The following is a 70,418-nucleotide window of genomic DNA, read 5'->3' as shown; positions in this document are numbered from 1 at the left end:
TCTTGGAGCTAGCTTTTTATGGGAACCATGAAATACACTGAACAAATGTGTCTTGCCACAATTTACTCCTTAGCCATGAAGGAACTCTGCTGTTTGATATGCAGATCCAAAGCACACTCTCTGCCCGCCCACCCCACAACCTATGTGTGTGTGTGGTGTGTGTGTGTGGGTGTGAAAATGCCTGCATTAGTGCGTGCCTGTGTCTGTGCATTTGACCAAACTCACCCCTGACAGCGTACAACAATCCACCTCAGTGGCACCATAACAACCGAGAAAGCAGTTTACACCGGAGTCCAGTAGACGCCAAATTAAAACAGTTCTGTGAAAAGAGTTAGTTAGACCCACATGCATTGCTGCTCACCGAGGCGTGAGTCTGTTATTTGGTGCTTCGCTTCAGAGCAGCAGTCCTCAGCAGTCCTCACTCCTCATGGTGTAGTCACGATCGTGGCCAGAGCCTCGGGGTGAAGCTCCATTTAGGTTTAGGATGAATCTCAATGGTCTGAAGTGGCAGCCTTTCTTCATCTCTTCCCTTTTATTCACACTGAATCTATGGACAGGATTGGTGAAAGCTATATAATGGAAGTCCACCAGGTATTTGCTCGCACCTATCATGCACTTTCACCATAGTGCTGAGAAATAAGACGAGGAGAGGAAGCCACTTTAGACAATTGAGATGCACCCTTGACTCTAGAGTGGGAGAGGGACTTTGTTGTGGGACTGGAGAGTTGCCTCAGTGATGATGGAACACAACAAGTCAATACCAGTAAGGCCGACTGATTTCCTGCCATCAACACTAGGCTGCTATTCATCACAGTTATCACACTGCTAAAGTAATGCAGTTGGTGAGGTTTCATTTAATCTAATCAAATCCTGTAGCCTACCGACTTACTTGCATATTAGCTAGATCATATCTAGTGGCCCCCTCTGAAATTCTGAGATCTGATAGGTCACCTCTGAATATATTGATAATTTTGAACAAGACGCATACCGACAGCAAAACTAATCTATCTCACCAGAGAAAGCATCTGAGTGAGTGAAACAGCGCCCCTCTGTCTTAATATGTGTACCCCATGTATCTTATGCTGTCTGGCCAAAAAGAGTATGACTCGCTCGGATGCTTTCTCTGGTGAAACAGATTCAGTTTCTTGTGAATTGGTGGAAAATTATGAAACCGGATAGACAAGAATGATAAATAATATGTTTATTTTAATTTGTATTGTTAACATTGTTGGGGAAGCCTGGCTTCCCTTGGCATCCATGAATACATTTACATTTTAGTCATTTAGCAGACGCTCTTATCCAGTGCATACATTTTTCATACTGGCCCCCCGTGGGAATCAAACCCACAACCCTGGCGTTGCAAGCACCATGCTCTACCAACTGAGCTACAGGAGGCCTAATAGATGTCCCTTTCCATTCAAATGGTGTGTGCACAGCGCACTGGTTGGATGCTGGACTTATCTTGGAGTAGATGAACGTGCGCAGGTAACCTACTTAACCTACTTTTTAAGTGATTTGTTTGACAACCAGATGAAAACATCATGACTGGTTGTGTTCCTGACACTTTAAAAGGTCAAACATTTTTACAGTTAAAATTAAATGTCTTTACTATAAAGCCCATAAAAAAGTGGATAAAAGGATAAAAATGTTATGGCCCCACTAAACTGGGTCTGTTCCCCACCTTGGCCACCCCATTCAAAATATTCTGGACCTGCCACTGGTGGAGAGAGGGAGAGAGAGAGACTCGTATAGTCCACTTTGGTTTTATTGAGCTACTTTCCTACGAACAGGACCCAGCCCATTTGCTGAAGAGGATGCCTCTTACAGCAAAACACTATCAGTGAGAGATTATGTCTCTGCATAATCTCTCATATCCCATGCATGCTGACCGGGCGGTTTCCGTCACAGTGCGCCAGATGCGCGTCACGATGTGCAAACCCCACTATGTTTCTATTAATACCCAATAAGAGGCTATCAATGGGTTCAATGGGGGTGGGGCAGCCAACAACACCATTGACTTTCACTGTGAAAATGGATATCACATTAATGTTCCTGCATTATAAATTCAGAATTCAGTTGAATGAAATGTCAGTCAGGTGTTTAGGATACTGTGGTAGCCTGTTGTGTGGTAGAGGCTAGATTAGAATTACAGTTTGAGGGATTTGATGCCGGTGTGTGTGTGTGTGTGTGTGTGTGTGTGTCATGGGAGCAGCTGCAATAATGATAGTAGCTATGTACCCGACAGAAGGAAGCATTAGAATGGTATGAGTGGGAGGAGAGGATGGACCTGCAGAGGTGAAAGTAGAGGATTTTTATTCAACTTCTACTACTACAGCTACACCCCACTAACATTCTAAAGTAAAAGGGATCTATCACGAACACGCACACACACCGCATTGACTGCATAAAATTCCACCCGGTATCCTACATGCGTGCACAAAGCTGTAGCTGTGGTAAAATATCACGAACGCCAGGAGCTCGGTTCGCTTCGTTGCGTTGCATGGGGACTCACATGCTCATCCAAAAGGCAGAGCCAGTCCCCTGACCAACAGACTAATTCATTTGAATTAGTTAATGGATTTAATCATCGCCGATGTCACGAGATACGTAACGGATACGGGGATTAATATTACAGGCACAGAGAGTTTACACCGCGCCGGGTGTACTGACATTGGAGGACTCGATGTATTAAACCGGTGCCTCGGTAACGAGACCGAGGGAGAACAGCAGTTATTTCAGTGCGGCTATTGTTGTATGGTTCCAGGATTTTAATAGGTAGGCTATCATAAGGATACCCACTGGGAGTCATTCGAACATAAAGCGCTCCTTCAATTTTCTACGCCTGCTTCGCGGCAGCAGGTTGGGATAATATCCACCACCACCAGGATTGCACAAGTCTCCCATTCACATGGGCGAAGGCAGGGCTCGGTTCTGCTTTGGTTGGACCCGGGCTCGCTGTCAAGAACAAGACAAAGGTGTGTCGGACCCTGGGAGGGAGCCGGAAACGCGAGAGAGATGGGCCGAACTGTTCGATCAACTGGACCTCAATAAAGACGGTAAAGTCGACATCAACGAGCTGAGGATAGGACTCGCTGCCCGCGGTTTACTTCGCAGTGACGCGGAGGAGGTGAGAGGAACAGTGATGATGGCGGTATTCCCAATAGACATGGGTATCCCTTTGATTATAGCCTGCGTGGCACTAGCTATTATTATACGTATTGGCACATTAATTGTGTCTGTGTGTGTGTGTGTTTGGACGTCTTTAACTATTCTTGTGGGGACCAGAAGTCACCACAAGAATAGTAAATGAACAAAAATCTGACCAACTGGGGACATTTAGTTGGTCCCCACAAGGTCAAATGCTATTTCTAGGGGGTTTAGGGTTAAGGTTAGAATTAGTGTTAGGGTTAGAATTAGGTTTAGGGTTAGGAGCTAGGGTTAGTTTTAGGGTTAGGGTTAGGAGCTAGGGTTAGGGTTAGGGTTAAAGTTAGGTTTTTGGGATAAGGGTAAGGGTTAGGTTTAGAGTTAGGGGTTAAGGAAAATAGGATTTTGAATGGGACTTAATTGTGTGTGCCCACAAGGTTAGCTGTACAAGACTGTGTGTGTGTTCTTGGCTGAGTAAGGAGTAAGAAAATAATGTCCTGTAGAACAACACAAACTGATTAGGGCTGGGTACCCCTTTTCTGATAGCAAATTCATCAGGGACCCCCTCAAAATCAGAACACAACTCAGACTTTAGAGTGAGTTAAAAATAGCATACAAAGAGTTTTATGACTGCTGCAGTGCATGGCCAGACTAACCAAGACTTCGGCCCTGGAAAGTAACATTTAAGCCTCCCCTAATTTCCTGCAATCTATTTTCCCATTGGGCAGAGAGACAATTTTGCAGTTTTAAAGCTTAAATTACAGTAAATTTACGCTCAAAACAACATTTTAATGGAATACAATAACTATTTAGTTGAAAACGGGATGATTGATGGAGTACTGTGGATCCCTTGTGAGCCTCCCAGGCCCTATTGTGCATCTAAGGGTATATTGTAGATGAATAATATCACATTGTATTGTTTTGCACCCAACTTCTTCCACAGACCCCTTGGCCAAATTTGTTTAATCTGATGTTGCTATCAATTACAAATGTTTTAATTTTCTTAACGTTTAAACAACACATTTTTTAAAATAGTTTTTTCATTAAAGGTCCCGAACAGTGAAAATCATGTTTTTCATAAAATGTGATGATATTTGGATGAAATCAGTTTGTAGTAGGTTGATCCAAGTATGAAATATTACTGTAGCTGGTACATTAACAAAGTTGATCATAAAGTGACTGGTCCCCTACCCCATGTCAAACGTTTGAATTCAGGAGGCAGGCATTACTTCTGGCTTTATGCAACGTCACGTAAAGCCGGACATTGTATACACCAATGGTAGCATCTTATAATCTTAACTAATTTAAATATGTAACGCCTTAAAACCGTCATCACATGTGCGCATCATATGGCTTTGTTTACAAACCCTACGATAGCTCAAGTAGAACGTGGCAGAACGATACTGGTAACTAACCCGTTTTCATCTGTGTGGTAACTTTTAGCTAGCAAGCTACTTACCATCATGCCGGAAAAAAACACACTGTGTCGTGACTGGATGCCATAGTGTTAATTTAACATTACACTATTTTCCGAAGAATGAAGACATCCGACAGCGGTGGTTGCTTTCATTTCGGGCAGACAGGCTCAACCGAAAATTACGATCATAACAACCGTGTGCAGTGCACATTTCGAGCAAAGTTGCTTTATCAATTGGGGAGAACATTTGATGGGTCTTGCCAGGAAGCTAATCCTGAAGATGGATGCTGAACCATTATTGACAGTGGATCTTGCAAGCACTGACCACAATGTAAGTATCAGAGTTTGATGAGTCTGACACGGTGGCTGTGGCTGTAAATGTGGCTGCTTTGATGGTATATTTTCAGCAACACACCTGATAGTCACTGTATGGTTTTTGTTCTTCCATCCCTAAGCCCCCTACATTGAGTCTGAAAACTGACAGCACACAGCTGATACGAAGGAATGTTGTCCACAAAAGTAGTTCCGGTGAGTATAGTATTTGTAATTTATGTGGGGAAGCTGTGCGAGCTGTCCATCCCAGAACCCCTGTCTGCCCAGTGTGAGAGGCCTGAAAAGGAGGAAGCCATACCTGGATTTGTCTCCAGCTTCAATCTTCGGGCTGACTGAAGCCAAGTGGGTGACTGAAGCCCGCTTGATTGAAGCGCGGTACATGGGTCCCCCTCCTCTCCCGCTCCCCTCCCCGTCCCATCAATCTCTGAAGTTGGTTGCATTTCCCAAAGCCTAAGTAATTAACTTTTACGTGATATATCACATTTTGTTTCTTTGTATATATTTTTTTCTAACATTCGGATTGGAGATGAGAGTTACAAATTGTATGAATCAATGGGGTCCTGTACACTGTAGGGCAGCCAGTTGCCTATATTAGGGCTTATGGTTCAAACATTTTTTTTATGTCAAATGATGTCTCACCATTATTTCTCACCTTTATTTCTCATGAGTGTCCATGTTGATCAATATTTCAGCTATGCTTGCCTAATGTAAATTATCAAATAAATGTCTGATCAATACATACAGTACAATTCTGAACATATTGTCATTTATAATGCTAATGCAGAGGCACCAATAAATTGTCCAGTACACTTATTGTATGCTGTTTCCATGTACATTCCCTTATGTCTAAGCTTCGACAGTGACTCAGGCTTTACTAATTCTGATGAAGAAGTGTATCAGTGAACTGTATTCTGTAATTAGAACATTTTGCAGAGAAAATGGGTTGAGGCATACTATTTAGGCTCGGAATGAAGTGGCCCATTGTTTACCTGGTCATCATTGACATGTGGCCCATTGTTTCCCTTGTTACCTGGCAACGACCACAAGGTTGTTTCAAAGAGCTGTCAGTCAAGGCGAGCTCATGAATATAAGCCTGTTCTGTCAGGCTTCCTGTTAGTTAGAGATGAAAGAAAATGTACAATTTCTTCAATTCTGATCATTTTAATAGCGTAAAAATATTACGGGTGATGATTTGGTCATTCAAAGGCAATTTTTACTTGGGAAATAGGATGACTGTGCGGGACCTTTAAAAAGAAAAAATAATACAATTCCACATGCACAATGCAGAAAATGGTCCTTTGCGGTCTAAGGCACTGCATCGCAGTGCTTGAGGCGTCACTACAGACCCGGGTTCGATCCCAGGCTGTGTCACAGCCGTCCGTGACCGGGAGACCCATGAGGCGGCGCACAATTGGCCCAGCGTTGTCCGGTTTAGGGGAGGGTTTGGCCGGCCGGGATTTCCTTGTCCCATTGTGCTCTAGCGACTCCTTGTGGCGGGCCGGGCGCCTGCAAGCGGACTTCGGTCGCCAGCTGGACGGTGTTTCCTCCAACACATTGGTGCGGCTGGCTTCCAGGTTAAGCGAGCAGTATGTCAAGAAGCAGTGCGTCTTGGCAGGGTCATGTTACGGAGGACGCATGGCTCTCAACCTTCGCCTCTCCCGAGTCCGTAGGGGAGTTGCAGCAATGGGACAAGACTGTAACTACCAATTGGATATCACGAAATTGGGGAGGAAAAGGGGTAAAAGTAAAAATTATATAAATAAAAAAATAAGAATATGGTCCTATTGCGTATGGTGGTCCTATAGATGCGGTAAAAGGGTCAATCGAACTTGACCAAAATTGCCATTGAAACGCGTGGGGGAAAGGGCTCCTCATTGCCCCCCAGCAAAATGGGCCTACATGTAGGCTATTGTTTACATGTGTATTTCACACTATGTTGAGGTAAAAATCTGAGTATAATACTTGTATAGATGTCAACCCCAACACATGTTCATGTCATCATTACCAATCAACTGCATTACAGTTAAAAACTACTTGGACTACAAACGGGAGTTAGCATTTAGCAGTCACTTCTTCTAAACCTGAAAAGTGACAACTTCTACATGTAATGCAGCGAAAACAGCCAAATATATTAAAATCGGACTTAAGTAACCACATTGTGGGCCTGTTACAATACATAAATCTTGACGGATTTGATGAATATCCACTTTGTTAGATCAGAATTGTTGAATGTGCGCCAATCTGGTCAATGGAACGTTCCATTGACTCCTTTACCGCATACTATTGCGTATGACCCCTAGGGGGCAATACAGTTATATCTACCGCAGTCATAGGCTGAATCTCAAACAGAGCCCTTTATCGAGTGGCCACTTGCTGTTGTGTTCGATAGAGATCACTCGAGTCTTCTTTTTTTTTTGCCAAAATGAGCATTGAGATGATGCACACTCGACGTCTCTACTTACACTTATCAATATTCAAACATTCTAAATCCATTCACAAGCATTGTCTCCCGCGACCTGTCTTGTGCATGACTCACTTGTTATGAAACATGGGCACTGGGACAGAAGCATGCTCTGATAGACAGTGAAAAAGTTGTACAAACAAAACAACATCTCTCTACTCCTGCACAAAATATGTGCAAGTATATCATTGCCAGTGATTTTCATCAGCCGATTTAGCTTCTTGTAGCCTGCCTGCTGCTAGCTAGTTTCATTGACAAACACAGGGATTGAATGTTAGCTAGCTCGCTAAGGATGTTGGGAACTGCACTGATAAACAGCGTGTAGCTTGTCACTTATTTACGATAGTTTCACAGATTGCTGATGAAGTTGTAGACATGTTCCCAGCAATCAGTTCATATTTCAGCATGTTTCCAAAGCACCAATCGTTACGTTGTGACATTGGGTCAGAAACCCAGCCTAAAACCCCAAAGAGCAAGCAATGCAGATGTAGAAGCACGGTGGCTAGGAAAAACTCCCTAGAAAGGCAGGAACCTAGGAGAGGAACCAGGCTCTGAGGGGTGGCCAATCCTCTTCTGGCTGTGCCGGGTGGAGATTATAAGAGTAGATGGCCAGATTGTTCTTCAAGATGTTCAAACGTTCATAGATGACCAGCAAGGTCAAATAATAATCACAGTGGTTATAGAGGGTGCAACAGGTCAGCACCTCAGGCGTAAATGTCAGTTGGCTTTTCATAGCCGAGCATTTAGAGGTTGAGAGAGAGAGGTTGAGGGGGAGGGAGATGAAACAGCAGGTCCGGGACAAGGTAGTGTCCCGAGTGGCGCAGTGGTCTAAGGCACTGCATCGCAGTGCTAGCTGTGCCACTAGAGATCCTGGTTATAATCCAGGCTCTGTTGTAGCCGGCCGCGACCGGGAGACCCATGCGACGGCGCACAATTGGCCCAGCGTCGTCTAGGGTAGGGGCGGGAATGGCCGGCAGGGATGTAGCTCAGTTGGTAGAGCATGGCGTTTGCAACGGCAGGGTTGTGGGTTTGATTCCCACGGGGGGCCAGTATGAAAAAAATATATATAAAAAAAATAATGTATGCACTCACTAACTGTAAGTCGCTCTGGATAAAAGCATCTGCTAAATGACTAAAATGTAAAAATGTAGTGAACAGGTCAGGGTTCCACAGGCAGAACAGTGGAAATTGGATCAGCAGCACTGGACCAGTGCTCCATTACCCAGACATCTATGGCCTATTTCAAAACTCTAACTTAAAAAAACATTAACTACTGCTATTTTCACACATCCCTCCAACTCAAGTTGCCTCTCACCAGTGCTATCTGAAAACTCTGTTGCTTCAACACAATACTGATCTTTGCTTTTCTGACCTGCTTGTCCCAGTACATGACAGGAAAGCAACACTTTCCTGGATGAATATTTTAAAGGTATGACTGTAACACAAACCTGGTGCAGCCCTGACCCCGCCTGACCTTAATATCAGTGTCTGACGCACACATACACCAACACACACACACACCTTAACCTCAGTCTTCAAATCAAATTGTATTTGTCACATGCTTTGTAAACAACAGGTGTAGACTAACAGTGAAATGCTTACTTATGGGCCCTTCCCAACAATGCAGAGAGAAAGAAATAGAGAAATAATAGAAAAGTAAAACATGTAATAATAGATACACAATGAGTAACGATAACTTGGCAATATACACGGGGTACCAGTACCGAGTCGATGTGCAGGGGTACGAGGTAATTGAGGTAGATATGTACATATAACTAGGAATAAAGTGACAGATAATAAACAATAGCAGCAGATTATGTGATGAGTCAAAAAAGTTAGTGCAAAAAGGGTCAATGCAGATAGTTAAATAGTTAACCAAATAGCTACCCGGACTAACTATTTAGCAGTCTTATGGCTTGGGGATAGAAGCTGTTCAGGATCCTGTTGGTTCCAGACTTCAGTGCATCAGTACCACTTTCCGTGCGGTAGCAAAGAGAACAGTCTATGACTTGGGTGGCTGGAGTCATTTTTTTACGGCCTTCAACTGACACTGCAGTGTATAGAGGTCCTGGATGGCAGGGAGCTCGGCACCAGTGATGTACTGGGCCATACGCACTACCTTCTGTAGCGCCTTGCGGTCGGATGCCAAGCAGTTGCCATACCAAGTGGAACTTGAAGCTCTCGGCCCGCTCCACTACAGCCTTGTGTCTTGCTGACATTGAGGGAGAGGTTATTGTCCTGGTCAGAGACCTCCTCCTTATAGGCTGTCTCATCGTCGTCTGTGATCAGGCCTACCACCGTCGTGTCGTTGGCAAACTTAATGATGGTGTTGGAGTCGTGCGTGGCCACGCAGTCATGGGTAAACAGGGAGTGGCGGATGTGTTGTTGCCTACCCTCACCACATGAGGGCGGTCCCTTCGGAAGTCCAGGATCCAGTTGCAGTGGGAGGTGTTCAGTCCCAGGGTCCATAGCTTAGTGATGAGCTTGGAGGGCACTATGGTGTTGAACGCAGAGCTGTAGTCAATGAACAGTATTCTCACATAGGTGTTCTTCTTGTCCAGGTAGGAAAGGGCAGTGTGCAGTGTAATAGAGATTCTGTGGATATGTTGGGGTGGTATGCGGATTGGAGTGGGTCCAGGGTGTCTGGGATGATGGTGTTGATGTGAGACATGACCAGCCTTTCAAAGCATTTTATGGCTACAGATGTGAGTGCTACGGAGCGACAGTCATTTAGACAGGTTACCTTGGCGTTCTTGGGCACAGGGACTATGGTGGTCCACCTGAAACATGTAGGTATTACAGACTGGGTCAGGGACAGGTTGAAAAATGTCAGTGAAGACACTTGCCAGCTGGTCAGCCCATGCTCTTAGTACGTGTCCTGGTAATCCGTCTGGCCTAGCGGCCTTGTGAATGTTAACATGTTTAAAGGTCTTACTCACTTCGGCTACAGAGAGCGTGATCACACAGTTGTCCAGAACAGCTGGTGCGCTCATGCATTGTTCAGTGTTGCTTGCCTCAAATCGAGCATTGAATGCATACTACCGTGCTTCGAGCACGCAAATTGGAGCACGGGAGGGTCGGAGTATGAGTCCAAATCAAAGTATGCGAAACAGAGCACTTCTCGAATACGTACTCTGTTTGTACATCTTTGGAAGCATGCATCGATGCAATCTTCAATGGAAAGTATGCACAGAAATATGACGCAACCACGTAATGTTTTTTTAACATTTCTTTAAATCAATGACGGACATTATTTGAGCTAAAGCGAGAGAAAATAAACGTTCATATTTTGTAATTGTCATGGTGTAATTATGGCCCAAAGATATTTTGGCTGGTAAGAAATCTGAGTGGCTGGTAGATTTTTCCATCTACCTGCCATAGTGACTGGTGGACCAAAAAGTTACTTACAGGCCCTGGTGCTGATATTCGGATGTCTGACCCTTTCCGACCACACCGACTGGACTTTCATGGCCGGCAGTGGCACATACAGTGCATTCAATAAGTATTCACACCCCTTGACTTTTTCCGCATTTTGTTGTTACAGCCTGAATTTAAAATGGATTAAATTGAGATTTTGTGTCACTGGCCTACACACAATACCCCATAACGTCAAAGTGGAATTATGTTTTTTGACATTTTTACCAATTAATTTAAAATGAAAAGCTGAAATATCTTCATCAATAAGTATTCAACCCCTCGTTATGGCAAGCCTAAATAAGTTCAGGAGTAAAAATGTGCCTAACAAGTCACATAATAAGTTGTATTGGCTCACTCTGTGTACATTAATACTATTTAACATGATTTTTGAATGATTACCTAATCTCTGTACCCCACACACACAATTCTCTGTAAGGTCCCTCAGTTGAGCAGTCAAACACCGATTCAACCACAAAGACCAGGGAGGTTTTCCAATGCCTCGCAAAGAAGGGCACCTATTGGTAGATGGGAAAAAAAAAGCAGACATTGAATAACCCTTTGGGCATGGTGAAGTTATTAATTACACTTTGTATGGTGTATCAATACACCTTCCTAACTTAGTTGCCGAGAGGAAGGAAACCGCTCAGGGATTTCACCATGAGGCAAATGGTGACTTTAAAAACAGTTACAGAGTTTAATGGCTGTGATAGGAGTAAACTGAGGTTGGATCAACAACATTGTAGTTACTCCACAATACTAACCTAAATGACAGAGTGAAAAGAATTAAAACATACATCCTTTTTGCAATAAATCTATGGCAAATATTGTACAATCCAGGTGTGCAAAGCTCTTAGAGACTTACCCAGAAAGACTCACAGCTGTAACTCACAGATGTAATCGCTGCCAAAGGTGATTCTAACATGTATTGACTCAGGGGTGTGAATACTAATGTAAATTAGATTTCTGTATTTCATTTTCAATAAATGTGCAAACATTTCTACAAACATGTTTTCACTTTGTCATTATGGCGTATTGTATGTAGATGGGTGAGAGAAAACAATCCATTTAATCCATTTTGAATTCAGGCTGTAACAACAAAATGTGGAATAAGTCAATGAGTATGAATACTTTCTGAAGGCACTGTAGGTGATACAGAAGCACACAGATAGCACTCCTCAGGTTACATTTAATCAGTAATTTACGTTAGCATAAAGGAAATTAGCTTAGGAGATCACTCCACCACACTCAGTAGTTTAGTTTAGCATCACTCCTTTCACATAGCATCATCCCTCCACAGCCATGCAGAACATTAGTTTAGCATCATCTCACCACACTCAAATAGTAGGCTAGTTTAGCTAAGCATCATCACCCACTGTCACGTTCGTTGTATAAAGGATTGGACCAAGGTGCAGCGTGGTATGCGTACATGTTTAATGTTAATAATAAACACTCTACAAAATAACAAAGCAGCTGAACGTGACGTTCTAAAGGCTATACATCTAACAAGCCAAACACACAGAAACAAGATCCCACAACTAAAGGTAGGCAAAATGGCTACCTAAGTATGATCGACAGCTGCCTCTGATTGGGAACCACACCCGGCCAACATAGAAATACATAACATAGAGTTCACACCCTGACCAAACCAACTAGAGAAAACCGGGCTCTCAAGGTCAGGGCGTGACACCCACAGCTGTGCTTGTCCTTCAAATCTCCTCTGGGAGTTTTCAGACACCACAGGCAATATCACTCTAGACCAGAATGTATTTGTCTGGGAATGCTTAAATAGACTTTGATGATTGTATTTGTGTCATGGAGGAGGGGGCCAATTCAAAGGCATACTTAAAGTTATACTTGTCATATATTATACAGACAGCTTCCATCAGCTACACTTAGAGTTAAAATTCAAGCATTTATACCAAACAGAAAGTTGAAATGGTGAGGATAAGTGGCAGGATAAGTAGGAGTCTCATTTGAATTTCATGAGAATATACAAATCCTCCCCATTGCTATCTCAGTAACAATGTCAAGGATTTTGTGGATTCTTTAACCACTAACCAACTCATCGTGGATATATTCATAAAAATATATAAGATGGACAGACTCAGAAAGACCCCCTTGATAGGCTTAGACAAGATTCTGAAAACGTTGCTGCCAAGACTGAGCAAATCTCTCCTTTCCCGTGTGATGTGTGTGTGTGTGTGCGCCTGTGTCTGCGTGTGTACTGTGTGCTTGTGTGTGTGTGTGTGTGTGTGTGTGTGTGTGTGTGTGTGTATTGGTCATGTGCATTGGTTCAGGTCAGATTCCAGTAGCACTTGATTGTTACTGGAGATTAACTGGACACTGGGCACAGGAGTGAAGCGGATTATGACGAGGTCAGAGTCTGGGTTGTCTCTCGCTCGCTCTCTCTCTCTCTCTCTCTCTCGCTCTCTCTCTCTCTCTCTCTCTCGCTCTCTCGCTCTCTCTCTATACTATTCTCTCGCTCTTTTTTTCTCACTCTTGTTCTCACTCTTCTCTCTTTCTCTCTCTTTCCTTCTTCCTCTCCTTGTTTGAGGAAGCACTAGAGAGGATGAAGAGAGAACAGTACTGCTGATTGTTTTATGTTTGCAGGTTAAGACCTTGTAAAACTGACCTTGTAAAGGTAACAATGACAGTCTTTGTTGTCATTTCTCACGCACTCCTTCCTGCTTCTTCCCTTCACTCCCTCCATTCACCTCTCACACCCTCAAACTATCACCTTACCCTAAATCTCACCCCCGGCCCCAACCCACCCCCCACTTTTTCACCTTGTCACATCCCCCCTCTCTCTCTCTCTCTCTCTCTCTCTCTCTCTCTCTCTCTCTCTCTCTCTCTCTCTCTCTCACCCACCCCCTGTCCCCTACACTGTTTGACCCTTCACCCCTCCCTGTCTGCTATTTTTACCCCTCCTTCTCTCGCCCCACCCCTACCCCTGCAGATAGTGCGTGAGAGTGACACCAACCATGATGGCTTGCTGGACTTTGAGGAGTTCTCTCAGTACCTGTGGGCCCACGAGAAGGAACTGCGGCTCATGTTCCACACACTGGACCGCAACCACGACGGTCGGCATGGCCACCTCACTCACACACGCGCCTTACGCACATACACACGCACACATTTACATTTTATATTTTTGTCATTTAGCAGATGCTCTTATCCACACCCACAGAATATAAGTATTTAAATAACAATTATAAACTGGGTGGTTCGAGGCCTGAATGCTGATTGGCTGACAGCCGTGGTATATCAGACCGTATACCACGGATATGACAAAACATATATCTTTACTGCTCTAATTAAGTTGGTAACCAGTTTATAATAGCAATAAGGCACCTCTGGGGTTTGTGGTATATGGCCAATATACCACGGCTAAGGGCTATATCCAGGCACTCCGTGTTGTGTCGTGCTTAAGAACAGCCCTTAGCCGTGGTATATTGGCCATATACCACAGCCCCCCCCCCGGGCCTTATTGCTTAAACAATCATGTATTTGAACCCAAGTCTGATCTAAACACACATAAGTAGACACATGTAGCAGGGCCATTTGGATACTTTGTCCTTTCACTCGCAAAACACTGTTTAAATTGTTCATACATGCACAGAGCATTCTATGTCACATTGCACTGTTATGGTAATTTATCAGAATGTGTGGTATCACTGCATGAATGGTCTTTAGTATCATACCACATTATTGCATGTGGTTCACATAGTAGTCACACACACACACACACATCACTGTGCTCCAACTGTACTGTATGCCTGTATGTACATATTACATATTGTAGGCACTGATGGGATTTACTGTTTATGCAGGGCGCATTGATGTCGGGGAGATTCAACAATCGCTGCACAACCTGGGACTGGAGGTGTCCACAGAACACGCCATCAAAATACTACAGAGGTGTGTGTTTGTAAGCATGTGTGTGTGTCTGTTTATAAGCTTGTGGGTGTGTCTGGGTGTGTGTGTGTGTTCACACTGCTCTGTGTGTGTGTTCTATCAGTATGGACAGGGACGGCACCATGACTATCAACTGGAATGAGTGGCGAGATCACTTCCTGTTTAACCCTCTTCACAACATGGAGGGCATCGCCCACTACTGGAAACACTCTCTGGTCAGTCAGTACTGCCTATCTATGCCTTCTATCTCTACACTCTCTGGTTTAGATATTTGCTTGACATGAAGTAGCACAGATAGCATTACATGAAATGTTCAGTTGATGTAATAAAATGTAATTACAGAGTAACTATAGAAACTAATAATTTAGCCAGTATCCTTTCATTACAACTGTGGCCATTTTCTCGAGCTCTGTTATATAGTTTACATTGGTTCTGATGCTTTATCCAGGAGTTTTAATTTGGAAACCTTAGAGAAGGGATCATGTAATATAAATTTGGGGAATACAGATAGTTCTGGATGCCATCATCTGTCAATAAAGTTTATTTCACTGACCAGTGTTTCTCTGTGATTTCTCAGATGTTTGACATCGGAGAGCACATGACAGTGCCGCCAGAGTTTTCCCAGCAAGAGCGCCAGTCGGGGGTAGTGTGGAGGCAGCTGGTTGCCGGGGCGATGGCGGGGGCGGTGTCACGGACAGGAACTGCCCCCCTCGACCGTCTCAAGGTCTTCCTACAGGTGAAGGGTTACTGTTGTGTTTACTACAGAGGTTAGAGGTCAGTGCAGTGCTGATTAGTATAATCAGGTGTGTTAGAGCAGGGCTGGAACAAAAGCCTGCACATCCAGTAGCTCTCCAGGAGGAGGGTTGGCCACCCCTGATGTACAGTATGTTATTAGAGTTACTAACCCTGCTGTCTCTCTAGGTGCATGGCTCCAGCTCTAAGGGGATCAACCTGTGGACGGGGCTGAGGGGGATGGTCCAGGAGGGGGGTGTACGAGCTCTCTGGAGGGGCAACGGCATCAACGTCCTCAAAATAGCCCCAGAGTCTGCCATCAAGTTCATGGCCTACGAACAGGTGAGGGAAGAGGACTGTACACACCTGTATACAAATGTGGGTGTAAGAGGCCCCAGAGGTTGATTTGGATTTATTACGGACCAATGTAAGGAGAACACTGATACACACGTCTGTAAACAAGTTCTGGTGTATGGGGTAGTCATTAGTGAACCATAGGAATGAAGGAGTCACACACACAATGAGGTGTGAAATGTTGCTCACACACACACTCTGTTTCTCACCCTGTCAGACACACCCTCACACACTCTGTGTCTCTACGTGTTATGTCTCTGACTCGCCTCCTCCACCCCAGTGTGACTCACGTATTTCCCCCTCACCCCCGTCTCCCCCACCTCCCCCTCACTTTGTATCCCTGCCTCCCCCACCTCCCACAATCTATCCCCCTCACCCCTTAATCCCTGTATATCCCTGCCTCTCTTCCACCTGCCTGTCTCTCCTCTCCCCCTGTCTCCCCTCACTCCTTCATCCTAGATCAAGTGGTTGATCAGGGGCAGAAATGAAGCGGGTACTCTGCGGGTGCAGGAGAGGTTCATCGCTGGCTCTCTGGCTGGAGCCACCGCGCAGACCATCATCTACCCTATGGAGGTGAGCGAGGGGAGACAGACAGACTGAAAGATAGACAGATGTTTTATTGCATAAAGAAACATCAGTCTTTTCTCTCATGTTCCTCCTCTTCCTTGCACACCCCCTCTCTTTCCCCTCTCTCCTCCCTCTCTCCCTCCCCAGGTGCTGAAGACTCGTCTGACCCTGAGGAAGACTGGCCAGTACTCTGGCATGGCAGACTGTGCCCGTCAGATCCTGAGGAAGGAGGGGGTCCGAGCCTTCTACAGGGGCTACGTGCCCAACACACTCGGCATCATACCGTATGCTGGCATAGACCTGGCCGTCTACGAGGTGTGTGTGAGAAAGTGTGTGTGTGTGTGTGTGAGAGAGAGAGTAGGGCTGTCCCTGACCCCAAAAAGTATTTGTTGTCTGTCGTCTATCAACCGTCGTCTATCGATTGGTCAAAATTTGTACACTTTTATTTTTATTTTTCCATATATAGACACACCTTATATGTTTTAATAAAATCAACTATATGCACTGAGCTTGTCTGATCCATCTATCCCTTCGCTTATTCCTCTCTCGTTTCTACTCTCACACCCCTCTACACCTCCTCTCTCTTTTCTTTTCTTTTTTCCTTGTCTCTTTCCTTTCCCCCCCTCCTCTTCTCTCTCTTCCCCTCCCCCTTTAAGACATGGATGTCGATTAAGGCAGCCCCCCGCACCTCTCTGATTCAGAGAGGTTGGGTTAAATGCGGAAGACACATTTCAGTTGAATGCATTCAGTTGTACAACTGACTAGGTATCCCCCTTTCCCTTTCCATCTCAGACTCTGAAGAATGCCTGGCTCCAGCGGTACTGTAAGGGCTCTGCTGACCCGGGGGTGTTGGTGCTGCTGGGCTGTGGTACTGTGTCTAGTACCTGTGGACAACTGGCCTCCTACCCCCTGGCCCTCATTAGAACACGTATGCAGGCCCAGGGTGAGACTGGTGTACAACTGAACTACAATTCTACCTTCTACCTTACTACATAACATAGATGATATTACATAGATAATATAGATTCTGTTACATTCTATAACATTCTATAACAAATGAATTACTACCTACCATATCAACCTATTACCCTATATCTATTACTGTATGGGCTATCCAAACAGAAAATGTAATTAAAAACTTGGTCACAAAAATGTGCAGAATAAACTATATACAGTAGCATTTTGATAACTGAATCAATATTGTTATCAGTTGATCATAGTCATTAGTTATCTATTAATAGCTAACTAACGGATATAACTGAACTGAACAACAGACGTTTTCTCCCTCTTTCCCTCTTCCCACCAGCCTCCACTGAGGGCGGGCCCAAGCTGTCCATGGTCGGTCAGTTCAAGCACATCATATCACATGACGGGGTACCTGGGCTCTACCGCGGCATCGCCCCTAACTTCCTGAAGGTCATTCCTGCTGTCAGCATCTCGTACGTGGTTTACGAACACATGAAGAAGTCCCTGGGGGTGAGCTCGTAGAGAGAGGAAGGGAGAGAGAGAAGAGAGGGATATAGAGTGCAGCTCTTAGATTTCAAGATGGAGGAGAGGTAGACAGAAGAGGATTGAGGGATAAAAGACAGATAGTCCACCCTTGTCATTCACATACAGTAAGCTTCCCCGTTTACACCTAGCTAGACAGCCACTCATAACGCTGTACTGTCAATAAGAAAGAGGGAAGGATCTGCTATCAGGCTGAGCTGAAGTCTGTAAGAAACTGCTGTAACAGAGACAGATTAGGAGGTGGTGTGAGGGGAGAGAGAGAGAGAGAGAGAGAGAGAGAGAGAGAGAGAGAGAGAGAGAGAGAGAGAGAGAGAGAGAGAGAGAGAGAGAGAGAGAGAGAGAGAGAGAGAGAGAGAGAGAGAGAGAGAGAGAGAGAGAGAGAGAGAGAGAGAGAGAGAGAGAGAGAGAGAGAGAGAGAGAGAGAGAGAGAGAGAGAGAGAGAGAGAGAGAGAGTGGGTCACAGCAGTATCTGGGCCATTCTTCTTCTTTGCTTATGAGCAGCAACCCCCATTATAGTCAAGTCTGTGTGTTGCCCTCCAACCAAACACAGGGAAGCATACAGTACAGTCTGTAGACCTATATGTAATCACTTATCTAAGATCAGTGATCTTCCTCCAAATGACCTTGACATGTACTGTATATTCGCTCTTTACGACACATCAGAATACGTGAGGTTGTTCCACAGTGTGCTGTTGCTAGATCACTACCAAGCCAAAGTACCCCACTCTTTATTTCAATATACAGTGGGGAAAAAAAGTATTTAGTCAGCCACCAATTGTGCAAGTTCTCCCACTTAAAAAGATGAGAGAGGCCTGTAGTTTTCATCATAGGTACACGTCAACTATGACAGACAAAATGAGAATTTTTTTTCCAGAAAATCACATTGTAGGATTTTTTATGAATTTATTGGCATATGATGGTGGAAAATAAGTATTTGGTCAATAACAAAAGTTTCTCAATACTTTGTTATATACCCTTTGTTGGCAATGACACAGGTCAAACGTTTTCTGTAAGTCTTCACAAGGTTTTCACACACTGTTGCTGGTATTTTGGCCCATTCCTCCATGCAGATCTCCTCTAGAGCAGTGATGTTTTGGGGCTGTCGCTGGGCAACACAGACTTTCAACTCCCTCCAAAGATTTTCTATGGGGTTGAGATCTGGAGACTGGCTAGGCCACTCCAGGACCTTGAAATGCTTCTTACGAAGCCACTCCTTCGTTGCCCGGGCGGTGTGTTTGGGATCATTGTCATGCTGAAAGACCCGGCCACGTTTCATCTTCAATGCCCTTGCTGATGGAAGGAGGGTTTCACTCAAAATCTCACGATACATGGCCCCATTCATTCTTTCCTTTACACGGATCAGTCGTCCTGGTCCCTTTGCAGAAAAACAGCCCCAAAGCATGATGTTTCCAACCCCATGCTTCACAGTAGGTATGGTGTTCTTTGGATGCAACTCAGCATTCTTTGTCCTCCAAACATGACGAGTTGAGTTTTTACCAAAAAGTTATATTTTGGTTTCATCTGACCATATGACATTCTCCCAATCCTCTTCTGGATCATCCAAATGCACTTCAGACGGGCCTGGACATGTACTGGCTTAAGCAGGGGGACACGTCTCGCACTGCAGGATTTGAGTCCCTGGCGGCGTAGTGTGTTACTGATGGTAGGCTTTGTTACTTTGGTCCCAGCTCTCTGCAGGTCATTCACTAGGTCCCCCCGTGTGGTTCTGGGATTTTTGCTCACCGTTCTTGTGATCATTTTGACCCCACGGGGGTGAGATCTTGCGTGGAGCCCCAGATCGAGGGAGATTATCAGTGGTCTTGTATGTCTTCCATTTCCTAATAATTGCTCCCACAGTTGATTTCTTCAAACCAAGCTGCTTACCTATTGCAGATTCAGTCTTCCCAGCCTGGTGCAGGTCTACAATTTTGTTTTTGGTGTCCTTTGACAGCTCTTTGGTCTTGGCCATTGTGGAGTTTGGAGTGTGACTGTTTGAGGTTGTGGACAGGTGTCTTTTATACTGATAACAAGTTCAAACAGGTGCCATTAATACAGGTAACGAGTGGAGGACAGAGGAGCCTCTTAAAGAAGAAGTTACAGGTCTGTGAGAGCCAGAAATCTTGCTTGTTTGTAGGTGACCAAATACTTATTTTCCACCATAATTTGCAAATAAATTCATTAAAAATCCTACAATGTGATTTTCTGGAATTTTTTTTCTCAATTTGTCTGTCATAGTTGACGTGTACCTATGATGAAAATTACAGGCCTCTCTCATCTTTTTAAGTGGGAGAACTTGCACAATTGGTGGCTGACTAAATACTTTTTTTCCCCACTGTAGATGTCAAAAGAGATTAGAAATGGATTACATGCATTATATTTGTCTTCAGTTGCTATTCTCAAAAACGTACATTCTAATGGGGAGTTTATAAAGTTCTTAAACGAGGAAACATTTTTCACGTTTACATGATGTATTGATATGTATTTTTGTAAGGGAAAGATTCTGAATACATTTGGAAGAGATACTTATACAGGGTCTTATATAGGGTCTTATACAGATCTGTTCCTCATGAATGGCTTTGCAGTTTTTTGAAAGGGAATGTTTCTCCAAAGATGGCACTTATATATACATACAGTCAGGTCCAAAATGATTGGCACCCTTGATAAAGATGAGCAAAAAAATACTAAATAATACAAATACTGAGCTATATTGTATGCTCCAAAAAGTTTGAACATTATATTATTTTATACTAATACAATTGCTCAGAGAAATATATTTTGTTTAAAGATAGAATCCTTAAATAACAAAGCGGTCAACCAGACACTTTTTTGGTAAAAATCTGGAGTGATGGTCCTGGAGAAATGTAACCACTCTGAAATTCATAGACAGAGCTATGGATGCAAGGACTGACCATCCATGAGATTAAAATGATAGTTTTAACCATGTTTTGAGGTTATATATTGTTTGTTTACATTTACATTGTTTACAAACATTTGAGTAAAACAAGCTTATATTTTGGGTTTTGATAGGCTACGACAGTTGAACTAAGCTCATGAGGCATTTATAAGTTATATTCTTCAAAAGTCTATAGGTATATATAATTAATTTATAAGTCCAAAAATTGATGTAGCAACTAAGGTTTCTTGCTTTAACAAGTAAAAAAAATTTATTGCCACCTGTTTTCATTACCTTTCAATACCAAACCTTGCTAGGATAACGGCACTGAGCCTTTTTATAAAATGATTTATGAGATTGGAGAACACATTGGGAGGGATCTTAGACCATTCCTCCATACCACAGGTTTTCAATGGGGTTCAAGTCCAGAGACTGAGATGGCCATTGCAATATGTTGATCTTGAACCATTTCTTTGTGGCTTTTGATGTGTGCTTGGGGTTATCGTCTTGCTGGAAGATCCACTTGCGGCTAAGTTTCAGCCTCCTGGCAGAGGCAACCACGTTTTTGTCCTGTTACTGGGTAAAATTCATGATGCCATTGACCTTAACAAGGGCCCCAGGACCAGTGGTAGCAACATAGCCCCATAACATGAAATATCCACCCCCATATTTTACAGTAGGTATGGGGTTCTTTTTTGCATATACATCTTTCTTTCCATGCAAAATCCAGCACTGGTGTGTGTGGCTAAAGAGTTATATTTTCATGAAAGCCATCTATTTGCCTAACTAACTGGTGATTCATTTTCATGTCTTTCCTAAGCCTTTATATCTTTGCTGGCTCTTTGGCCAGACTTTTATCACTTTTTAACAGAATGGGAAATACGTGAAAGGGAGGAGTTTTAGGAAGTAGTTCCTTGAAATTAAATAGAAAAATAATATTTTCTTTCAAAATACTTTGAATGCTTGCTTGAATGCTTCTTAGTTTTGGGATGCCTTGAATTTGCAGAATATGTCATGAGCATGATTAGTGCATGCTAGTATATTTACAAAAACATTAGACTTAAACTGGCTTTTATGTCATTAGACTGCTCTGTCTTTCATAATATTTATACTTACAGTGAGGGAAAAAAGTATTTGATCCCCTGCTGATTTTGTATGTTTGCCCACTGACAAAGAAATGATCAGTCTATAATTGTCTGCTAAATGGCATATTATTTATTTATTATTTATTAATGGTAGGTTTATTTGAACAGTGAGAGACAGAATAACAACAAAAAATCCAGAAAAACGCATGTAAATTTTTTTATAATTTGATTTTCTTTTTAATGAGGGAAATAAGTATTTGACCGCTCTGCAAAACATGACTTAGTACTTGGTGGCAAAACCCTTGTTGGCAATCACAGAGGTCAGACGTTTCTTGTAGATGGCCACCAGGTTTGCACACATCTCAGGAGGGATTTTGTTCCACTCCTCTTTGCATATCTTTTCCAAGTCATTAAGGTTTTGAGGCTGACGTTTGGCAACTCGAACCTTCAGCTCCCTCCACAGATTTTCTATGGGATTAAGGTCTGGAGACTGGCTAGGCCACTCCAGGACTTTAATGTGCTTCTTCTTGAGCCACTCCTTTGTTGCCTTGGCCGTGTGTTTTGGGTCATTGTCATGCTGGAATACCCATCCACGACCCATTTTCAATGCCCTGGCTGAGGGAAGGAGGTTCTCACCCAAGATTTGACGGTACATGGCCCCATCCATCGTCCCTTTGATGCGGTGAAGTTGTCCTGTCCCCTTAGCAGAACCCCCCCCCCAAAGCATAATGTTTCCACCTCCATGTTTGACGGTGGGGATGGTGTTCTTGGGGTCATAGGCAGCATTCCTCCTCCTCCAAACACGGCGAGTTGAGTTGATGCCAAAGAGCTCGATTTTGGTCTCATCTGACCACAACACTTTCACCCAGTTCTCCTCTGAATCATTCAGATGTTCATTGGCAAACTTCAGACGGCCCTGTATATGTGCTTCCTTGAGCTGGGGGACCTTGCGGGCGCTGCAGGATTTCAGTCCTTCACGGTGTAGTGTGTTACCAATTGTTTTGTTGGTGACTATGGTCCCAGCTGCCTTGAGATCATTGACAAGATCCTCCCGTGTAGTTCTGGGCTGATTCCTCACCGTTCTCATGATCATTGCAACTCCACGAGGTGAGATCTTGCTTGGAGCCCCAGGCCGAAGGAGATTGACAGTTATTTTGTGTTTCTTTGCGAATAATCGCACCAACTGTTGTCACCTTCTCACCAAGCTGCTTGGCGATGGTCTTGTAGCCCATTCCAGCCTTGTTTAGGTCTACAATCTTGTCCCTGACATCCTTGGAGAGCTCTTCTGTCGTGGCCATGGTGGAGAGTTTGGAATCTGATTGATTGCTTCTGTGGACAGGTGTCTTTTATACAGGTAACAAGCTGAGATTAGGAGCACTCCCTTTAAGAGTGTGCTCCTAATCTCAGCTCGTTACCTGTATAAAAGACACCTGGGAGCCAGAAATCTTTCTGATTGAGAGGGGGTCAAATACTTATTTCCCTCATTAAAATGCAAATCAATTTATAACATTTTTGACATGCGTTTTTCTGGATTTTGTTGTTGTTATTCTGTCTCTCACTGTTCAAATAAACCTACCATTAAAATTATAGACTGATCATTTCTTTGTCAGTGGGCAAACGTACAAAATCAGCAGGGGATCAAATACTTTTTTCCCTCACTGTATTGACACCCTTTAGAAAGCTGTACAGTCTAAACCTCTTCTTTATAATATGATAATATATGCCATTTATCAAGGCTACTGGTGGAAAACCCTCAAGTTCTCCCCTATTTCAAATATGCACTCGTCATTTCCGTTCAATGACTTGTCAACAGTCATTCCTGTTCAATAACATCCATTTGTTCTCTCTCTGCACTTTATGAACAGCCGTTAAGTAAAATTAGCCTTCACTCTGTGATGAATTTGTTTTATTTTAGGAGTTGTAATTGCTTAATGATAGATAGTCTGTCATTGTTAATGAAGTAAAAAAATGGGAGACTAGCAAATGCACATTATTTTTATTTTTTTCAATGCTTGATATTTTGAGGGCTACTGTATTGTAGAGAATTCGGGGGGTTGTTGGTTCTGTCTGGTATGAAACCACCAACTCCCATGCTGGGCATGTACACTACTGTAGCTGCAGTGCCAATAGGACTAGCCCTCTTGGCAGTGGCCGTAGTATATGTATCACAGGGTTGCTACAATATGTTTACTGAACTCTGCATTACATATACTCTGCAGTTATTATGATCAGTATTATTTCTAAAATGATCTATTGTGTATGTGTAGAAAATGATGCAGAACTGTAGTTATTGTCAATAGAAATGCATTGGCATGGTTGCTCGTATGGCACTTTTATTTTCAAGGAAATTGCTATTTACCTTGTCTGGTGAATGTGGTGGATTGGGTTGGCCCAAAATGGTATATCTACAAATAAATACATCATTTTTGATTTATAGGATTTTATTGCATGAGGTGATACCTGTGCATCTCTAACTGTATACTGTATATCTGCATAATATGTCAATAAGATGTACATACTCTTATAGGTACAGATACTGTAATTCTGAAATTGCTACAAATAAAGCTATTTTCAAGTCATCTTTCTTTGCAGTTCTTTTCATTTTCCATTCACTGTCTGTCAAACCTATCCCACTTATAGGCCCGTATTCTATTGACATAATGAGGATGTCGAAACCTGCTGTATGTGCTCACCCACTGGGCACACCACGTCATTTCATCGTGGAAACTGGGGGTCATTTTTGGATGAGATGTTGATCAATGAGATTTCAACCTTTATTCACCCACTCAAAAAGATAGCCAGAAGTTTGTTGAATTCCCAATGTGTTATCACTATGCTTCCAACCATCTAAAAGCACAACCAAATTCCAATGGAAAAACAATGTCGGATTTTTGGTTTAGTTGTCATCTAAATGTGTTATCACTGCACTTTCAACCATTTAAAGGGACAACAAAGTTCAAATGGAAATACATTTAGTATTTATACAGCAATTTAATTTGTTATCACTGCATCATCTAATAGCACAACCAAAGTACCTGGATTGCAGTTGAGATTACATTAAAAGTACAGTGCAAGTGATCAATGCTGTTCGAGATTCTGCGCAGATATTTATATTGTGAAGATCTCCACCTGAGACCTTTGCATGCCATTTTGAAATTATATGATTACATAATAAGACTTTTATAGTTAAAGTACCCTCAAAATGTGGCCATGGATGAGTTACTAATTTTAATTCAACCTTAAAACTGTTACATTAGTTTGTATTACAAAAGTCATATCGAATTGTGTTAGGTTGACAACGCAACCAAATATCAACATTTAAAGGAGAGTGGACAGTTACATCTGAGCCACAGCCTTAATCATATTCTTTAACTTACATTTTTTGTTTAGTTGGAGAGGTGAATCCAACAAGTCATTTGTTAACTTGTCGACAAGTTAATAGGCTATTTACTGTATTGCAAATGTTATATTGAATTGTGTTTGGTTGTCAACGCAACCAAATATCAACATTTGAAGGAGATGTATATTTTGTGCCACTGACTTAGTCTGACTTTAATTCCAGTTTGTCTAAAACTTAGTAATTGATATGTTGGATTCACGTCTGCATCTCAACCAAAAATCTAAGTTAAAGAATAGGACTAAATCAAATCAAACTTTAAATGTCCTATTCTTTAAATTAGGTTTTTGGTTGAAATGGAGACCTGAATCCAACATGTTCATTATTAACTTGAAGATTACATTTGACATTAACCAAAGCATGAAACACATGTATTGTCTATTTTTTGTTGAATCCTGGGTTGAATTGAAACAATAGCTGTTGAACACTTCTAAAATTCGATATAGTATCATTTATGATATATGACTTCTAGAGTATGGTTACATTTCATTTGCTCTATGAAACCTACCCTTTGGATTGACTTCAATGGCAACTGTGAATCTATTTAGTTATTAACATATCTCTCAGTAATCATTTTCATGATAGCACATTGGTAGTAGTCAGTGACAAAGTTAAGCAGTGCTCGGCTTGGTTAAAGCCCTGGATGGGAGATCAACTTGATAGCTGTAGATAGATCAACTCTCCAGTATGAGGTGCTGCCCAGCCTATTTTTTCTGATAGTGGATATAACATTGAAGATCTGCCATGTTTCAAAGGTACAAATTCAACATATTTTATACAAGGTTTGTCTATGTTGAAAATGTGTTACCATGAGGACAATTCTGTGGTTGAAATTTCACCCTCAAAACAACAGTTCACGTTGTTGACTTTTTGCAAATCCAATATATTTTCCACATAGATTCCACATCACAATATGTTGACAAATTACGATGAAACAATGTTGATTCAACCAGTTTGTGTCCATTGGGCAGAATCAATACCTGATACATGTGAGGTTGAGAAAATGTTATACAATACAGCTTTATTGCCCACATGTTACAGCAAACAACGGAAATGTGTCTTCTGCTCCGTACACGTATGTGTACATCACCACACATACAATTGAGATGAGCACAGGGTCAAGCTGCAGTGCAGCATCCCTGGATGGCGAGCATGTTGTGGGGTTAAGGACCTTGCTCAAGGACTCAACGGTAGGGGAATAGCTTGAGGATGTGAACCCAGCAGCCCTCCAGTTGCCAGATCAATTCCGCCCTGGACACTTTTCGGCTACAGGTCCAACTCCCACTGGGCTACCTACAACCATTGAATGAACATTGTCTCATCTGCATCTGCATGTTTCAACGGTGCAGCTACAGTGGCTTGAGAAAGTATTCACCCCCCTTGGCATTTTGTTGCCTTACAACCTGGAATTAAAATGGAATTTTTTTTTTTTGGGGGGGGGGGGGTTGTATCATTTGATTTACACAACATGCCTACCACTTTGAAGATGCAAAATATTTTTGTGTGTGAAATAAACAAGAAATAAGACTAAAAAACTGAAAACTTGAGCGTGCATAACTATTCACCCCCCCCCCCCAAAGTCAATGCTTTGTAGAACCACCTTTTGCAGCAATTACAGCTGCAAGTCTCTTGGGGTATGTCTCTATAAGCTTGGCACATCTAAGCACTGGGATTTTTGCCCATTCTTCAAGGCAAAACTGCTCCAGCTCCTTCAAGTTGGATGGGTTCTGCTGGTGTACAGAAACTTTTAAGTCATACCACAGATTCTCAATTGGATTGAGGTCTGGGCTTTGACTAGGCCATTCCAAGACATTTAAATGTTTCCCCTTAAACCACTCAAGTGTTGCTTTAGCAGTATGCTTAGGGTCATTGTCCTGCTGGAAGGTGAACCTCCGTCCCAGTCTTAAATCTCTGGAAGACTGAAACAGGTTTCCCTCAAGAATTTCCCTGTATTTAGTGCCTTCCATCATTCCTTCAATTCTGACAAGTTTCCCAGTCCCTGCCGATGAAAAACATCCACACAGCATGATGCTGCCACCACCATGCCTCACTGTGGGGATGGTGTTCTCGGGGTGATGAGAGGTGTTCGGTTTGCGCCAGACATAGCGTTTTCCTTGATGGCCAAAAAGCTCAATTTTAGTCTCATCTGACCAGAGTACCTTCTTCCATATGTTTGGGGAGTCTCCCACATGCCTTTTGGCGAACACCAAACGTTTGCTTATTTGTTTCTTTAAGCAATGGCTTTTTTCTGGTCACTCTTCCGTAAAAGCCCAGCTCTGTGGAGTGTACGGCTTAAAGTGGTCCTATGGACAGATACTCCAATCTCCGCTGTGGAGCTTTACAGCTCCTTCAGGGTTATCTTTGGTCTCTTTGTTGCCTCTCTGATTAATGCCCTCCTTGCCTGGTCCGTGAGTTTTGGTGGGCGGCTCTCTCTTGGCAGGTTTGTTGTGGTGCCATATTCTTTCAATTTTTTAATAATGGATTTAATGGTGCTCTGTGGAATGTTCAAAGTTTCAGATATTTTTGTTATAACCCAACTCTGATCTGTACTTTTCCACAACTTTGTCCCTGACCTGTTTGGAGAGCTCCTTGGTCTTCATGGTGCTGCTTGCTTGGTGGTGCCCCTTGCTTAGTGGTGTTGCAGACTCTGGAGCCTTTCAGAACAGGTGTATATATACTGAGATCATGTGACACTTAAATAAAGTCCACCTGTGTGCAATCTAACTAATTATGTGACTTCTGAAGGTAATTGGTTGCACCAGATCTTATTTAGGGGCTTTATAGCAAAGGGGGTGAATACATATGCACGCACCACTTTTCCGTTATTTTTTTTATTTAAGTTATTTTTTTCATTTCACTTCACCAATTTTTACTATTTTGTGTATGTCAATTACATGAAATCCAAATAAAAATCAATTTAAATTACAGGTTGTAATGCAACAAAATAGGAAAAATGCCAAGGGAAATGAATACTCCCCTAGATATTGATTTGGACAGTGAAGCTAAAATGTTTAAATTTAGCTCTATACTCCAGCATTTTGGATTAGAGATCAAATATCCTTTTATTTTAGGGTATTTTCATACATATCTGTTTTACTATTTAGAAATGAATGCACTTTATGGATCTAGTTTACATTTACATTTGAGTCATTTAGCAGACGCTCTTATCCAGAGCGACTTACAGTTAGTGAATGGATACAATCTAGTCCCCTCCATTTGAAGGTTTCATAAGTATTTGGACAAATTCACTCATAGTGTATTCAATTTAGTCTCAAGTTTAATATTTGGTTCCATATTACTAGGACGCAATGACTACATCAAGCTTGTGACTCTACCAACTTGTTAGATGCATTTGTAATTTGTTTTGGTTGTGTTTCGGACTATGTTGTGCCCAATAGAAATGAATGGTAAATAATGTATAGTGTCATATAGGAGTCACTTTTATTGTAAATAAGAACAGAATATGTTTCTGAACACTTCTAAATTAATGTGGATGCTGCCATGATTACAGATAATCGTGAACTATACACTCTGTCAGAGTGACCATCAGGTTCTTGGTCACCTCCCTGACCAAGGCCCTTCTCCCCCGATTGCTCAGTTTGGCCGGGCGGTAAGCTGTAGTAAGAGTCTTGGTGGTTCCAAACTTCTTCCATTTTAAGAATGATGGAGGCCACTGTGTTTTTGGGGACCTTCAATGCTGCATATATTTTTTGGTACCCTTCCTCAGATCTGTGCCTCGACACAATCCTGTCTCGGAGCTCTACAGACAATTCCTTCGACCTCATGGCTTGGTTTTTTCTCTGACATGCACTGTCAACTGTGGGACCTTATATAGACAGGTGTGTAGTTTTCCAAATCATGTCCAATCACTTGAATTTACCACAGGTGGACTCCAATCAAGTTGTAGAAACATCTCAATGATGATCAATGGAAATGGGATGCACCTGAGCTCAATTTCGAGTCTCATAGCAAAAGGTCTGAATACTTCTGTAAATAATAATAAATGTGCTAAATTTGTAAAAACCTGTTTTCACTTTGTCATTAGGGGCTATTGTGTGTAGATTGATGAGAATTTTATTTTATTTTATCCATTTTAGAATAAGGCTGTAACGTAGCAAATGTGGAAAAACAGAAGGGGTCTGAATACTTTCCGAATGCCCTGTATATACAAAAGTATGTGGACACCCCATCAAATTAGTTGATTTGGCTTTTTCAGCCACACCTGTTGCTGACAGGTGTATAAAATCGAGCACAGAGCCGTGCAATCTCCATAGACAATCACTGGCAGTAGAATGGCCTTACTGAAGAGGTCAGTGACTTTCAACGTGGCACCGTCATAGGATGCCACCTTTCCAACAAGTAAGTTTGTCACATTTCTGCCCTGCTAGAGCTGCCCCGGTCAACTGTAAGTGCTGTTATTGTGAAGTGGAAACATCTAGGAGCAATAACGGCTCAGCCGTAAAGTGGTAGGCCACACAAGCTCACAGAACGGGACCGGCGAGTTCTGAAGCGTGTAGCGCATAAAAATCGTCTGTCCTCGGTTGCAACACTCACTACCAAGTTCCAAACTGCCTCTGGAAGCAACGTCAGCACAATAACTGTTCGTCGGGAACTTCATGAAATGGGTTTCCATGGCCGAGCAACTGCACACAAGCCTAAGGTTTCCATGCGCAATGCCAAGTGTCGGCTGGAGTGGTGTAAAGCTCGCCGCCATTGGACTCTGGAGCAGTGGAAACGCGTTCTCTGGAGTGATGAATCACGCTTCACCATCTGGCAGTCCAACGGATGAATCTGGGTTTGGCGGATGCCAGGAGAATGCTACCTGCCTGAATGCATAGTGCCAACTGTAAAGTTTGGTGGAGGAGGAATAATATAATATGATATAATATGCCATTTAGCAGACGCTTTTATCCAAAGCGACTTACAGTCATGTGTGCATACATTTTTACGTATGTGTGGTCCCGGGGAATAATGGTCTGGGGCTATTTTTCATGGTTCGGGCTAGGCCCCTTAGTTCCAGTGAAGGGAAATGTTAACACTACAGCATACAATAACATTCTAAACGATTCTGTGCTTCCAACTTTGTGGCAAGTTTGGGGAAGGCCCTTTCCTGTTTCAGCATGACAATGACCCCATGCACAAAGCGAGGTCCATACAGAAATGGTTTGTCAAGATCGGTGTGGAAGAACTTGACTGGCCTGCACAGAGCCCTGACCTCAACCCCATCGAACACCTTTGGGATGAATTGGAACGCCGACTGCGAGTCAGGCCTAATCGCCCAACATCAGTGCCCGACCTCACTAATGCTCTTGTGGCTGAATAGAAGCAAGTCCCCACAGCAATGTTCCAACATCTAGTGGAAAGCCTTCCCAGAAGAATGGAGGCTGTTATAGCAGCAAAGGGGGGGACCAACTCCATAATAATGCCCATGATTTTTGAATGAGATGTTCGACGATCAGGTGTCCATATACTTTTGGTCATGTAGTGTACTTCTGGCACCTTCAAATGGGGGAACTTGATACACGGTTCTTTCATTTCTAAACGGTAAAACAGATATGTATGAAAAAAACTAAAATAAATGACATTCTGTACTGTCGCCTCATGTAAAACATTTTATCTCAAATCCATAATGCAGCGGTATAGAGCCAAATTAAAAGTTTTAGCTTCACTGTCCAAATAATTACATAGGGGAGTGTACATCCATATGTATTATTAGTCATCATCATCTATTCTAGGGTACTCCCACTGAGGTATAATAATGAGAACGTGTACTGCACACTCTGGGAGAATCTCATTTGCATTTCCATTTCTTCACGTCCCCTCCTCTCTGACCTAATCCAATTGGGAGTGGTTTCCACTAGATAACACAGCCACAAAGTAAAAATTGGCTATATCGTAAAAATTCATTAAAAACAAAAATCAGCTTTTTGGTCTTAATTTAAGGTTAGGGTTAAGCATAAGGTTATCAGTGTGGTTACGGTTAAGGTTAGGTTTAAAATCAGATTTTAAGAAGATACATTGTAAAATAGAGCCAATTTTTACTTTGTGGCTGTTTTATCTAGTGGAAACCGGAGAGAGGACGTGAGGAATCAAAGAAACGCACTTGAGATTCTCCCTCTGATGGATGCATCCTCCCTTCACTGAAATAATCACTTATCTGTATGATGGATAGGTGCATTATGCACTAGATGCCTTGCTTTCATCCAAATAGATCATTACTTCAATGAATGGAGGAATTAATTATTAGGCTTTTCAAAGTATTACTGGGGCCCAATTCAAAAACCCTCCACTCCACTGCCTGCTAGTTAGCTAAGCACCTATCAGCCAATCAAGATACACACAGCACCACATTGGCCGTGTAGCGATACGTCAGCTCTGCCAGCGTGGAATACGGAGCGCCAGTCCAGGAAGTGAACATTTACAGGAGCTAGCGGGATAACGAAGCTCTTTAGCCGTCAATATTATAATAATCCCCACGCCCATACAGAGGGGATAGACGGCGTATCCTTTTCTCAAGCTTTCCAACTGTCTGGAGCCACCGCATCACAAGGTAAGCACGGACGAGCAGTCAATCTTGGTGTGGTCCAAGCGGTAACGCTAGGCAAACTATGGCTAGTAATGCTAGTTAGGCTAGCAGCACCAACAGCGGTAAATCTGCTGTCATTGCTAAGAATTACGCGGAACTAGATTTATTTCCTTGATAAACGCAATGCAATGTGGCATTTAACCAGAGCATGTCCTTGTTTCTTCTTGGCCTAATGTCGTCAATTATGAAGCTGCCACCTTCCATTTATGAAACAGTTTATCATCGTGATGACGATGCTGCTAATTTGTTATGGATGGTCACGGCTGGTTGACTGACTAGCACAGTTGCCGCGTTCACAACAACTTGGAACTCTGACATCTCTGACTTCAGCGCCATCAAGACATGGGAACGCGGAGGAAAAACTAGCTCCGACTGGGAAAAATCGTTTTGAACGGTCATCCAACTCGGAATTCCAAGTCGGAAAATCGGGCATCATTCAAGAGTTCCGATTTGAAGATCACTGCCGTCATGAGTTCCCAGTTGTCTTGAAAGCACCATAGAGACAATAATCATCGCTTTCAAACCGGTTTTCGAAACATGCTGATGTGCCCCTTATCTTTCATATCAGCAAGAAATGATCTTTCAAATAAAAAAATATACACTAACTTTAGCAGTTTTGCACAGATCCACAAGATGTGTGTGCCTAAGTGAACTCTACTTTCTCCACAGTTACGATTACACGCAGCTGTTCGGAGCATGCTAGATGGCTATTTAGCACAGGTGGCCACCTATGTCTTCCGTCTGTCTTCCATAAACAAGTGATATAACTTGGAGATATGACTGTGTGGGAACAATAACCCTATAAAAGTGTAGTGTTTTTCTTTGATATGAAAGATACGTTCCTTATGTTTCCAAAACCGTACCGCAAGCGATGCGTGTTATAGAGCAAGCGTCGGGGCTCTTAACAAAACTACCCCTGTCAGAATATACTTCAGTAGGCGCTAAAGCAGTTAACGTCTATGAATGGGGTAAGAGACAGCCAGAGAGAGTCATTATGATCAAGGATGTTATTTATTGGTTAACTGACATTTACTTTAAGACAAATATTTAGGCAGCTCATGCATCATAAATCTATTGAGTGGCATGTTGTAGTAGCAGAAAATCCGGTTTGATTAAATTACACAGGTAATCCAACTCTATCACATAACGGGTGGATCCATAACTACACCATTATCATTTCAGACAGAAATGAGGGCATTGAGGCACCACTGGTAATGAATAGAAGTTATAGTCAGACTGTATTTACTTTCAACTGCTTCTCCAGTCGCCTGGAATTGGCAATAACATGAGCTAGACCAGGGTAGAGTCTGTTACGTCTTGCCAATGTCAATATTTGACAAATGTTAACAATTAGATTGACCTCTGTCTACTCTACCTCTGATCCGCCTCAATATGCAGTCCAATAGATGACAGAGGAGGGTAAAGGGAGGATTAGAGTGTTAAATATAAGGCATTAGGGGGCAAGAGAACTGAAGGATAAACTGTGTTTTTACCTAGCCTATGGCTCTGTCTGTAACCCTGAGATGGAATGAGGTGTCCAGCTGGTTTAGTGTCTTTTTCCTCAGTCTCTGACCTCTGACCCTAGATGATGGTCGACCCCACACTTGCTGAAATGGGCAAGAACCTCAACGAGGCCATGAAGATCCTGGAGAATGGCCGAAAGTAAGCTTTTATGAATTGGTATTTGTTCGTAAAGATATATTGACGAGTATTACACTGGCTGTTAATGACGCACATACCATTGCACATACTGTATGCATGCATGTTTACACAAGTCAAATGCACACACCTGAATGACTATCTGACTTGTTTGTTTTGCCGTTTCTTTCTCTCCAGGGCATCAGAACCGGATGCAGATAGATGCCAGTTCAGCAGGAGTAGTATCCCCGGACCCCTACAGGGAGAGTGAGTACAGCAGATACCCCTGTTACTCACTCTCGATCTAGTGTCTTTCTCTGTCTGTCTCTCTTCCTCCCTCTCTCTCTCACACAAACAAATGTGGATGGCATTTCACAGAACCAATGAGTCCCCTCAAACAACATATTGTGTGTTTTCTTCCTAACTTCCAGTGGGCAGGATGTGGCCAGTATACTCCAGCTGGTCCAGAATCTCATGCATGAAGATGAGGAGGAAGACAAGCCAAGCCATCGGTAGGTTTAACATTAGAACACCACTACTGAGAGCATATGTCAGTTAGAAGTCCATCTTATAATTTTTTAAAATCAGGGTAATAGGAATTTCCAGGTGAACAAAAAGAAGAGAAGTCGTTGATAATATCAATAAAAAATCTAGCCGGTATATTACAAGTTGCAACAGGGAGAACAGAGGCAGAGAAAATGTCTGTCTGGCCTCTTGGAGACAGGCCCTTTATATTCTAATCAGACAGTACCAAGTGTTCTGTAAAAACCAGCCCAAGAAGGCTTGTAGGAAGTCAAAACAAATTGCATTGACATTGTCAGCTGCTACAGAATACAGTAATAATCAGTGTCCTTGTACCTCCAGTCTGGCGTCAATCACTATCAACAGAACCTTGCACAAACAGAACATGAAAACATATAAATATGCTAAGGATTGTGTTAATCACTCTTCATTGTATATGAACTTTATTAACCTTAAATATTCCCATTACAATCAGTATCAGTGTAATACAGTTTATCAACATCACATCTTTGTGACCTCACTTCCTGTGTGTGTCTTGTCCCCCAGCAGGATGCAGAATGTCGGGGAGCAGGGTCACATGGCGTTGCTAGGACACAGCCTAGCAGCCTACATCTCAGTGCTGGACAGGGAGAGACTCAGGAAGCTGATCACACGCATCGCATCTGACACAACACTATGGCTCTGCAGACTCTTCAGGTGTGTCTGGGTCTGTCTGTCGAGTGCATGTGTGTGTTTGTTCCTGGTGCATTGCTCATTTGATTTTGATGTCCTGCCAGGTATGAGAGTGGCTCAGCATACTACCATGAGGATGACCGAGAGGGCCTGCTGAAGGTGTGTCGCCTGGTCATCAATGCCCGCTATGAGGACTACTCCACAGAGGGCTACATGGTGCTCAACTCCAGACAGCCTGTCATTTATCAGAGCACCACCTGCAGGCCTGGCCTGGGACAGCACCTCTGCAGCCAAGTAGGAGTAGAAGCAGGCATAGAAACGCATTGCATGTACTTACATGAAGACACACAGACAGACCTTTCTGATGTTATTTTGGTGTTGTAAGAGCAGATATTTCAGAAGTTATTCAATGTAGATTGACTTTAACAGAAATCCTCTCTTCCTCAGCTGGGTCTGCCTCTGTCCAGCCTGTGCACCGTCCCCTGTAACACTATGTTTGGATCCCAGCACCAAATGGTAGGAAGATCAGCCTCATTTAGATAGGCTCATACAATATACACTACATAACCAAAAGTATGTGGACTCCTGCTCGTTGAACATCTCATTCCAAAATCATGGGCATTAATATGGAGTTGGTCCTCCCCCTTTGCTGCTATAACAGCCTCCACTCTTCTGGGAAAGCTTTCCACTAGATGTTGGAACATTGCTGTGGGGACTTGCTTCCATTCAGCCACAAGAGCATTAGTGAGGTCGGCCACTGATGTTGGGCCTGGCTCGTAGTCGGAGTTCCAATTCATCCCAAAGGTGTCGATGGGGTTGAGGGCAGGGCTCTGTGCAGGCCAGTCAAGTTCTTCCACACCGATCTTGACAAACCATTTCTGTATGGACCTCGCTTTGTGCATGGGGGCATTGTCATGCTGAAACAGGAAAAGGCCTTCCACAAAGTTGGAAGCACAGAATCATCTAGAATGTAATTGAATGCTATAGCTTTAAGATTTGCCTTCACTGGAACTAAGGGGCCTAGCCCGAAACATGAAAAACAGCCCCAGACCATTATTCCTCCTCCACCAAACTTTACAGTTGGCACTACGCATTGGGGCAGGTAGCATCCGCCAAACCCAGATTCATCCGTCGGACTGCCAGATGGTGAAGCGTGATTCATCACTCCAGAGAACGCGTTTCCACTGCTCCAGAGTCCAATGGCGGCGAGCTTTACACCACTCCAGCCGACGCTTGGCATTGAGCATGGTGATTTTAGGCTTGTGTGCGGCTGCTCGGGCATGGAAACCCATTTCATGAAGCTGGTGCACAAAATCTAATACTAAGGAAGTCTCGAGGTTTTCTCGCCTGAGGTAGAGTATCTCATGATAAGCTGTAGACCACACTATTTACCAAGAGACTTTTCATCTATATTTTTCGTAGCTGTCTATCTACCACCACAAACTGATGCTGGCATTAAGATTGCACTCAATGAGCTGTATAAGGCCATAAGTAAACAGGAAAACGCTCATCCAGAGGCAGCGCTCCTAGTGGCCGGGGACTTTAATGCAGGGAAACTTAAATCCGTTCTACCTAATTTCTACCAGCATGTTAAATGTGCAACCAGAGGAAAAAAACCTCTAGACCACCTTTACTCCACACACAAAGACGCATACAAAGCTCTCCCTCGCCCTCCATTTGGCAAATCTGACCATAATTAAATTCTCCTGATTCCTGCTTATCAGCAAAAATTAAAGCAGGAAACACCAGTGACTCGGTTAATAAAAAAAGTGGTCAGATGATGCAGATGCTAAGCTACAGGACTGTTTTGCTAGCACAGACTGGAATATGTTCTGGGATTCTTCAGATAGCATTGAGGAGTACACCACATCAGTCACTGGCTTCATCAATAAGTGCATTGATGACATCGTTCCCACAGTCACCGTACGTACATACCCCAACCAGAAGCCATGGATTACAGGCAACATCCGCACTGAGTTAAAGGGTAGAGCTGCCGCTTTCAAGGAGCGGGACTCTAACCCGGACGCTTATAAGAAATCCCGCTATGCCCTCAGACGAACCATCAAACAGGCAAAGAGTCAATACAGGACTAAGATTGAATCGTACTACACCGGCTCTGACACTCGTCGGATGTGGCAGGGCTTAAACTATTACAGACTACAAAAGGAAGCACAGCCGCGAGCTGCCCAGTGACACAAGCCTACCAGACGAGCTAAATCACTTCTATGCTCGCTTCAAGGCAAGCAACACTGAAGCATGCATGAGAGCACCAGCTGTTCCGGATGACTATGTGATCACGCTCTCCGTAGCCGGTGTGAGTAAGACTTTTTTAAGCAGGTCAACATTCACAAGGCCGCAGGGCCAGACGGATTACCAGGATGTGTACTCCGAGCATGTGCTGACCAACTGGCAAGTGTCTTCACTGACAGTTTCAACATGTCCCCTGACTGAGTCTGTAATACCAACATGTTTCAAGCAGACCACCATAGTCCCTGTGCCCAAGGACACTAAGATAACCTGCCTAAATGAGTACCGACCCGTAGCACTCACGTCTGTAGTCATGAAGTGCTTTGAAAGGCTGGTCATGGCTCACATCAACACCATTATCCCAGAAACCGTAGACCCACTCCAATTTGCATACCGCCCCAACAGATCCACAGATGATGCAATCTCTATTACACTCCACACTGCCTTTTCCCACCTGGACAAGAGGAACACCTATGTGAGAATGCTGTTCATTGACTACAGCTCAGTGTTCAACACCATAGTGCCCTCAAAGCTCATCACTAAGCTAAGGATCCTGGGACTAAACACCTCCATCTGCAACTGGATCCTGGACTTCCTGCCGGGCTGCCCCCAGGTGGTAAGGGTAGGTAACAACACATCTGCCATGCTGATCCTCAACATGGGGGCCCCTCAGGGGTGCGTGCTCAGTCCCCTCCTGTACTCCCTGTTCACCCATGACTGCATGGCCAGGCACGACTCCAACACCATAATTAAGTTTGCTGACGACACAACAGTGGTAGGCCTGATCACCGACAACGATGAGACAGCCTATAGGGAGGAGGGCCGAGACCTGGCCGTGTGGTGCCAGGATAACAACCTCTCCCTCAACGTGATCAAGACAAAGGAGATGATTGTGGACTACAGGACAAAGAAGAGGACTGAGCACGCCCCCATTCTCATTGACGGGGCTGTAGTGGAACAGGTTGAGAGCTTCAAGTTCCTTGGTGTCCACATCACCAACGAACTATCATGGTCCAAACACACCAAGACAGTCGTGAAGAGGGCACGACAAAGCCTATTCCCCCTCAGGAGACTGAAAAGATTTGGCATGGGTCCTCAGATCCTCAAAAAGTTCTACAGCTGCACCATCGAGAGCATCCTGACTGGTTGCATCACCGCCAGGTATGGCAACTGCTCGGCCTCCGACCGCAAGGCACTACAGAGGGTAGTGCGTACGGCCCAGTACATCACTGGGGCCGAGCTTCCTGCCATCCAGGACCTCTATACCAGGCGGTGTCAGAGGAAGGCCCTCAAAATTGTCAAAGACTCCAGCCACCCTAGTCATAGACTGTTCTCTCTGCTACCGCGCGGCAAGCGGTACCGGAGCGACAAGTCTAGGTCCAAAAGGCTTCTCAACAGCTTCTACCCCCAAGCCATAAGACTCCTGAACAGCTAATCTTTGCTACCCGGACTATTTGCACTGCCCCCCCCACCCCCACCCACCTCTTTTACGCTGCTGCTAGTCTGTTTTATTATTTATGCATAGTCACTTTAACTATACCCACATGTACATATTACCTCAATTACCTCGACTCGACTACTGCTGCTCTTTAGTTATTTGCTTTTATTTATTTATTTAAATTGTATTTTAAAAGATGCATTGTTGGTTAAGGGCTTGTAAGTAAGCATTTCACTCTAATAACCTGTTGTATTCGGCACATGTGGCAAATAAAATGTGATTTGATTTAGGTCATACTGGGGTGCCTGTATGCGTACTACCTATCATACTACCCTGATTTTAAATGGAAAACATAATATGATCTGTCTCCCTTGGTGTTTTCCTGTTGCAGGACGTTGCCTTGCTAGACAAGCTGATCAAAGAGGACGTGGAGACTGGGAAGCTTCCATTGCTGTTGGTAGCCAACGCCGGTCAGTGGGGAATTCTATCACCATTAATACAATTATAATCAAATTAGTAGCTAAGGGCACACATCTTCTCTTTTAAAAGTGTTTTTTTTTGTCCAAGGACAGTGTGCAATCTAGTTTTAGAGAGACAAAATAAGGACATAAACAATCTGATGCACAGGTTTATTTCAAGGCCTATTACTTCTCAACATTCAAAAGCAGACTGAATGAATAAAGCCTGGCTGGCCCAAAACTATTTTAACATGCAATCCAACACTTCAACTCGTGAGTGCTTATAATCTGAAAATAATCATAACTCCATGCTTATTGCAAAACTTTGCATGGTGACATATTATTACACTCTAAAGTGAAACAATGTTTAACCCTTGACCAACCAGGATGTTATTGTATGACTTACCTGGTCAAATAAAGGTTAAATGAACATGTCAGTCCCTCTATCACTGACGTATTGACCAAGACGTACTGCAGAGTGACTCAGAGCGTACTCACTGCCTTGTCTTCCCAGGCACCCCTGGGGCGGGCCACACAGACAAGCTGGGCCGTCTAAAGGAGCTGTGTGAACAGTATGGCATGTGGCTCCACATAGAAGGGTGGGTAACAACATTACACATACTTGTAAAATTGTAATATGTCTTTAACCAACCATATTGGAGGGGTTTGTAAATGCTTTAAAACTACTTTGTCTTTTCTGTCTCTCTCAGTGTCAACTTGGCCACCCTGGCTCTGGGGCAGGTCTCGTCCCCCGTGACGGTACGTATAGGATATGCTCTCCCATTCTGTGACCCTCCGAACTTGAAATGAATGCACTGTAAGATGCCTGTATTGTATTGTAATGTAATATGTCTACTACAGTATGTGTCTTTGCCCCCTCCTCCGTCCCCAGGCGGCCACCAGGAGTGACAGTATGACCCTGACCCTGGGTCCGTGGCTGGGCCTGCCTGCTGTTCCTGCTGTCACCCTCTACAGACATGAGGACCCAGCCCTGGTACGCTTTCTCCTTCCTGGGCTCTCTTCTTTGGTATCCTCTTTCTCCTTCCTGGGCTCTCTTCTTTGGTGTCCTCTTTCTCCTTCCTGGGCTCTCTTCTTTGGTATCCTCTTTCTCCTTCCTGGGCTCTCTTCTTTGGTGTCCTCTTTCTCCTTTCTGGGCTCTCTTCTTTGGTGTCCTCTTTCTCCTTTCTGGGCTCTCTTCTTTGGTGTCCTCTTTCTCCTTCCTGGGCTCTCTTCTTTGGTGTCCTCTTTCAACTCTAGCTGTAGGTCCTATCTGGTCTCTGTTTAGTACTTTAAACATGCATCCTTCCTTCCTGCCTCCCTTGGAGTTATTACAGATCTGATATGACTGGATTGGTGAAAGCTACAGTATGTGGTGGAATCCTTGGTTTCACCTATCCATTTGAGTTCTCTCCCCTGTCTCAGTCTCTGGCAGCCGGGTTGACTTCCAGTCAGCCAGTAGAGAAGCTGCGTGCCCTGCCTCTCTGGCTCTCCCTGCAGTACCTGGGCCATGATGGGATAGTGGAGAAGATCAGACACGCTGCAGAGCTTGTAAGTACTTTAGGTTAGTAATAAGCATGTGGGTTAGCGATCTGTGTTCATTTCTATCACCTTACTGCTAACAAACTGACCCGTGTCGTATCTCTTTTTGTCTGTAGAGCCAACAGCTTCTTGAGAAACTGAAGACTCTGGCTTCCATAAAGACTTCAGTAGGTCCACAACTTGTTCAACTATTAACTATCTACTACTATTAATGTATATGTAATGCATTGTAAAGCATTGAGGCTGTTCTAAGCAGCCATAAGCTGTTAATTGCATAATTTAATAATGCACTATGGGTGTAAACAAAGGCACTATAAAGCCACTACACATAGGTGGGTCAAAGGACGAAGGCCCCCCATATGAGCTTTTGTTTGAGTTTTAAGATACGATAACTTAAGAAAACAATGAGATAAGATCACACCCACACTCATCTCAAACACATAACACACAGCTATGAAGATGAGGGCGTCTGACGTCTGTGTTTTATGCCATCATCAGGATGAGCTTGACTCTGAGATCTCTCTCTTCGATGCTTTGACTATGGTAAAGAAACAGTACTGAGCCTCGCTAACAGAGACCGCCATCATACTGTCACAAAACAAATACCTTGTTCACAGGCATCAGCACTGAGCAGATACTGATCTTTAGATAATCTGAAACGGTGTGAATAAGATTGACACATGTAGATGATATAGAGATCATTGGAACGGTGCAGTGCAGTAACTGCTGAAGCTGATCCGGTGAACAAGCAGAGTGTGTGGGTCTGGTTACCGTGTTGGGTTGATGGTGGCTTTGAGTACCTTTTTGTCATAGTGAGTGTCGTGTGCTGTTTGTGTGTAGTAAGTGTGTGTATACTGTAGATAGTGAGCGGTTGGGTTGCCTTGGTTACAGGGTGTGGTGTCTCTCTCTCGGATCCCGCCGATCTCGGGGGGCTCTCTACGGGACTTGCTGGGCTCTCTCATTCTGTCTATTGTAGGTGGGACCAACCCTCTTCCCCCTGCCTGCTCACCCTTCCTCTCCTCCTCCTTCTCTCCTTCTTTCTCTGTTTCACTCTGTACCTGACCATGTTTGTCCACCTGAATGCCCTGAGAGGCACTGTATTTGAGACACCGCTCAAATTGAGGGCACCCATTGGCTAAAACCGCCATCAGTCCACTTCCTGGTTCCTGTCCAATCACCACTACAGGCATGTTTTAAGCACATCAGGGAATGTCCTGTCCCCCCACCACCTCTTCTTCACAGAATCCTGATGACTCTAAAGTTGAACTTTGACCCAGGCGTCATCAAAGATGGACCTCACTGTGTTTACATAACTACCCTGTTAAGGTACAAAAGTAACAATCCAACATGTCACTTCAACCAATCAATCCTGCTATGGGTAACTGGGTAGTACATACCCTTACTGTGAATTGTTAGAGATGGAGAGAAATTACCAGAAGGAAAGAGTAGTGTCTTTCCTGTGCTGAGATTTTCTCCAAAACTCAAATTTGCCCGACCCAATGGTTTATGTACAAAGTATACACAGTACATACAATATAATGGTGAGTTGTGGATTTGTCGTCGGTTGTATGGTTAAGAGTCATATACATAACATCCATGGAAAACACAGAAATGTCCATTGTGAATGGAAGTCATAGGCATTGACATTTACGCACAAACATTTTAACTATTTAACAATCCCCATGCAGACCAGTTTGACTGCTCAAACAGAGGATGTGTGTCACAAACCCAGGCATCTCCATAGCATCACATCACACAGCTTCTCAGGACCATTCTCACATAGTTCACCTGTTTGCATGTTAATGATAGTTTTAAAGGTCAAGGTTTATGACCCTGGATGTGTGGAACCTCACCTGTGTGTCTGTCTCACCTTTCCTGTGCTGCAGGTGGAGGATGAGCTGAACTCTCCAGTAGTAGTGTTCAGGTTCTCCCAGGAGACCAGTGCAGGTGAGTGGTTAACACTACTCTTCCTGTTCCTACACATTTTCCCCACAACTAAGCAGGAACTCTTATTCAGCTATATCCAACCTACTTTAGTTGCAATTTGTGCATTCAAATGAGTATCATGTAAATGTACTATATATTTGAATTTGGCAAGTTATATGTAATAGGTCGTAATGCTATGCTCTCCCCCTCTTCCCCGCGACTCAGAATCCAGTGGTGGTTCTGTGGAGGGCTACTTTGCTGGAGAGAGAGAAGTGCTAGATACCCTCAACAGATGGGTGAGCATTTGTATACATTTGTAATGGGTGAGACAATAAAGATCGATTGGTTGATTGATTTTGTCTGCCTGTAGCTGTGTGAGCGGTTGGCACAGCTTGTGCCTGCCAGCGGGGTAGACATGGTGGAGTTGGAGGACGAGGGCACCTGTGTCCGCTTCACCCCTCTTTTGACCGCCGCAGGTAACACACACACACACACACACTCACCTGTGGGACACACGCATCATAAAGAAAGACACACACTCACCTGTTAGACACACCATCATTTGTATTACACACACTCACCTGTACAGTTAATGAAGAACACCTGATCATCGTCAGTCAATCCACCCACCACAGTGGATGTTAGTCAGGCACAACTCTCCTTATGTTGACCCTTGATCCCTGACCTCTGACCTGTTCCCTCCCAGCCCTGGGGACCCAGCGGTGTGACGTGGATCTCCTGGTGGAGCGGTTGACTGAGCTGGTTCCTGTGCTGAACTGTACGCTCCGTCTCAGACTGGACTTCAGAGAGGAGGTGTACCGCCACTCTGCCCTCAGTTACATAGAGGACCTCAGCTGGCCCGGCCTGGGAGCCGTCAGGTAGGAATATACTGTTATTTATTCAGTATTAGTATTATTAATAGCTATGTACAGTGAGAGAGAAAAGTATTTGATCCCCTGCTGATTTTGTACGTTTGCCCACTGACAAAGACATGATCAGTCTATCATTTGAATGGTAGGTTTATTTGAACAGTGAGAGACAGAATAACAACAAAAAAATCCAGAAAAACGCATGTAAAAAATGTTATAAATTGATTTGCATTTTAATGAGGGAAATAAGTATTTGACCCCTCTGCAAAACATGAATTAGTACTTGGTCAGACGTTTCTTGTAGTTGGCCACCATGTTTGCACACATCTCAGGAGGGATTTTGTCCCACTCCTCTTTGCAGATTTTCTCCAAGTCATTAAGGTTTCGAGGCTGACGTTTGGCAACTCGAACCTTCAGCTCCCTCCACAGATTTTCTATGGGATTAAGGTCTGGAGACTGGCTAGGCCACTCCAGGACCTTAATGTGCTTTTTCTTGAGCCACTCTTTTGTTGCCTTGGCCGTGTGTTTTGGGTCATTGTCATGCTGGAATACCCATCCACGACCCATTTTCAGTGCCCTGGCTGAGGGAAGGAGGTTCTCACCCAAGATTTGACGGTACATAGCCCCGTCCATCGTCCCTTTGATGCGGTGAAGTTGTCCTGTCCCCTTAGCAGAAAACCCCCCCCAAAGCATAATGTTTCCACCTCCATGTTTGACGGTGGGGATGGTGTTCTTGGGGTCATAGGCAGCATTCCTCCTCCTCCTCCAAACACGGCGAGTTGAGTTGATGCCAAAGAGCTCGATTTTGGTCTCATCTGACCACAACACTTTCACCCAGTTCTCCTCTGAATCATTCAGATGTTCATTGGCAAACTTCAGACAGGCCTGTATATGTGCTTTCTTGAGCAGGGGGACCTTGCGGGCGCTGCAGGATTTCAGTCCATCACGGCGTAGTGTGTTACCAATAGTTTTCTTGGTGACTATGGTCCCAGCTGCCTTGAGATCATTGACAAGATCCTCCCGTGTAGTTCTGGGCTGATTCCTCACCGTTCTCATGATCATTGCAACTCCATGAGGTGAGATCTTGCATGGAGTCCCAGGCCGAGGGAGATTGACAGTTATTTTGTGTTTCTTCCATTTGCAAATAATCACACCAACTGTTGTCACCTTCTCACCAAGCTGCTTGGCGATGGTCTTGTAGCCCATTCCAGCCTTGTGTAGGTCTACAATCTTGTCCCTGACATCCTTGGAGAGCTCTTTGGTCTTGGCCATGGTGGAGAGTTTGGAATCTGATTGATTGCTTCTGTGGACAGGTGTCTTTTATACAGGTAACAAGCTGAGATTAGGAGCACTCCCTTTAAGAGTGTGCTCCTAATCTCAGCTCGTTACCTGTATAAAAGACACCTGGGAGCCAGAAATCTTTGATTGAGAGGGGGTCAAATACTTATTTCCCTCATTAAAATGCAAATCAATTTATAACATTCTTGACATGCGTTTTTCTGGATTTTTTTGTTGTTATTCTGTCTCTCACTGTTCAAATAAACCTACCATTTAAAATTATAGACTGATCATTTCTTTGTCAGTGGGCGAACGTACAAAATCAGCAGGGGATCAAATACTTTTTTCCCTCACTGTAATTACCATTTTACCATGCCATTTCATAGTAAATTACCTGGTAATTTCTTTAGAGTAAAATAATGTGCAACTGCAACCAAAATGTTTTATGTAAAGCAATGTGACTTGTCCACAAAATGATTGTGTCCACTCAGGTATGAGCCGAGGATTGAGAAGATGAACGACCGTAAGAGACAGCTGGAGGTGGAGAAGATCAACGGTGAGCTGCTGGTGAAACTAGGGGATCTGGACGCAGACCTCATCTTCTCCACCGGTCAGTACTGTGCCTGTCCACAGCACAGAGCTCCTTTTATCACATCTGGACCTCAAGGTTTCAATCTTCCCCTCAAACCGAGGAATGATTCAGACCTGGTTCTGATTCAGCCTGCTTTACCTCTTAACCTCTCTCCCTCCTTCAGGCCCGGAGTTCGGACCCGAGAAGGACTGCGTATTTATTGGCATGGCAATGGAGGACCTAGACGTGCCAGAGCTAGTGGATACGATAGCCGCCCTGGGGAGGGACATAGAGGAGAACGGCAGGGTAACGCAATCTCCTTCTACTCTGTTTACCTACAGTCTGTCAATGCCTCTAACGTGGCTGGTACTTCCGGATTATATTGATTTTTGATTATAAAATGCAATCAAATATCTATGTAAAACTACAATCCCATTGCATTGATTCAGTTGTAAATGATTATTTTCTTCTGTCCCATCTTGTCACTAGCTATTAGAGAACATGACGGAGGTGGTGAGGAAAGGCATCCAGGAGGCAGAGCTACAGCTCCAGAAAGACAACCAGGAGAAACTCATGGAGGAGGTGTGTGCGTGTGCACGTTTTTGTATACATGCACATTTTATGGACTGATTTGTATTTATTGTTTTGCCCCATCTCTCTCTCTCTCTCTCTCAGGGTGTGTTGAGACAGATTCCTCTGGTCGGCTCCGTGTTGAACTGGTTCTCTCCGTTCCAGAGCACTGTGAAGGGCAGGACCTTTAACCTGGCTGCAGGTACACAACTGTGTGTGTCTGTGCCTGCTCCTAGGTTGCTCCTGTATGTCTGCATTCCGATGGTATAAGTGACTGTGTGTTTCCCATAGGTTCCCTGGACACCACAGAGCCCACCTACTCCATGAAGGCCCAGACAGGTGGGCTGGCATCGCCAGAAACCCCCACCTCCTCTGCCAAGAGACTACCAGGTATGGCCTCACAGAATCTATAGAATGGGATATTCTTGTTCTTTCGCAGTCAATCGCTTTAAAATCAAGGGGAATATTTTATTTATTGAAAATACTGGAAATCTTAGACTACTATTCTCTTTGATTCCTCCTTTTCCTCCTCCACTTGCAGGACAGAGGCTGTTCCGGCGCGAGGGTGCGGGGGGCTCTGACTCTCACAGTGAGACCAGCTCCGTGGGCCATGCTGAGGATCTCTCCAGGGAGGGGGTCCCACAACCCTCCACACCCACCCCACCTTCCCCTGTCCCAGACGAGGTGGTTTCCGGGGCCCCTGAGAGCCCAGAGACCTCCCAGGTGCCAGTTGAACCCGAGCCCACGCAGGAGGAGAGCGAGGTGGGTACACCGGAAGGGGAACAGAGTATGGAAGAGGAGGAGAGAGCCTGAGGGCCAGGAGGCAACTGGGGAGGCACCAGTGGAGGAGACAGGCAGATAGGACAGCCCCCAGGGCAGGTTCCAGGCCAGTCCAGCAGGTGTTGTAGAGCAGGGATTCATTCTATTCTCAAATAATTCTCCCTTGCCTCTTTTCTTGACAACTGTCTCCTTGTAGATCTGAAGGGACTGGAGACTGGGATGAAAGATAATTAGATAGCAAAGGGTTCACTTAGACTACCAGAAGGGTAGGGAGTGCTATTGTCATTTTATCTCTGCTTTATTCTTTCTTTCCAGTCCCATGATGACTGAGAGGGAGAGGTCAAGGGCTGAGGGAAGGAACCAGGATTTCAGAATGGAATCCAGCCTTAGTCTCTAGGGTTGTTTCCACAGCAGTCCAGAGATTGTGTCTGACTGTCTGAGGACTCGATCTCTCAATGGGTTAATAAATAATTATGTAGGAGTAGAATTCAGACACCCTATAGGACCTAAGAACTCTGGTCAAGCAGGAACTACACCTGGCGCTGGGAGTCAAAGGTGAAGGGTTGTCTGAGCTGAGGACTTCCTGGTTCATGGCCTCCACTCTACTTCAGTCGGTCTCGTCATGGCCCGGAGGTAAAGCAGCTTATATGCAAGCCAAGTAACGTGCGACTAACACTGGAAATGAAACCATTTTAGATTGTATACACACCTTCTATTTCTATCCACTCAATCACCATGATGATCAGTAAAACCAGCTCTGTATAGAGGGAAATGTAGTAGAACAATTTAAGCATACTGTGATATGACTTGAACAAGAAAGAATACATGCATCCACCTGCTTTCTGATCTTTAAATACTCCCACAGTATATGTGCACTACCCCGATAGACCCTCCCACGGATGGTCAAACACCCTCCTGTTAACATTTGCACATACTTGGGTCTGATTGGTGTACAATGTTTTTTTTTTTTTTACAATATAAATGTATGTTTTTAATAATATTACCAATGGGGCTAACGTTTCCTTACGTCCATAAGCAAAGTCTTGCTTAACATGCATTCTGAGGAAATACTTATAGTGGCTATACTGTATGTTGATGTTTCCTGTGAGACAGACATGCAGTAGCCTAGTAGTTATTATAATACCTAGACTGAAGATAGCATATTTGCAGGTTAAAGGATTTGGTTTCAATGCAGGGTTGTAAAAAAAAAAAAAAAGAAGTTGTATTCCATTTGTCACTACCTTATTTAATGTTGCACATAGTATGTCTTAATTTAATCAAAACCTTTTCAATAATTCATTTATTTTGTATTTTTTATTCTCAAAATAAGAACAAAATCTATAATTTGTTGCAATAACTACTTTGATGAAGAATTATGATTCCTGACTTGAAATGACACAACGATATTTCCGTCCTGCTTCCATTACAATCTCTATTTGATTTCACATACAACGATCCTTGACAAAGAGCTTAGAGAAAATGTATGTTCCTTCCATACCATTGTCTTCAAAAGGGAGATGTTACAGTTGAAGTCGGAAGTTTACATACACCTAAGCCAAATACATTTAAACTATGTTTTTCACAATTCCCTGTAAAAAATCCCTGTCTTAGGTCAGTTAGGATCCACACTTTATTTTAAGAATGTGAAATGTCAGAATAATAGTAGAGATAATGATTTATTTCAGCTTTTATTTCTTTCATCACATTCCCAGTGGGTCAGAAGTTTACATGCACTCAATTAGTATTTGGTAGCATTGCCTTTAAATTGTTTAACTTGGGTCAAACGTTTCGGGTAGCCTTCCACAAGCTTCCCACAATAAGTTGGGTGAATTTTGGCCCATTCCTCCTGACAGAGCTGGTGTAACTGAGTCAGGTTTGTAGGCCTCCTTGCTCGCACACGCTTTTTCAGTTCTGCCCACACATTTTCTATAGGATTGAGGTCAGGGCTTTGTGATGGCCACTCCAATACCTTGACTTTGTTGTCCTTAAGCTATTTTGCCACAACTTTGGAAGTATGCTTGGGGTCATTGTCCATTTGGAAGACCCATTTGCGACCAAGCTTTAACTTCCTGACTGATGTCTTGAGATGTTGCTTCAATATATCCACCTAATTTTCCTTCCTCATGATGCCATCTATTTTGTGAAGTGCACCAGTCCCTCCTGCAGCAAAGCACCCCCACAGCATGATGCTGCCATCCCTGTGCTTCACGGTTGGGATGGTGTTCTTCGGCTTGCAAGCAACCACCTTTTTCCTCCAAACATAACGATGGTCATTATGGCCAAACAGTTCTATTTTTGTTTCATCAGACCAGAGGACATTTCTCCAAAAAGTACGATCTTTGTCCCCATGTGCAGTTGCAAACTGTAGTCTGGCTTTTTTATGGCGGTTTTGGAGCAGTGGCTTCTTCCTTGCTGAGCGGCCTTTCAGGTTATGTCGATATAGGACTCATTCCAGAATCTTCACAAGGTCCTTTGCTGTTGTTCTGGGATTGATTTGCACTTTTCGCACCAAAGTACGTTCATCTCTAGGAGACAGAACGCGTCTCCATCCTGAGCGGTATGACGGCTGCGTGGTCCCATGGTGTTTATACTTGCGTACTATTGTTTGTACAGATGAATGTGGTACCTTCAGGCGTTTGGAAATTCCTCCCAAGGATGAACCAGACTTGTGGAGGTCTACTATTCTTTTTCGGAGGTCTTGGCTGATTTCTTTTGATTTTCCCATGATGTCAAGCAAAGAGGCACTGAGTTTGAAGGTAGGACTTGAAATACATCCACAGGTACAACTCCAATTGACTTAAATTATGTCAATTAGCCTATCAGAAGCTTTTCAAGCCATGACATCATTTTCTGGAATTTTCCAAGCTGTTTAAAGGCACAGTCAACTTCTGCCCCACTGGAATTGTGATACAGTGAATTATAAGTGAAATAATCTGTCTGAAAACAATTGTTGGAAAAATTACTTGTGTCATGCACAAAGTAGATGTCCTAACCGACTTGCCAAAACTATAGTTTGTTAACAAGAAATTTGTGGTGGTTGAAAAACGAGTTATAATGACTCCAACCTAAGTGTATGTAAACTTCCGACTTCAACTGTATCTATTATCGACCTACAGCTCTAAGATGGTTTAAGAAATGTTTTGTACACAGTTGTAATTATGGAAATGATAGGTGTTCCATTCTCGTTGACCAATCATGTTTCTGCTATGTAGTAATACAAATTTGGGAGAACTTTAATGCCCTGAGGTCCTGAGACTACTGGCATCATGACTTTCAAATGGAATCAATAATTTGCTTAAAACTGCTTTTGCATCCACTGTACAGCACTTTGCCTTTTTGATTTTTTTTTATATCGAAAGCAGACAGAATGAGCTTATACTTTTACGTTTTAATTTTGTTTTTCTTAATTTAGGATGTGCACTTAACTTCAAAATACAACTGTAATTCTCTTCTGAATTTGATACTATAAAGATGTTGGTTCACTGTACTCTGATATAATTTCCATCTGTTGTAGATCTGTTTTATGTCGTAAGGTCCATCTCCTTCGAGGACATTCTGTTATCATATTCTTTAAACAGGTTACGTACATGTTACTTTTGATTCTGCTCCTAATCAGCAATTCTGGTGCAATAATCCACTCATAGCAAAGGAGAAAATAACTGATATTTAATGTTGTTGAACTGGGAGCGTTATTTTTGATACACCATTAATTTAGTTTTCTGAAGTGAAAATATTTAATAGATGAATGCTTTAACAATGTTTTAAGGACATACAGTGCATTCGGAAAGTATTCAGACCCCTTGACTTTTTCCACATTTTGTTACCTTACAGCCTTATGCTGAATGTTTTTTTTCCTCAATCTACACACAATAACCCATTATGACAAAGCAAAAACAGGTTTTTATAAATTTTAGCAAATTTGTTATAAAAATAAAAAGTACATAAGTATTCAGACCCTTTCAGTACTTTGTTGAAGCACCTTTGGCAGTGATTACAGCCTCGAGTCTTCTTGGGTATGACGCTACAAGCTTGGCACACCTGTATTTGGGGAGTTTCTCCCATTGTTCTCTGCAGATCCTCTTAAGCTTTGTCAGGTTGGATGGGGAGCATCACTGCACAACTATTTTCAGGTCTCTCCAGAGATGTTCAAGTCCGGGCTCTGGCTGGGCCACTCTCAAGGACATTCAGAGACTTGTCCCGAAGCCACTCCTGCGTTGTCTTTCTATGTGCTTAGGGTCGTTGTCCTGTTGGAAGGTGACCCTTCGCCCCAGTCGGAGGTCCTGAGCGCTCTGGAGCATGTTTTCATCAAGGATCTCTCTCTGTACTTTACTCCGTTCATCTTTCCCTTGATCCTGACTAGTCTCCAAGTCCCTGCCGCTGAAAAACACCCCCACAGCATGATGCTACCACCATGCTTCACCGTAGGGATGGTGTCAAGTTTCCTCCAGACGTGACACTTGGCATTCAGGCCAAAGAGTTAAATCTTGGTTTCATCAGACCAGAGAATCTTGTTTTTCATGGTCTGAGAGTCCTTTAGATGCCTTTTGGCGAACTCCAAGCGGGCTGTCATGTGCCTTTTTACTGAGGAATGGCTTCCGTCTGGTCAGTCTAACATAAAGGCCTGATTGGTGGAGTACTGCAGAGTTGGTTGTCCTTCTGGAAGGTTCTGCCATCTCCACAGAGGAACTCTGGAGCTCTCTGAGTGACCATCAGGTTCTTGGTCACCTCCCTGACCAAGGCCCTTCTCCCCCGATTGTTCAGTTTGGCTGGACGGCCAGCTCTAGGAAGAGTCTTGTTGGTTCCAAACTTCTTCCATTTTAAGAATGATTGAGGCCACTGTGGGGAACTTCAATGGTGTAGAAATGTTTTCCCCAGATCTGTGCCTCGACACAATCCTGTCTCGGAGCTCTACGGACAATTCCTTCGACCTCATGGCTTGGTTTTTGCTCTGATATACACTGTCAACTGTGGAACCTTATATAGACAGGTGTGTACCTTTCCTAACCTTTCCCAATCAATTGAATTTACCACAGGTGGACTCCAATCAAGTTGTAGAAACACCTCAACGATGATCAATGGAAACAACAGGATGCACCTGAGCTCAATTTCGAGTCTTCTAGCAAAGGGTCTGAATAATTATGTAAATACATTGTTTTTTTTTGTATGTAAATTTGCCAATATTTCTAAACTTGTTTTCGCTTTGTCATTATGGGGTATTGTGTGTAGATTGATGGGGGGAAATTTATTTAAGCCATTTTAGAATAATGCTGTAACAAAATGTAGAAAAAGGGAAGGAGTCTGAATACTTTCCGAATGCACTATAGGTGGTTGAAGTACTGCACTAGTCTCACTGAAGTTCAATGCCTGTTTAAAGATTTTTGGAAAAACACTGTTTGAAATGTAATTTAATGGGATGGAAAGAGGGATGTATTGAAAAATCCAATCACCTTTATTAAAACATGATATAAAACAGTTTTGTGTAATCAATAATTTGCAGGGACTTGCATTTACAGGTAAAAGGTGTTAATCATATTGTTAGTTACCAATTAATCAGTAATTCCAGTCAACCTTATTGAAATCCTGATTTAGTATCAATGTCAGCTTGATGATGTGTTTCTCCCTGTCAGAAATTACCAATGGAATCAGAATGGGGAATGAATAAAATAACCCAAATACAATTCTCAAACCTTTTTCTCAGACATTGCCTCCCCCTAGTGGCAAAATGAGTACTTCGCACCAAGGCCTCAGCTGAACCTCAGCAGTGTCCTTTTATACTGAACAAAAATATAAACGCAACATGTAAAGTGTTAGTCCCATGTTTCATGAGCTGAAATAAAAAATCCCTAAAATGTTCCATACGCACAAAAAGCTAATCTCTAAAAAGAAAATAAGCACTAATTTCTTTACATCCCTGTTAGTGAGCATTTCTCCTTTGGCAAGATAATCCATCCACCTGACAGGTATGGCATATCAGGAAGCTGATTAAACGGCATGATCATTACACAGGTACACCTTATGCTGGGGACAAAAGGCCACTCTAAAATGTGCAATTTTGTAACACAACACAATGCAACAGATGTCTCAAGTTTTGAGGGAGCCTGCGAGTGGCATGCTGACTGCAGGAATGTCCAACAGAGCTGTCTGTAATAAAGCCCTTTTGTAGGGAAACCCCTATTCTGATTGGCTGGGCCAGTGGGCCCCTGCCCAGTCATGTGAAATCCATCGATTAGGGCTTAATTTATTTATTTCAATTGACTGATTTCCTTCTATAAACTATAACTTAGTAAAATCTTTGAACTTGTTGCGGTACCCACTGTCTGTCTGTCAATAGAGAAGGTCTACACTGTGGAAAAACTAATGCACTCACACAGACAGGCCTATGCAAAAGTTAGTTGCAGATGCACTTCCTAGATTTTTGTACGAGATGTTCATATGAGGTAATAAAATCGAGGTTTAATCATTCAGTGTTCATACTAGCACAGACCTTGGCCTTTGACGGTCCCGTTCAACCGTTTGCCGAATCGGAACTAAACATTATTTGAACGTGCGGATCGGTCAGGAACGTTGACGTTAAAAGTGTGCTTTTCGTGTGTTGGAAATGTAGTTTTCTCGCTTCCACCATTACGTTCTTCCGAATAATGGCGACACCTGCATTGCACAACATCTCCCAGTATGCAGCTGGTTGTCGCTCCCATCGGTTGGGGAGAGTCAGCAGCACACGAGGACTTGCTGGGAGTGCTGAGTCTAATCTTGCTTTAGTGTATCCCTTTACCGAGAGAAACCGGCTGTTTTATTTTAAGTAAATCAAGCACATATTAGACATTAGCGAGGGAGTTTTATCAATTTTATCGGGTGACTTCAACAACGGGTTAATAATAGGTGCGGACACAAGCCAGTTCAGCAACTGCGTAACGCAAGTCTTTATCCACAGTAGTGAACATTTAGCAAAGACCCACGATGGACCCGAGAGACGCTGCCCCTGATTCCTGGGAACAAGAGGATGATGTTGAGGCCCCGGTCGACGGGAAACTCGATTCCGAATTCGCTGCCCTCAACGTGAATGCCAAACCGTTTGTCCCCAACATAAATGCTGTCGAATTTGTCCCGTCCTTCTTTCAGAAAGGCCCCTCGGAAGATCCTGATTCCGGTGGTAAGTTCGCGGTCACTCACGTTTGCGTTTGGCTAGCTTGCTAGCAAGATAACTTAGTTAGCTAACTAGCTCCGCAACACACATGCTTATACACTTTAGAGACCGCGTAAAGTAGCTAGTTAACGTTAAAGGCAAGCATTAGTTACCAAATTAACGTTATTTATCTAGACTAGTTAACTAGTAACCGAGTTTTTTTTAGTTAGCTACTGTAGCTAAGCTATATTCGGTAGTTAATGGTTGGATTATTAATGGCTTGTTTGTAGCTAATATTTTCGGTAGGTTTTAGCCAGCGTTAACTTTCTAAGCACTACTTAGAAGCTATTTGCCGGTTAGCTAATTTAGCTTGATTTTAGCCAACTGTCGACAGTGTCTGCACTAATTAGATGGCTAGTTAGCTAATGTTAACCATATGAGATTTTGGACATTCGAGGTTTTAGTTAACGTTAGTTGTCTCTACCTAGTTATCATTTTACCAACTGTTAGTTACTGGCATAACTAAGTTAACGTTAGTTAGCCAATCCTATGTCAGTCGTGTGACAATTGTGTACGTAACGATAGTCTGTTTTTTGGGGGCCGTTTTTTGTCTTTCCATCTACTTGGGCTTTGTAGTCAGAAATGGCTAACTAAGACATTCTTGGTCAATTCTGCTTTTTTTTGTCTATACCCTTACCACAATGTAAGTTAGGATTTCAAGCCATGTACCTAGCTACTGTAGATAGTTAACTAGTCATTATTTGAACGGGTACAACCTTGCCCCCCATAAATCGCAAGACATTACAACTTGTTGAGGAACTGGTAACTAGTGTTGTCATTATTGGTGTGACGTGGATGATCTTAAGTATGTACAGTCCATAAGTGGAAGACTAACTTGTGAACAATGTGTCCCATTTGAGCAGACCAAGAAAGCAGAAATAACTATAGTCAGAGCCATTCATACATGTAAGTCTAGCTAGCTATTTACATAGATATGTTATGTATCTACAGTCTTGCCCAGATCAAAAGCCATCTCAACTGATTTGTTTTACTTTTGATGTAATGAAAATGAGCTGTGGCATATTTTGGTCAGTTCTGTCTTTTGCCAAATCCAATATGGAGGGGAATATGTAAGGTGCCTTGAAACCTAAATGACCATACTCTCTAGAAAAGCCCTTAGGTTGTTGTGGTTATGGATGATCTATTAGGCAATACTAACTTGTAATTCATGAGGGGATTCAAATCTAGCTATTTTCGCAGTCTGATATTTTTGACCTAAGGCAGAGTTTTCTTATCCTTTAACCTTAGCTTACCGTTAACCTGCTGAACACATCTGTGCAGGCTTTCTGCTGTTGATGGACATCACCAATGTGTGTTTATACTAAAGGTGTTCAACAGCTCTTGAGGAAAATGGCAGTCCAGTAAAAGTATAGTAAACATCAAGCTGTTGGTGGGTTAAGCTCTTCCAGTGGAGTGTTGTTGGGTATAGATAGGTTAGCTGACAATGTCACAAACGGTTGATGCTTCAATGGGGCAGAAGTCAGATGTTGTGATTCTGGATGGCCAGATAGCTACCAACAATGACAAGAAATTGCCATGTGGGGAATCGTGACTAGTGTTTGCTAGTTGCATCTTGTTCTTGATACCATGTCTTGTTTTCAGGTGTTTTAATTGATTTAATGTTAATGCTAAAATTAGCTAACTAACAACCGTAACAATGTATTTGAAACCACAAGTGCTCATTGTGCAAATTTGTTTTCAATAAACATTGGAGAAATATAGTTTGCATGTTGTCAACAATCTAAGTCAACCCCGTATGTTTTGCCCCATAGTTGTGCAGGCTTTGGTTGTTGCTAAACAACCAACCTGTCTATAGTACATATTGAGAACCAGATAACTGGGGGAACTGGTGTTGCAGTTTGTAATGACCTTGATTGGCCTCATAAGAACTGTATTAGTTGTGACCGTTGTGGTAGACTGGAAGAGCACTGGTCGGTAGATTTCACACCAATCCCACCTTACATTTTATTTGATGAAAAACATGTGATGAAAGGAGCTTTAATGTGAATAAGCTCTACTTCTTTCAGCGGACGTTCAACCAGTTGTTGCCACCATGGAAGCCGCAAAAACTGCAGGTATGTATACGTGTGTGTTTTACACCTGTGGTCATTTTGCTCTGTTGTCCAGCATTGTCCTTGAATAGCCTAGCTGGCCTCACAATCTATGGGCCTGGCCTCTAACAAAGTCCTCCATAAGTCCTGTCAACCCACTGTTCAGTGTCAACCAAAACGACTGTGTCACTGGTAAGAATCACTAATTGATGATTGTGGCCCTACATTTTCTCAATTGTAGTCAATGTTCTGACATGTTTCTAGTGTGGTCCTCTGTAGCTCAATTGGTAGAGCATGGCGCTTGTAACGCCAGGGTAGTGGGTTCGATCCCCGGGACCACCCATATGTAAAAATGTATGCGCACATGACTGTAAGTTGCTTTGGATAAAAGCGTCTGATAAATGGCATATTATTATTATATTATAGTACAGCTTCTAGAACATTTTTTGTGCACATTCATTGTTGACGTGGAAGGGTTGTGTATGTCAGCTATTTTTGACCGCTGTGTGTCCCTTCTCGTCTCATGCGTAAGTGACCGCCATTTAACTAGCTAATGTCTTGTTACATTATATTTAGACAAGACCCCACCCTCTCTATAATAAGTACAAACTAAGGTGTGTTGTGAATCCTGTGAGGGTGCTGTACTGTGTCATAATAAACAGATTGATGATGCTGGCTAGCTCTGTCTGCGCCCATAGCTTTGGTGCAGACAAAGACCAAACTTGATGTCTGGTGTGGAAACTTGCTGCCTTATTCCAATCGAAGTGGCTGAAGTTCCTAATTTTGTCGAACCCGGAAGTTTTTGACTAGAGGTTTCTGCGCGTGTGCAGGATCCGCTGCGTGCTTCCCCCTCCGAGTCCTTCGAGCTGCTGCTCAGTGCTCGCTCACTCCGTGACTCCGCTGCCAGGTGTTGAGCTTGATGCTCCTTTCCAATAAATATTGAGGGTCTTATTCTGGTGACATGATAATCGCTGCTTGGCTGCTGTTTGACAAATGTAAATGATCTTGCTCTTTTGTCCATAATAATAATAATTCATGTAGGCTATACGTACACTCTGGCCATCAGCCCGCACGTGCCAATTCCAGAGTTGGTACACACACTATAACGCAATTTCTTGTGTGAGAAAACATCTGTTGAAAATGTGACTGAAACCCATTTAACTTGTATTTGGACATGGGGAATTTAACCGCAAAAGGTATTTTTATGTGCACTACGTCATCACACAGCCTTTTATCTGCAACATGTACATTTGATGGAAACACATGTGGTGGGAAAATTCGCATGTTCTTTTTATACAGATTTTTGAATATTACCATAAAAATCTGTCGCCAATTGGATGGTAATCTAGCTAGTGAGCCAATTTTAGAGCAGATGGTGTTAAGCTGTAGCATAGCCTACCTGTGTTTTTAGTTTCAATCAAAGCACATATTTTGCCTAGTGGTGTGCACTGTTGAGTTTTGGACGAGAGCGAGAAATAAGACCATTTGCACAATCATCCTAAAATCTCATTTTAAAAATAAAGTGGTGTTTTTTGTCTTAAAGTAATGTTATACTAGCTATTATTCTGTTATGTAGAATAATATTGTGATCTAGCAGACACTTATTCAGCTTTGATCTAATTTTATTGAACAAGCACCATTCGTCAGAGTAGCTTGTTCTCTATGAGTAGAGCAGAGACTGCAGGGTAAAGTAGAGAATCCGGCATATGCGCAGAAGCTTCGGGACCTTTCGCTTTTGGGAAGAGGGGTCCAGAATGATCCACAGCCACTCCATTCAATTAGTCTGACTTTTCCTTTGACTGGCAAAATGACTTCAGCCTTCCTTACGGTTGAGGTCTTACATAATTTACATTAGGCTAAAAGTTGTGAATGTGCAGGATTGAAGAAAGGCTTGAAGTCCAGCCAAATATTTCCGGGCCCAGGCAGCCTTGGAGCACTCACTGTCCCCACTAACCCATATTCTACTACACCTGTGCTTCCTGGTCCTGGGGACCCAAAGGGGTACACATTAGTTTTTTTCCCTTAGCACTACACACCTGATTCCACTAATGTACTAATTTTACCTTTGATAAGTGGAATCAGGTTTGTAGGACAAGGGCAAAACAAATTGGACCCATTTGGGTCCCCAGGACCAGGATTAAGAAACGCTACTGATTTCACTCTCATAGTTGGAATGATGAGCCATGCTCTCCAACTGTCAACATGGTCTGTCATCACTACCACGGTCTTTAAAGCCTATAGGGTGCTGAATGGTTACACTTTATTTCAGGTGTCAAACTGCTATTTCTGGAAATCAAAGAAGGGACATTTGTTAACACTGTTATTGGAATGAACTCGATGACCTTAAGCTCTAACTTTCTATAGATTTGGCATTTGGTAGTTTTGGCAGTAAAACCTGTTGTCATAACTGATGCCAAAAGTTTTGCTGTAGTAAACATTAACAAGCTGTCTCGTAGAACAATACGCTCAGGCCTAATTAATTGGCTCTAACTGTACTGTATGAGTACTCTGCATCATTGGCAGCCTGTAGTGTAGCCCTAGTTAAGATTTCATAATCAAAGGGGAAAACCTATGTCAATCTAATTACATCTATTTTATCTACCAAAACATTTGTAGAGAAACTTTTTATAATTTACCAAATTCTTAGCTACGGTGGTAGGCTTTTTCACATCAGACACCTGAGACTAGAGGGATCTAGTTTCAAACTCAAGTCATGATTACTTATTCCACGCCACTAATGCTCTGTTCGGTTTGTCCCTGGCCAGCCTCGGTGGAGAATGGCGACTCTGAAATGACCACAGAGGAGTCGTGGGACCTGAAAGGGGCGGAGCCCAATGAGGAAGAACCAGGAGGAGGGCCTGGTGGCGACGGGGGACCAATAGTTGTCGAGGAGATTCTGGAGGAGGAAGTCATGGAGGAGGAAGAGGAGGAGGAGGAAGAAGTGCCAATCATGCCTAAAGTGGTTGCCCTCCCACCAGACGCGCCCAAGAAGGAACATGTGAACGTGGTGTTCATCGGTCATGTTGGTGAGTGGGGGCACATCTGCTTCTTTCTTGTCCCTCTTTTTCATGACTATTGCAGTGGTTTCACCTACTATCATTTAGGTGTGTGGGTCATCTCTGCATTGCTCTGTTGCTATTTCTTGGGGTTTCATTTGATTCAATAGAAAATGTTTGTTGGCAGCCCTATATAACTTCGATGGTGTATAGTTGTGCCACTGTCACACCTGGATGCTGATGGTGGTCTCTGACAAAGAAACATATCCAGGGGAAATTATGCTTTTGCATTAATAGGAAATAGAAAAAAAACTGGCAATGTTTTGTATTTCTTTTTCATTTAATCAGCCCCGTTACAAGGCTAGACGAGCAACATGCCATTTCTATCTGCTCTCACCCCTCCCTGTTGTCCCTCATCTCTCCCTAGATGCTGGCAAATCTACCATCGGAGGACAGATCATGTGAGGATCTTTCTGTTGTGCTTATATTTTTCCTTTTCACTCGTGATTTGTTCAGTCCAATGGGGGCTTTTAACACCTGTTGCATTTCTCACCACCCCTCCACTCTTCTTCCCTCCTTCCCCCTCTCTCTTCCTCGCTCCCTCTGGTTATCCCCTTCTTCACTGGTAGGTATTTAACGGGCATGGTGGAGAAGAGAACTCTGGAGAAGTATGAAAGAGAAGCCAAGGAGAAGAACAGGGAAACCTGGTGAGTTACACGCTCTGCTTTTACCAGGGTCTACTGCAAAAAATACATTAAATGGCATGACTAAAGCCTGTCAGTATAAAAAAGGTTTAACTCTCTCTCTCCCTCTGTCTGCCAGGTACCTCTCCTGGGCTCTGGACACTAACCAGGAGGAGCGAGACAAGGGGAAGACTGTGGAGGTGGGCCGAGCGTACTTTGAAACTGAGAAAAAGCACTTTACCATCCTGGATGCGCCAGGCCACAAAAGCTTTGTGCCCAACATGATCGGAGGAGCTTCGCAAGCTGACCTGGCTGTACTGGTAAGTCCATTAGGTCACGCTTTTGTTTTTCTTGGTAGGAGGAAAAGGCCCCTGAAATAACTTGTTGCTGCAAATACCAAAATATCCAGTTATTGAGAGACAAAGATCTCTTTAAATGGTAAATATAAAGATTATAAAAATAACGATTTTACATTTAAGAATGAACAATGATAAATATTTGTTTACTTGATCGTAAAACACGTGGTTTTGAAATCCACAAAGCAATGTCATGGTTCCTTGAATGATTTTCAATGTGTATTTCTCCTCCCTAGGTGATCTCGGCCAGGAAGGGAGAGTTTGAGACGGGCTTTGAGAAGGGTGGACAGACACGGGAGCACGCCATGTTGGCCAAAACGGCGGGGGTGAAGCATCTGATCATCCTCGTCAACAAAATGGACGACCCCACAGTGAACTGGAGCCTAGAGAGGTGCGCAATTACCACTTAGAGCACAGAAATCACATCAGGCTACAGGAAACTGGTAGTGCTTGCTTCAGTTTGTAGATAAACATGAAGACACCCATTACAGTCAAGATGATATGATAGTCATAGCCAAGGGTGAAATCCTATGTTGATGTAGGGTCTTTGTAGAACCTTAACAGAAATCATACATACATTGACGTCATTACAAGATTTGCTCGAGAGTTGAACATTTTATTCTCATGAATCTGAAATCCAGCTCAACCCACAATTTATTTCATGTCTAACCTGAAACCTCAGGTACGAAGAATGCAAGGAGAAACTAGTGCCATTTTTAAAGAAGGTTGGCTTCAACCCCAAGAAAGACATTCACTTCATGCCCTGCTCCGGCCTCACAGGAGCCAACCTCAAGGAGCCTGTTGAGTCGTGCACTTGGTATACGTGAGTATCACCAGCTTTTACACTGCAGTTCCTGGGCTGTGGTCACTAGGTACGAAACTGAAGAAAACAGTCCAAAATAGGGAGGTACTATCTGTTCTTGTCCATTTAAGAAACGCTCCTTCTCTGTTAACGAAGCGACACCAAAGGTACTATAACTTTCCGGTGTAAATGGATTGAATATTCTCCTGACACTACTGTCCTGAGCTGTTTCTCTTCCCTGTCTGTCTTCCAGAGGGTTACCATTCATTCCACATCTGGACAGTTTGCCAAACTTAAACAGAGCGAGCGACGGACCAGTCAGATTACCCATCGTAGACAAATACAAGGTGAAGATGACCACATTATGAAACCTTTCTATTTTTATTCTATTGCGATAAATATGGCAACCAACTCATTATATTTAAGTGTTTATTTATATATGGTTGTCCTTTACATGACAGTATTTTGATGGTCAACAACTGTACTGAGCCATGTCATTCGTACTGCCCACATCAGCAGCAACACTGTTTACACTGTACATGTAACATCCTATTTCCTGGTAATAAAAAGTCTATTAAACCACACTAGTTTTAATGCCTCTCACACCACTGTAGCACAGCTTTTCTGACCTGGGTTACTCAATCTCGCCTCTTTCTACTGTTGATCCCCACCCTATAGGACATGGGTACTGTTATCCTGGGGAAACTGGAGTCGGGGTCCATCAGTAAAGCACAGCAGCTTGTCATGATGCCAAACAGGGTAAGACGTTCCCCAGCTGCCTGCCATGGAACATCCAACGCCCATCAGAGCTATAGCTAATCATAGCCAATGGGCAGGCAAGTATCTTAAGCCAGAGTTGTTTAGTCGTAGGTCTTTTTTTTCCCTCGTATTTTTCATTTTACTCTGTGCCACACAGCATCTCCCTCTTTGTTGTTTTTATACTGTAAAGGTGTTCCCTCCATCTCTTATGAACGTTTGTTAATGGCTTCTTATCTCTTCCATCCCGCCCCCCTTCCTCCTCTAACCCCTCCCTCCATCCCTCCCTGCAGCACACGGTGGAGGTGTTGAGCCTGCTGAGTGATGACGTGGAGACAGATGATGCTGCTCCTGGAGAGAACTTGAAGCTGAGACTGAAGGGCATCGAGGAGGAGGAGATCCTGCCGGGCTTCATCCTCTGTAACGCTGAGAACCTCTGCCACTCTGGACGCACCTTTGACGCCCAGGTACGCCAGTCACCACGGATACTAAGACGGTTGGAGTTGGACCCTAGTCCTGTTTGAATGTTGCCCTAATGGCAAACATATTGGATTTGTTGGTGTTTGTTTTTACTCAGTATTGTGTCGTGTGTTTCGCTCAGATTGTCATCATTGAACACAAGTCCATTATCTGCCCTGGTTACAATGCAGTCCTCCACATCCACACCTGCATCGAAGAAGTGCAAATTACGGTAAAGATACTGTCATAATGCCATAACATAAACCTACAGAAGGAACCATCTTCATTTTGAATCTGCAATGTATTCCCTTTGAACTGCACCTGACAAATAGTGTTTTAAAGACATGCCAGTATAGTTAGTGATGGTTCCTCTCAACCTCTAGGCCTTAATCTGTCTGGTAGACAAGAAGTCTGGAGAGAAAAGTAAGACGCGACCGCGCTTCGTGAAACAGGACCAGGTGTGCATCGCCCGTCTGCGCACCGCCGGAACCATCTGCCTTGAGACCTTCAAAGACTTCCCCCAGATGGGACGGTTCACCCTACGGGATGAAGGTACGGGGCTCTGCCATCACTGGGACTGTTAGTACGCGGCAGGTAGCCTAGTGTTGGGACAGTAAACGGAAGGTCGCTGGTTTGAATCCCCAAGCTGACTACTTGAAAAATCTGTCTGTGCCCTTGAGCAAGGCACTTTACCCTAATTACTTATGTAAGTTGCTCTGGATAAGAGCGTCTGCTGAATGACGAAAGTGTATATGTAAAATGTTAGTAGTCCCTAAATGGCCATGCTGGAAGGAACAATGGTTTAAATGTAGTCCAAACTGAAACCAAGGTTAGTCTGTTAGTGGTTGAGTTGCATTCGTGGTGAAAAAGTACTGTTGGTTGGGTCATTCATTGGGACCCTAAAGAGGGAGAAAGTCTGTAGGAGGATGTCGGAGAGTGGAGGGGCTCCACTTATGACGTTTTGATTTTAATTTAAAACTAGCCCATTGGACATGAGTAGACGGGCCTTGCTGTTAACCTGTGTCTCTGTGTCCTCTCCCCAGGTAAAACCATTGCCATCGGTAAGGTGTTGAAGCTCGTTGCTGAGAGGGACTGAAGCGGTTGCATGGGAGTACCGATCACAGTCCGGCGCCATGGTGGGGTGGGGGGGGAAGAGTGGGGTCAGGGGTCATCGATGGGAACACGGCAGGCAGTGACGGCCACTCTGCTCGCGCCCCTCTTCTCTCCCCCTCGACCTGTCGAAGATCAGCTTAAAAAAACTTCTCTGAAAAAGAAACCTGTTTTTAAGCAAATGAAAAACGAATTCAAGTACACACAAGTCAGCTTTCTCATATTGAGAGCTCAGCTATGCCATTTTTGGGTTAGGCCCCTCCCCCCAAACCCTCTGGTCTACTCATGACCATAAAACCTTTTCTTTTCTTGCATTTTTTAAACGTTTTTTTAAATTTTCTTCCATCAATGAAAATGTAAAATGGCAGCAGTTATATCTGTAACCAGACAAGGACCAGGATTTGCTTGTAATACAGAAAAATATATTATTTACAAAAAAACAAAGATGTTTGAGAATTTAACAAGTTGAAACCAAAATGTTATCTTGGTTGTACTTAGGGTTGCAAATATCCACTAACTATCCCAAAATGCGGAATCAGGAGGGAATATGCAGGGAATCCAGAGTCCTCCAGCCAGGATTTCTGGAAAACCTGGGAATTTTGTGAAAGTGACTGGATTTTTGTAACCCTAGTTGTACATGTCTCCCATTGCTTTTACCCACTTTTGGTTTCTCTTCTCATATGGCGTTCTGGCAGTGTGCTTGAGCGCCTTCACATGTTATTAAAGCAAACTACTATGACAATAAAATCAAAAAATTGGAGAAGACGTGCTGGTTCTTTATTTGGGCTGTTTCACAGAAGCATGTAATGTTTTTTCCTCTTTATCATGCATACCCTGTGAGAAAGATGGAATTTAGTAGAGCTGTTTCACGGCACAGGTGTATTGAGGCAGTCCTTTTCAAAGCCTAAAATACTTTTATGTCGACCCATACAGAAAATGTGCTTGCAGCTGGATATTTGTCTGTGTGTAATGACAGCGTGTACCTTTCTACTGAACTAAATTACATGACCAGCAGGTGGCGCCTCTTCTCTCCCTTTAAAGTGTAACGCCAATGGATATTGTCATTTTAATCGCAGATCAATTTAATAAATCAAACATGACCTGTATATACACTAACCTAAATAGCTATACACAGCTGACATCTGGACCCAATTAGAATCTATATAATATTCCTCTCCCATACCATAAATTACCCATTCTCTGTAAGTATCATGCCGTTTTCAAACCTCAATTTGTATCATTCAAATGTACAATGTCTATTCTATTTATTTTATTTGTAGAATTTGGCCATCAGGCCCCATCAAAAACAGGGTCATGATGGCATGCCCCTGCCATAGCCCTTACAACTGACATCTTAGAAATAATCATAATGTACTGTTCCATATTCCCATAATACATAGCCTAAAATGCCATGTGGGGAGAATGTACTGTATGTCAACAGGGCACAAACTGGAGCAAAGCAGATTGTCATGACATTGTGGAGGGACACTGAGCGAGAGAGGATGAGGAGCAGGAACGACAGGGTGGGGTCACTGTTCTGTGGGCGTGGCTTTGGCCTGAGTAGAGGTTTTGACAGAAGTCATCGGAGGAGCAGCCAGCCAGCCTCTGACCAACACTGGGCAAAGAGTGAGCGACAACCCAGGCGAAACGCCTAATGGTAAGGACATTGTTTGCTTTTTTGTTTTTCCAAGTTTATATTCATGGATGAAATTTAAGACTACAGGATTTGATTGAATGTAAAAATGGGATGGAATTCCCTTTTCCATGTAGTTTTATTGCAATTTTAACAAGTCAAATAAAAAGATCTGAAATAGTGAGTTCTGCAATGGCAGATTGGTTGACAAAATAGTAAATTGTACATCTCTGAAAGTATGTCTGTGAAGTATCAGTGCTTGATAAAGTCCTATACTTTTAAGTGGTGTCTGGTCTGGTATCCCTTCCTCAGCACAACCCAAGGATGCAATCCACAGTGGTCACCATGTCGGACATGGATCGTAGAACCAGCCGCACCAGCCACGAGGCTCAGGACACTGAAGCATCTACCCCACTGAACCCTGTCCCTGACGGGGTCACCCTGGGCACTAACCTCCCCTGCTGGTACTACTTCACCAGGCCCATCCTGGCCATCCTTATCGGCGGGGTGCTGTTTGGCTTGGGCACGGCCCTCTCCTTGCTCTACTTCACCCAGGTGGGGAACGTGCCCTACCTGTTGGGTCCTGTGTTCCTCTCTGTGGGGCTCATGTTCCTGGTCACGGGGCTGGTATGGGTGCCCGTGGTGAAACAGAGACTGGATTACAAGGCTCTGACCAAGGTCAATGACAAGGCGCTTCAGGTGCATGAACAGCACTGAAGCACCATGGACTATTAAAGCTAAAACGATGTTGTGTTTTGTACTGTAGAGTAGGTCAACAGTGTTAGTGGGGTTTTCTCCCAACAGAATTCTGAAAAGCACACTTCCTAAAAGATGTATAAATGTGTGAGGAGGCAGGTGTAACATAACATAGAAAGATTTGTATTTATTTAACCTTTATTTATACAGGTTAGTCTTATTCATATAGATAGTCTTTTGCAAGAGAGACCTCTGTGAAATGTACTGTATGTCTTCTGTATGTAGCTGTCCTCTATATCTAGGCCCTAATACAAATATGGGATTGAATGACCTCGTCCTGTAAAAGGGAACATCGTGATTGCTCTGTTGGAGGGTTTTAACATGATCAGAACATAGCCCTGCTGCTGTGGCCCAGACTATCCCATCAGTCTGTCTGATTGTGATCTGTATTAGTTGTTGTTTTTCCACCATAAGCCGCTGTTTTCCTTGTAGCTGCTGTTGTAGTGGATTGCTAAATCCTTTAGAAACAGGATTACGGCGGCAGAAAATGCTACAGGACATGATTATTGCTGATTGTCGAAGTCACGATGGACAGTTGGACACTGAGTGGTAGTGGGTGCACCCTGGCTCTGTCCCTCATCCAAATACTTCTGCTGGATGTATTGTCTAACCTTTTATGTTTCTGGGTCAAAAAGACTGTGTCCATCTGGCAGTGATCAAAAGCAAAACTAATGTTTAAGGGAGGTGGGGGACAGTGGGATTTGAATTCGGTCTAAATTAGCCAAAATGTTTACATAAACTTGAGGTTTTACATTGCATTGTGCATTTCTTCAATCATTCATGTAGGCTACTCTCATTCCATGTAATTCTCAACATTGTGAGAGAAGCAAGTCTTCATGTACCCTTTATCTTCTTTCTAAATGTGTAATATTATTTATGAACATTATGCAATAATTGTGTGATGAATAATAAATTAGATTTGATATACTAGTCTTTCATTTACAGTAATGAATTGTATGGGGACCCATATGTTTCTGTACAAAAGACCACAGGGTGGCAATAGACCTACATGCCTTTACTTGGCAGTCAGGTGAGAGGGCAGGTGAAATGTCATGGTGGGGTGTATCACATTATACTAAGGCTGCAAAGACAGGCAGCCCAAATCTGATATTTTTTCCCCTAATTGGCCAATCAGATCAGCTCTGAAAAAGATCTGATGTGAAAAGATCTGATGTGATTGGTCAAAAGACCAATTAGTGGAAAAAATATCAGAATATGGCTGCCTCTGTAAACACAGCCTTAGAGGCTTTTGTGTCTGTGTCATTACTGTTTTAATTGATTGAAAAAATCCTGATGTGAATAGATTTCTGCCATCATGTTCTTGTAAAAATGAGGGAGAGGGACACATAATGAGTCAGCTGTTTTCCAGAATGTCATTCCACAGGTGAAAGGAATATCATGATGCTTGTGAACAGACATTAGTGTGCCATGTTTGGCGTCCTTCTGCATATTGAACTGATGACAGATATCTAGAAAATCAGAACCATCATGGCTCCTTTCTACAATGCATGTCACACATTTCCTACCGCATTTACAGTATTAATATGGCTGTTGTCATGCCAGTATCCCCGTCTACCCCGCCCTCAGTTCTCTCACCTGTCTACGGCTACCACGCCACTCCTCTCTGTGCTGTGCCCTGTGCTGTGACACAGGTAAACCTGAATAGGGACGAGCTTCCTCACCTGTCTCACCTTACCTCTTCAAACAAACGGCTCCGTTTGAAACTCTACCCCAACCGAATTCCACCAGGAAACCAACCGCAAATGATAGTTAGAAAAGAAAAGGTGGTCTAAACAAAGTATTTGTGAGGCCTATCTCGAAGCCAATTTAGAGACATGGAGCCGACGTACCGCGGTCTGGGGCGCTGTTCCTGCGCTTTTTGGTTGGCAGTGTCCTTCGACATATTCGGGCTGCTCGTTCTTTTGATCGGTGTTTTTGCGGACATATTCTTCTATGACTTTTTAATCTACGCCGGGGCCATCATCATCTTCCTCAGCCTCATTTGGTGGGTGTTCTGGTACACGGGCAATATCGAGGTCCCCTCAGAGGAGCTGGAGGATGACGTCGGGCTCTTGAAGAAGGAGCGGGACATCGCAGGTGCGGTGAGGTGGTTATCCAGCCGTCTCTCCAACAGTATCAGGAACTCTCTGCGGCGGAATGGAGGCCCCCCCCGAGGGGTCGCGAGAAGGGCAGGGACCGGGCTGTCTACGACGCACATGAGGGATGCCCAACAGCAACCGGAGCCCCCGCCTGTCGTATTGGCGATGGGCCCGCGTGATGAGGACGTGCACACGGTGTCTGCATCCGTCGACACTGACATACCTGTCCCGCACACAGCTACAAAGACTTCGGCCATATGATGCGCAATGCGCACAAGGTTAGCCTATTATTTCCAATCGATCAGTAAGCCATTTAGGCTATAGCCTAGGGATACATTTTGTTATTGGATAGGCCTAATTTGCATTAAATATGTGCATAGATTATAGCTTTTATAGGCCAACTTCATTGTAGGCTATTGTTTTTGCTTGATAATAGCCCACAACTTTGATCCACAATTCAGTAGGCAATAATGTTCCTTATAATCAAATTAAATGACAGAGTTTCAGTGAACGAGGAAAGAAACTGTGTGATCTAATGGAAACAGACTTACTTTATCTTTCAGTTAACCATTAATGTCACTGAATGGCAGTGCATGCCTAAAGACAAGCCCTGTTCAAACAATAAAACTGTTTCTGAGAGGGAGAAATATATATGCTGCTACATGAAACAAAGTAGCTTAGGTTGACCAGAAAATGTCTATCTTAGGAGTTAGGATACATTTTTGACATCTATCTAAACTGATGTAAACTACAGTATGACTGTATGTTGCAACTATGACATCATGAGATGACCATATCTTTTGTCCAACAGAAATTGGAGGCTTGGCAGCACTGAACCCCATAAGGACATTTCACTTGTCCATCTCACAATGTTTACAAGTACATTTCGTTTTTAATATTGTCCATATGGGCTTTTTTCTTTGTAACATTTCGTTTTTAAATTCAAATTATGCTCCTCAGTGAGGACTTTCTGTTTGTTTTAATGCCAATTTTGTGAATAATTTGTGAATACTTTGTGGATAAGCGATGCAATACTATAATAATAATACTACAGAGATTTTTCTACCAAATATGTCAGACTTTCATTTTTAGGCCTAAGTGCAACTGAGAAGGTGCATGTTGTAAACTTGACCTGGCACCTGTATTCTACATCCCACCCACGTTTAACGTTTAAGAAGTCACACCTGTTAATTGAAATGCATTCCAGGTGACTACCTCATGAAGCTGGTTGAGAGAATGCCAAGAGTGTGCAAAGCTGTCATCAAGGCAAAGGGTGGCTATTTGAAGAATCTCAAATATAAAATATATTTTGATTTGTTTAACACTTTTTTGGTTACTACATGATTCCATATGTGTTATTTCATAGTTTTGATGTCTTCATTATTATTCTACAATGTAAAAAATAGAGAAAATTAAGAAAAACCCTTAAATGAGTAGGTGTGTCCAAACTTTTGACTCGTACTGTACATGATGGACTTTTAAGTGAAGAAATAACCACACAGATTCATTACATCATTACTCACCAAACAAATTATCAATCATAAACAAATGCTTTGTCAGTCAGCAAGCATCTACAGTGAGGGAAAAAAAGTATTTGATCCCCTGCTGATTTTGTAAGTTTGACCACTGACAAAGAAATGATCAGACTATAACTTTAATGGTAGGTTTATTTGAACAGTGAGAGACAGAATAACAACAAAAAAATCCAGAAAAATGCATGTCAAAAATGTTATAAATTGATTTGTATTTTAATGAGGAAAATAAGTATTTGATCCCCTCTCAATCAGAAAGATTTCTGGCTCCCAGGTATATTTTATACAGGTAACGAGCTGAGATTAGGAGCACACTCTTAAAGGGAGTGTTCCTAATCTCAGTTTGTTACCTGTATAAAAGACCCCTGTCCACAGAAGCAATCAATCAATCAATCAGATTCCAAACTCTCCACCATGGCCAAGACCAAAGAGCTCTCCAAGGATGTCAGGGACAAGATTGTAGACCTACAAAAGGCTGGAATGGGCTACAAGACCATCGCCAAGCAGCTTGGTGAGAAGGTGACAACAGTTCGATTATTCGCAAATGGAAGAAACACAAAATAACTGTCAATCTCCCTTGGCCTGGGGCTCCATGCAAGATCTCACCTCGTGGAGTTGTAATGATCATGAGAACGGTGAGGAATCAGCCCAGAACTACACGGGAGGATCTTGTCAATGATCTCAAGGCAGCTGGGACCATAGTCACCAAGAAAACAATTGGTAACACACTACGCTGTGAAGGACTGAAATCCTGCAGCGCCCGCAAGGTCCCCCTGCTCAAGAAAGCACATATACAGGCCCGTCTGAAGTTTGCAAATGAACATCTGAATGATTCAGAGGAGAACTGGGTGAAAGTGTTGTGGTCAGATGAGACCAAAATCGAGCTCTTTGGCATCAACTCAACTCAACGTGTTTGGAGGAGGAGGAATGCTGCCTATGACCCCAAGAACACCATCCCCACCGTCAAACATGGAGGTGGAAACATTATGCTTTGGGGGTGTTTTTCTGCGAAGGGGACAGGACAACTTCACCGCATCAAAGGGACGATGGACGGGGCCATGCACCGTCAAATCTTGGGTGAGAACCTCCTTCCCTCAGCCAGGGCATTGAAAATGGGTCGTGGATGGGTATTCCAGCATGACAATGACCCAAAACACACGGCCAAGGCAACAAAGGAGTGGCTCAAGAAGAAGCACATTAAGGTCCTGGAGTGGCCTAGCCAGTCTCCAGACCATAATCCCATAGAAAATCTGTGGAGGGAGTTGAAGGTTCGAGTTGCCAAACGTCAGGCTCGAAACCTTAATGACTTGGAGAAGATCTGCAAAGAGGAGTGAGACAAAATCCCTCCTGAGATGTGTGCAAACCTGGTGGCCAACTACAAGAAACGTCTGACCTCTGTGATTGCCAACAAGGGTTTTGCCACCAAGTACTAAGTCATGTTTTGCAGAGGGGTCAAATACTTATTTCCCTCATTAAAATGCAAATCAATTTATAACATTTTTTACATGCGTTTTTCTGTTGTTTTTTGTTGTTGTTATTCTGTCTCTCACTGTTCAAATAAACCTACCACTAAAATTATAGACTGATCATGTCTTTGTCAATGGGCAAACGTACAAAATCAGCAGGGGATCAAATACTTTTTTCCCTCACTGTACATGTGCAGTGTGCACACCTTTGCGTTAGG

The 70,418-nt window shown here is 43.3% G+C and overlaps 5 protein-coding genes across 8 annotated transcripts; all 5 read left to right on the top strand.

The window, feature by feature from the left end:
* Positions 1–2,240: 2,240 nt before the first annotated feature.
* On the top strand, positions 2,241–18,106 carry LOC121570374 (calcium-binding mitochondrial carrier protein SCaMC-3-like). Its single transcript, XM_041881833.2, has 10 exons — positions 2,241–3,127; positions 13,729–13,852; positions 14,603–14,690; positions 14,791–14,902; positions 15,265–15,423; positions 15,609–15,761; positions 16,233–16,346; positions 16,488–16,655; positions 17,133–17,283; positions 17,647–18,106. The coding sequence occupies exons 1-10, from the start codon at positions 2,909–2,911 to the stop codon at positions 17,826–17,828; spliced, it is 1,470 nt and encodes a 489-aa protein (XP_041737767.1). The 5' UTR covers positions 2,241–2,908; the 3' UTR covers positions 17,829–18,106.
* A 13,515-nt stretch (positions 18,107–31,621) lies between these two features.
* Positions 31,622–47,912, top strand: LOC121568843 (pyridoxal-dependent decarboxylase domain-containing protein 1). Of its 3 annotated transcripts, XM_041879295.2 has the most exons (24): positions 31,622–31,774; positions 33,396–33,472; positions 33,647–33,715; positions 33,880–33,960; positions 34,517–34,666; positions 34,747–34,936; positions 35,090–35,158; positions 38,719–38,797; positions 39,300–39,384; positions 39,496–39,544; positions 39,678–39,779; positions 40,208–40,333; positions 40,441–40,491; positions 42,211–42,271; positions 42,476–42,546; positions 42,621–42,726; positions 42,957–43,128; positions 44,889–45,007; positions 45,153–45,274; positions 45,458–45,550; positions 45,644–45,740; positions 45,830–45,928; positions 46,080–46,300; positions 46,634–47,912. In XM_041879295.2, the coding sequence occupies exons 2-24, from the start codon at positions 33,396–33,398 to the stop codon at positions 46,646–46,648; spliced, it is 2,304 nt and encodes a 767-aa protein (XP_041735229.1). In that variant the 5' UTR covers positions 31,622–31,774; the 3' UTR covers positions 46,649–47,912. The 3 variants fall into 3 exon arrangements, with proteins under 3 accessions (XP_041735229.1, XP_041735228.1, XP_041735227.1); XM_041879294.2 differs by having other exon boundaries at positions 34,520–34,666; positions 46,080–47,912; XM_041879293.2 differs by having other exon boundaries at positions 46,080–47,912.
* Positions 47,913–53,002: 5,090 nt separating this feature from the next.
* Positions 53,003–63,479, top strand: LOC121568844 (eukaryotic peptide chain release factor GTP-binding subunit ERF3A). 2 transcript variants are annotated; one of them, XM_041879296.2, is made up of 14 exons: positions 53,003–53,468; positions 55,529–55,576; positions 58,318–58,578; positions 58,976–59,009; positions 59,178–59,255; positions 59,371–59,551; positions 59,824–59,978; positions 60,270–60,410; positions 60,643–60,736; positions 61,068–61,148; positions 61,439–61,612; positions 61,747–61,836; positions 61,988–62,156; positions 62,648–63,479. In XM_041879296.2, exons 1-14 carry the CDS (start codon positions 53,276–53,278, stop codon positions 62,698–62,700), a joined length of 1,752 nt encoding a protein of 583 aa, XP_041735230.1. In that variant the 5' UTR covers positions 53,003–53,275; the 3' UTR covers positions 62,701–63,479. The 2 variants fall into 2 exon arrangements, with proteins under 2 accessions (XP_041735230.1, XP_041735231.1); XM_041879297.2 differs by lacking the exon at positions 55,529–55,576.
* A 619-nt stretch (positions 63,480–64,098) lies between these two features.
* LOC121568846 (phosphoinositide-interacting protein-like) lies at positions 64,099–66,033 on the top strand. The gene is made up of 2 exons (XM_041879298.1): positions 64,099–64,371; positions 64,660–66,033. Exons 1-2 carry the CDS (start codon positions 64,369–64,371, stop codon positions 65,062–65,064), a joined length of 408 nt encoding a protein of 135 aa, XP_041735232.1. The 5' UTR covers positions 64,099–64,368; the 3' UTR covers positions 65,065–66,033.
* Positions 66,034–66,474: 441 nt separating this feature from the next.
* On the top strand, positions 66,475–68,450 carry LOC121568847 (transmembrane protein 238-like). The gene is made up of 2 exons (XM_041879299.2): positions 66,475–67,480; positions 68,014–68,450. Exon 1 carries the CDS (start codon positions 66,939–66,941, stop codon positions 67,461–67,463), a length of 525 nt encoding a protein of 174 aa, XP_041735233.1. The 5' UTR covers positions 66,475–66,938; the 3' UTR covers positions 67,464–67,480; positions 68,014–68,450.
* Positions 68,451–70,418: the final 1,968 nt, after the last annotated feature.

The sequence above is a fragment of the Coregonus clupeaformis genome, chromosome 7 (genome assembly GCF_020615455.1).
Source record: "Coregonus clupeaformis isolate EN_2021a chromosome 7, ASM2061545v1, whole genome shotgun sequence".
NCBI lineage: Eukaryota > Metazoa > Chordata > Actinopteri > Salmoniformes > Salmonidae > Coregonus > Coregonus clupeaformis.
The sequence above is the reverse complement of the archived record's forward strand: the minus strand, read 5'-3'. Positions and strand labels throughout refer to the sequence as shown.

What these genes read in the sequence shown, in the direction of transcription:
- LOC121570374 (XM_041881833.2), top strand. Translation starts at nt 2,909, where the DNA reads ATGGGCGAAGGCAGGGCTCGGTTCTGCTTTGGTTGGACCCGGGCTCGC. An exon ending in GCCATCAAAATACTACAGAG is followed by an intron (nt 14,691 to 14,790) that starts GTGTGTGTTTGT and finishes GTGTTCTATCAG; the next exon opens with TATGGACAGGGACGGCACCA. An exon ending in TAGACCTGGCCGTCTACGAG is followed by an intron (nt 16,656 to 17,132) that starts GTGTGTGTGAGA and finishes TTTCCATCTCAG; the next exon opens with ACTCTGAAGAATGCCTGGCT.
- LOC121568847 (XM_041879299.2), top strand. Translation starts at nt 66,939, where the DNA reads ATGGAGCCGACGTACCGCGGTCTGGGGCGCTGTTCCTGCGCTTTTTGG.
- LOC121568843 (XM_041879293.2), top strand. Translation starts at nt 33,396, where the DNA reads ATGATGGTCGACCCCACACTTGCTGAAATGGGCAAGAACCTCAACGAG. An exon ending in GAAGACAAGCCAAGCCATCG is followed by an intron (nt 33,961 to 34,516) that starts GTAGGTTTAACA and finishes CTTGTCCCCCAG; the next exon opens with CAGGATGCAGAATGTCGGGG. An exon ending in CTCCCAGGAGACCAGTGCAG is followed by an intron (nt 42,272 to 42,475) that starts GTGAGTGGTTAA and finishes CCCGCGACTCAG; the next exon opens with AATCCAGTGGTGGTTCTGTG.
- LOC121568844 (XM_041879296.2), top strand. Translation starts at nt 53,276, where the DNA reads ATGGACCCGAGAGACGCTGCCCCTGATTCCTGGGAACAAGAGGATGAT. An exon ending in GGTGTTCATCGGTCATGTTG is followed by an intron (nt 58,579 to 58,975) that starts GTGAGTGGGGGC and finishes ATCTCTCCCTAG; the next exon opens with ATGCTGGCAAATCTACCATC. An exon ending in GTGAACTGGAGCCTAGAGAG is followed by an intron (nt 59,979 to 60,269) that starts GTGCGCAATTAC and finishes CTGAAACCTCAG; the next exon opens with GTACGAAGAATGCAAGGAGA.